This window comes from Hydra vulgaris, chromosome 02, assembly GCF_038396675.1.
Source record: "Hydra vulgaris chromosome 02, alternate assembly HydraT2T_AEP".
Classification (NCBI taxonomy): Eukaryota; Metazoa; Cnidaria; class Hydrozoa; order Anthoathecata; family Hydridae; genus Hydra; species Hydra vulgaris.
The window spans coordinates 19,957,993-20,030,081 of NC_088921.1; the positions used below are offsets into that span (position 1 = coordinate 19,957,993).

At 28.8% G+C, this 72,089-nt stretch overlaps 2 protein-coding genes across 5 annotated transcripts; both read right to left on the reverse strand.

Annotated features, from left to right (window-relative positions):
* Positions 1 to 11,351: 11,351 nt before the first annotated feature.
* Positions 11,352 to 15,275, reverse strand: LOC136075915 (uncharacterized). Its single transcript, XM_065789360.1, has 2 exons — positions 15,255 to 15,275; positions 11,352 to 13,220 (listed from the first exon to the last, which is right to left on the reverse strand). The coding sequence occupies exons 1-2, from the start codon at positions 15,273 to 15,275 to the stop codon at positions 11,352 to 11,354; spliced, it is 1,890 nt and encodes a 629-aa protein (XP_065645432.1).
* Positions 15,276 to 24,088: 8,813 nt separating this feature from the next.
* LOC101236675 (uncharacterized) lies at positions 24,089 to 46,591 on the reverse strand. 4 transcript variants are annotated; one of them, XM_065790278.1, is made up of 14 exons: positions 46,332 to 46,591; positions 45,989 to 46,171; positions 45,570 to 45,632; positions 45,204 to 45,256; positions 35,724 to 35,790; positions 35,308 to 35,393; positions 33,647 to 33,733; positions 31,866 to 32,932; positions 31,730 to 31,783; positions 31,372 to 31,505; positions 31,112 to 31,174; positions 29,380 to 29,599; positions 28,262 to 28,326; positions 24,089 to 28,185 (listed from the first exon to the last, which is right to left on the reverse strand). In XM_065790278.1, the coding sequence occupies exons 1-14, from the start codon at positions 46,545 to 46,547 to the stop codon at positions 24,148 to 24,150; spliced, it is 6,396 nt and encodes a 2,131-aa protein (XP_065646350.1). In that variant the 5' UTR covers positions 46,548 to 46,591; the 3' UTR covers positions 24,089 to 24,147. The 4 variants fall into 4 exon arrangements, with proteins under 4 accessions (XP_065646350.1, XP_065646352.1, XP_065646351.1 ...); XM_065790280.1 differs by having other exon boundaries at positions 31,112 to 31,171; positions 46,332 to 46,572; XM_065790279.1 differs by having other exon boundaries at positions 31,109 to 31,171; positions 46,332 to 46,572.
* Positions 46,592 to 72,089: the final 25,498 nt, after the last annotated feature.

Genomic DNA, 72,089 nt, shown 5'->3' on the forward strand with positions numbered 1-72,089 from the left:
ACATATAAATATAAATAAAAATAAGAATTATATAAATATTTTTATTTAGACATATAAAAAAAAAAAAAGATTTCTTTGCTATTCTCTTAATATAAAAAAATTCAGTAAAAACCTTTTTGTTTTTGTTTTAGTGAACCAAATCGTTTGTTTGGGAGGTCATCCATAAGGCACGTCACCCTATATTCGTCAATTCTTAACTAGGCCAGTAAATCGAGCCGAACTAGCCAATCTTGCCAGTGTCATTTTTAGCAATAAGTTCGCCCTCCTTTGGCCAGACTCAAAACTTTTTAGCTTATTTTATTCTTTAGACTTACAGTTTTCATACAAAATAGCTAAAGCTTAATTTGCAATTTAAGTAGGCAAATATTTGCTGCGCGTGTAGCGTAATTTAAAAATGAAATTGCCCATATGAAGTTATAAAATTTATTAAAGTGTTTATATTTATATTTCGTCATTTACTAAGATATGCTATATTTAACTTCATGCAACAAATTTGCACTTTTTGTTTCGTGTGGCTTTATTGATAACTTTTACTTCGCAATTGTAGCTAGTCGATCTTAAATTCGAATAACAATAAACTGTTAATAGACATAATTAATCTTTAAGAACAAAATAAAGAGATTTTATTACTAAAAACCACAAATCTGCTTTTGCGGTTTTTAGTGATAGAATTCCAAAAGATATTGAGAGAAATTTGAAATCCTCGATGAATTGGTGGTATATAAAAGAATAGAGAATAATTTTCAAGCAAACTCTTGAATAAAACATTTCAAAATGATCTCCTTTTTTCTTTTTTTTACGATTTTTCTTTAATATATGTATATATTTAATGCATGTACATATAGTGGTGACGTAATTATTGTGTGTTTTGATCGTATTAAGGTGATATAACACCAAATAAATAAAAAAAATGAAACCCAGTGGGCACAGTATGTTTTTAAAACGTTCTTTGAACCTTATAAAAACGCCTAAAAAACGTTTTAAAAACGTACCGTGCCTACTGGGAATAAACCTCCAAAATAAAAATGCTTTTAAATACAGTTTACGCAAATAATTTAAATAAAAAAAGAAAACATTTTTTTTTTTTTTAAATTAGCATTTAGGACCATAATGGCGAAAAATCAAAAAATGCGTTTTTGGACTAAATTTCAAAACATAATATCTAAGGCTAGCCATCTTCATAATACCTGAAATTTTGTACACTTACTCTAAACATTATTTTATTCCATTTTACAGAGAGATTTTTCAAATATCAAAGTAAATGATGAGTTATGTAGATTTTCCTCATATTTTTTATTTTTTTTTTGACGTTTTAGAGAGATCTGACAAAAAAAAAAAATTACTGATCATATTTCGAGCAAGTACTGAAACTTTCAGATCAAATGAACAATGCTAACTCAAGAAACTGTGTTTTGAAGTTTAAGCAAAAGTGAAAAAACGCGAACTGAGATAAACAGCTTTGAAAAATTCTTGATATATTGTTTACAATATTAATTTAGAATCTTCCTGAAACATAACTGTTATTACAATCCTTTGCTTTCTCCTCATCTAGGTTTCTCCTCATATGCGGTAGTGGTGTAGTGGTAAGAGCGCTCGCTTCATAAGCGAGAGGTTCGGAGTTCGACTCCCACCACGTCCCTGGAAGTACCGCGCTCAACTTAGTTTCTCCGCGCAGCGGCGTTGCTCGGAAAGGTTCGTGTTTCGGAGTTAAAGAGTTGAGAGAGGGTTGTACCACGAATAACAACTAAAAAAAAAAAAAAAAAAAAAAAAAAATAAAAAAAAAATAAAAATAAAAATACAAAAAAATGAGTAGCCTCCTCGGCTGTAGTGGCCCCCCTTGGGCCTTGGGGAGGTGAATAATCTAAAAAAAAAAAAAAAAAAAAATCTAGGTGACCTTTTTTGATGGCTTTAAGAGTTTTTTCTCTTTTTTTCCCCTTCTCTGATGACTTGCACCTCATTTGACTAATCCTTTTTTTATTTTTAGAAGTCGCTGAAATATTTGATACCTTACCATGTAAACCAAAATGTCTAAAAGCTCTAATAATTTTGGGTGTTTCCATATAAACATTTTGATAACAATTCATCTGATTGTAAATTTATAATTATTGGTAGAATTAAATCTTTTATCCGCAGAGGTATGGTAGATTTGGGTTTATAATTCTTTTGATTTAGAGCCCAGTATTTGCACCAACTATATTTTCCACGAGGACAAAACTGGTGGCGTGTGTAGGAATCAGGAAAATCGGTGAAGTGGAAAAGTATGGCACAAACTGCTTTCTTCATTGAATACAAGTTCCCCACATTAGATCTGATTGCAAGGCCATAGAAATTTTGCATTGAATTAATGCAGTTTTTAGTGAGTTTTTCTCTGCCTGATATTGGTTTTTTAGTACCTTTTTGGGCTTTGACAAGGTTTCGTAGACGTGTTCCTAACCGTTTTTGAACATGTCCAACACATTCCAGTTTTACAGGCATAATACCATACTCTATGTAAGGATCTGCTACTATTACATCATTAAAAGAAGATGTATCCCTATCTCCCAGATATTCTTTATATGTCAACTTATTTTTTTGTAAAAATCTAAATCATCTAGATCATAAACATAGCCACAGCTCCTACAAATTCTATACTACCTGATGAACCCTTGTTATTCGATTCACACTAGTGATCAACCAACCAACACTGATACTCAAAAGTTTCTTTTTTAGATCTCCACATTTTAAATCCATTGCAATGTTTGGTAAATATCTCTGCATCAATACATTTGCGAACCCATCGCGGATAACCTGAATCTCCGAAGATCGACGCGAGTGCGGAAATTTCCGAATAAGTATGCGGACTTTGTGATCTAGAGATCAAGGGGTGTTGTAATTAGTGTAAATAACTGTATTATATATAAACTATTGTTGTGTTGCGACAGAAGCAACGTTGTGGATGCGTCATTTATTACATTGTATCTCGGGGGTATTTGCAAATGTATATATATTGAGTAAAGATATTCACGAATATTGTGAGAAAAACAAATATAGAATTAATATTACACACTACAAACAGCAGTTACAACACCATTCAACAAATTATGACCTCGCTTTTGCCATGAACCATCAATAGAAATTCTAACTTCTTTCATTTCAAGAGAGTTGTTTATTGATTTGGTTTCAAAAGCAGCTTTTTGCATACTTTCCTCAGCAGAAATTTTGTATACTAACATGGCAGTTTTATTTAACTTATCAAAGCCATTAGGCGACAAACAATAAAGATTCATGCAGAAGGAAAAGGTTTTTATCAACTCATGACCAACACCTATTTCTTGCAATCCGATGACAGCTTGCAGGTTGATCTCATATGGTGATTCTAGAGATGAAAGTTCTTTTTTAACGGTATCAATAAAAAACTCATTTGTGTTTAAAGAATTCTTTGACTTTGGTAAAGTTCAAAATTTTTTAGAAAAGTCACACTTTGTACACTTCATCTTAAGTAAATGACAACAGCCCATGCGAGAACCAGCGTTATCTTTGATTAGCGAATTTCCAATAAAGCAGTTGGGGCAAACAGTCTCTGCAATTAATTTCTTTAACAATAAAAAGTTATTAAGTATAAAATAGTCGTCAGATTCACATTTATCCGAGTTGAACGATACATCTAACTTTCTTGAGCTAACACAAGAAATCTCCTGATCTGCAGGTTTTGATTTGAGAATATCATGTCTCGGAGTTGTAAGCAACTATATTATATTATTAACTATATTATATTATTAACTATATAATGGGTTTAAACCCATTCCATTTTCTGCTCTTCTTTCTAGTACTATTTTGTTTATTTGGAATTTCTTTTATTTAACTTAAATATATATATATATATATATATATATATATATATATATATATATATATATATATATATGTATGTATAAATATATATATATAAAATATAAATCCAAAGGGTAAACAAACAATAACACTCCAAATCTTTCAAATCTGTTAACTGTTACAAAACGTGTTTAGTGGTTAAGAACAATGACTTTTAAATGAATTTCAATTCGGAAAACATAGAAGTGACATCAAGCTTACAAAGCTTGAAGACTCCAGTAAAATTGAGCTTATTTTCAGGAAGAAAATGCCCTAACAACCATGTTAAATATTTAGTATCTCCGTTGCTAAGGAAAAAAAGATACATAGTGTTCTAATAAAATGCTCATATCTAAAGAAAGATAAATTACTCAGCTCTGAAACTTTGGCTAAACGTTCTTTGATTAATTTGACACATATTTTATCCAAAATTGAAAAACTCATAAAAATTTTTAGTTTCCTAGTTTTTTGGTGTTGTACCACCTTAAAGATATACTTTTTGCAGTTTACGAATCATCTGTCCACCAAGGAGTTTACCCTGATCAACTAAAAATTGCAAAAAGCTATTTTCCAATTCTAAAAAAGGGGGATGATACAAAGTTAGTAACTATCTTATAACCATATCCATCCTTTTAATTTTTTCAAAAATTTTAGAGCATATTATGTACAATAAAGTATGCAATTATCTTGTTTCCAATAATCTTTTATACAATAATTTGTATATTTTGAAAAATATTTATTTGGAATATATTTAGTGCGTTCATTTGTTCCAGTAGGGGTTGAGCATGAGTAAATTTGTTTTTGTTGTATACTAGTCTTGAAGCGTGTTTTTGACGTAAGTAAAGTGGTTGTAATTTAGATTTGTGGGTACTGCCCCATGCTATATTGTCATATATGAGATAGCAATGTATGAATGAAAAGTAGATAAGTTTTAGACTTTTTTGAGACAAAAATGGTCTTGCCTTGTAAAGTAAACCAATGTTCTTTGATATTTTTGTGTTTATGTAGTTTATGTGGGGTTTCCAGGAGATGTGTTCATCAATTAGAACTCCTAAAAACTTTGTATTCAGAGCTATTTTGATGGTTATATTTTCTATATTAATTGTTGGTAGGTTCAGGGGTATTTTTTTAATTTGTTGATTAGAGTGAAATAGTATATACTTAGTTTTTTCTATATTGAGTGACAGTTTATTTGATTTAAACCATATGTTGACTTTTTTTAGTTCAGCATTTGTTTTTTCATAGAGGTCTTTGATTGTCTTTGACGAGTAAAATAAGTTTGTATCGTCGGCAAACATTATAGTTTTAAAGATATAAGAGGCATTTGGAAGATCGTTTATATAAATAAGAAACAAAAGAGGAGCAAGAATGGAACCTTGGGGTACACCACATTTTGTTTTTAGTAAATTTGAGTTGCTTTTTCTATTTATAATGACACACTGTTGTCTGTTATTAAGGTAGTTTTTAAACCAATTTAAAGCTTGATTTTTTATACCATAGTTTTTCATTTTTGTTAGTAAAATCTCATGTTTGACGGTGTCAAATGCCTTTGACAAATCAATAAAGATCCCTAATGTTATTTTTTTTTTTTAAATGATCTACTTATTCTATTTGAGAGGTCAAGGATTGCATGCTCAGTTGAGTGTAGCTTTTGAAAACCATATTGACCTTTATTGATAATTTTGTTAGTTCTTAAATATTCATTTAATTTATTATAGATTATTCGTTCTAGAAGTTTTGAGAATACCGAAAGGATAGAGATTGGTCTATAATTGTTAAAAGAATTAGTTTCTCCTGATTTATAAATTGGTATAATTTTAGGGATTTTTAGTTTATCAGGTACAATACCTGTTGAAATTGATGAATTAAATACTTGGTAAATTGGATTACGTATCTCCTCAAAAACATCTGATACTACTTTGCAAGAGATATCATCGATTCCTGGGGACTTAATTTTAAGTGATTTAATAGCTATTTCAAGTTCATCTTGATTTATTTCATTGAAATATAAAGAGCAGTGTGAGCCTGTTAAGTAACTTTTAAATGTATTATTTGGGCATTGAATTTTTGATGCAAGATCAGCACCAATGTTGGCAAAGTATTTGTTGAATTCATTGGAGATATCTCGCTTGTTGTTTGATTCACTTTCATTAACTATTACTCTAGAAGGCATTTTGTTAACATTAAATTTACTTTTACTAATAATTTCCTTCATAATGTCCCATGTCTTTTTTAAGTCACCATTAAATTTTTGTATTTAATTAGAATAATATAAAATTTTGTGTTTTTTTTTAATTTTTTCAAATAGGTTTTTGTATTGCTTGTAGAGGGATAGGTTTGCTTCGCTTCTATTTTTTAAGTATTTTACGTATAGTTTTTGTTTTTGTTTTAAGGATTTTCTTATTTCTTTTGTTATCCATGGACAATTTAAATATTTTTTTTTTATTTTTTTTTCTTGAATTGGAAAACTTTTATTATATTGTAGGATAAATAAATTAATAAAGTTAATGTACGCAGAGTTTGTGTTTCCTTGGTCACATTCTTGGTAGACCTTTTGCCAATTTGTTGCCGATAGCAAGTCCTTGAATTTTTGAGTAGACGTTTCATCGATAATTCTTTTATAACATAAGATTTTTGAAATAATAATTTTTGTGGAATTTTGTGAGAAAGAGAAGTATATTGGAAAGTGATCTGAAATATCTGTTTTTATTATTTCTGATTTTAGAGAAGGTTCTTGTATTGAGTTTGTTAAAATATTGTCAATAGCAGTAATAGATTTTGAAGTTACCCTGGTAGGTTTGTTGATAATGGGAAAGATATTAAGTTGAAACATGTCGTCAAAGAAATTTTTAGTAATACCATGCTTGTTGTACATTAAATTACGTTTACAAAGATCTCATGAAAAAAGATTAAAATGAGAAAGGTTGCGAAAATATTTAAAAACTCTCCTGTCAAAAATGATACATATTTACAGAAGTATATCCTACAAGAACACGGGAAAAAGCTTAAGTTGATTCTTGATTGTAAAACTAGCTGGAACAGTATGTTCAATAGGTTAGAAAGATTTCATAGACTAAAAGTGTGTATTGAAAAAGTCTTTATTGATGTTGGGTCAGAAATTCGTTTCACCCAAGAAGAATGGTCCCAAATCAATAACTTAATTATTTGCCTGGCACCACTAAAACTTGGTCTCGAACTATTATGCAAGAGAGAATCGAACTTGTCACTGCAAAAACAACTTTTCAGTTTATGTTAGATAAATTACAAAAGCAATCATCACTTTTGAGCATAGATTTAGCCGCAGCACTTCGTGAGAGTTTTACACAACGTCGTAACAAGAATTTAAATGGACTACAAGTTTACTTACAAAATCCTAAAAAATATAAATAAGAAATTTAAAAAAATGAAAATACTTTTTCAATGCCATAAATATTGATAAGAGTTTATACAATTGAAAGAAATGAAGACAAAGGAAATAAACTCGAAGAAAAAGAAGCTGTAGATTCTATTAACAATTCCAAATACTTACTCCTACAATTCTATTGCTGAAAAAAGAATCGGAAAATCAAATACAGAAAGACAAGAAAAGCTGGACAAAAAATGTAAAGGAGATGCCATATTTAGATTCTTTAGACTTTGATAAATTATTGAAGAAGGAAATGTCTGCCTATGAAAGTAACGGAATAAGAGGCAAGTTTCTAGATATAGCGCATAGTTACTTGATGACAATACCACCAAGAAGCGTAGAGGCCGAGCGAGCTTTTTTAGCTACTGCTTGTATATGCAGTCCTTTGAGGAGTAGATTAAGTGATGATACTTTAAATAGTGTCTATTTCTTAAGAGCGCATTTCTTACAATGATTTTCTCATATTTGATATTTAAAAGAATAAATAAAGCTAATAGACGTTCTACATAAAGCTTAAAGTTGTTCTACGTATTTTGGCTAATCTTTTTGTTCATTAAATGTTAAGAATTATATTGATTTACAAATAAATTGTATTTTTTGGCTTTATTTACCTCATCTTATTAATTTAATAAGTTGAGTATATTTTTTCTGAAATACTTGAAAGAAAAATACAATTGTCATTTTGCCTTTTATAATGTGCACAAGAAATCTACCAATCCCGCGCTGGATCCGCACAGAAATTAAAAATTTCAGCGCAGATCCCGCGTGGTTGAAAAGTTTACGGGATTGAATCCCTAATTAACTTTGTATATATTTTTATGTATGATATTTGTATATTTGCGCTTTTATAGGTTTTGACGATAAGATCCAACATTTTATTATATTTAACATTAGCAACTTAATTTATATTTTCAATTTTTAACACAATTTATTTTAATTTTTTATTTTTGTTTATGTCTTGATATAAAAAAGTTTAAACTTGTAAAAAGTTCTAACGATGAGATCATTATGATCTTCATTTAGGAACCATGTTTACTTTTAAGTTATATTTTCATAGTATAAATATTTTTGTCAAAATTTGTGATATGGGAGAATTAAAGATTTTTCAGCCTAATTTTGAAAAGATGCAAAGAAGCAGATTTGTGAAAAAAACCAAAAATAGAAAGGCCACATGTTCCAAGGCCAAGTCTAAGACCAAGGCCAAAGGTTTCAAGGCCAAGACCTAAGCCTAAAGGGGCTTTCAAGGTCAAGGCCAATAAAAAGAGTTTCAAGGTCAAGGCCTACGCAAACATTTTCAAGACTAATAACATAAATTTTACCCTTACGTTAAGGCCAATTATTAACAAAACTGCAGGTATCAAGTGCTGTGACATTAAAACCACATGTTGTAAAATTAAACCAAGGTTTTGCGCAAAATTCGACGAGTTATATAAGAAAATATATTTGGAGATATATATGACAGCCGAAAACCAAAATACATTAAAATAAAGAATTAAAACTTTCAACTCTTTATTTTTATATATTTGTACTTAATGCTCCCAATTAATACTAACATCTTTTAAATAACACAACTAATACTACATCTTTTAAATAAAAATACGTTGATATTATATGTTATATTTAATATTATATATAAGCTATTAATCAAAAGCACTAACTATCACTATATAGCCTATAAGTCTTTTTTACATTTAAGAAATATCAAAGTTTTAAGAAACGAATTAAACATACGAGCTCTATGAGGACACATTATCAATCCACTCTGACAAAAAATACGCTCGACTGAAGCTGACGTTGCAGAGACACAGAAATACTTGTCAAATATAGATTTCTAATTATTGAATATTTTTTGATTGTGTAGAGTTTTTTTTTAACAAAAAATCTTTTTGATTAAATTTCAGTTAATCGTTCAAGCTAGTTTGTCAAAACTATCATGTTTGTAAAACAAGATTTTTTCTATTATTTGCAAATAAGCACTTTTTTTTTGGTAAAGAGCTTTTGAATCTGAGGTGTAACAATATTTTTAGTAGGTGTCAAAGTGGTTTATGGTGTTGTTTTTGAGCAAATCTTTGATAGCTTGTATCAAGGAAGGATAACTAAAATATTGCTTATTGGTTCAAAGTTAGATTTTATAAATAAAAAATTCTGTAAAATATACTTTGCTAACAACTTTTATGTACTAACAACAGATTTATATAAGTTGAATAAAAACAGTGTAAATAAATAAAAATAAGGTAGAAGGCTAAAACAATCAACGCCAAGGCTAAAATGTTTAAGGCCAAGACCAAGGCCAAGGCCGTAATTTTTGACCTTAAGGCAAGGCCAAGGATTAACAACTCTACAAAGAAGTAGGCAGATTATTAAATATAAATTAAATTTAAGCAAAAGAATTTTATTCCGAATGAGGTGCACCAATGCATAAAATGCATAAAAATAAATGCATTGATCAAAATTTGTTTAACGAAAAGTCTCATATTGAAGGTTGGTATTTCTCTGAAAGTATTTATTGGTAGGTTTCAAGGTAAATAGATTATTAAAAACGGTAGGAGAAAGATTACGTTTCCATATATATACAAAGCCTAAACTATTGAGTTCGTAAATATTAAGTGATATCATTTTAGAAAAAAGTTGTTTAGAGTGAGAAAAAATATCAGCTATCATTAATTACAAGTATTGCATGTTACTGACGGCAATAGAGAGATTGTAACTTTTTCCGTGCTTACCCAAGCATTATTTTCCCAAGCATTACTTGCATAATTCACATAGATATGATTGAATGCATAATAGCGTTTTTCTTATGTATTATTAATTTTAAGAACAGATTTACTCATGCCAAGCCTCTCTTATTTAAAAAAAAATTCATGATATATATCAGCTAAATGTTTTTTTATATTCTTTGTTTTAGGTACAAATGTAAAACTCCAAACCAGTTTCCTTCCATAATTTGTATACCTTAAAAGATAAAAATAAATACAACTTAAGAAATGGTAATTTAATTTGTCAACCATTCTTTCCAACTAATTTTGGAAAATCAAGCATTTCATTTCGTTGAGCTTCTCTTGGATTAAAATAGTTTTAAATATTTTGATCTTTCTTTAGAATGGAGTTACCTCTCATTCAAAAAAAGCTTAAGGAAATCATTTTGCCTATTGATGATATATTTTTGTATTTTTAAACATTGAATAATTTACTTTTTAATATTTTATGCAGTGATGCAGTTTAATATGTATATAAATGTGCCTAAATTTTTTTTTTGCTTACACTCGACCATGTATGTATGCATTTGATTTTTATGAGATTTTTAAATTTAGGAGCAGTTCTTGACGAAGACTTAATGGTCTTCTGCAAGTGTCTGCTTTCGTTTTATTTATTAAATCAAATACTTGTATATTTTTTGTTTATTTATATTTTATAGTTGTATAAGGATTTGTTAATCTTAACGATTTAATTTACTTGTATAACGACTTTTATACTTTGTATAATTTTAAGTTTCAAGTTCTTTATCAGTGGTTCTCTGTGACAAGACCTGATGGTCATCTTTGAGTAATCGCGTTCTTTATTTATTTACTTTTTGTTTATTTATTTTTACAATATCTTCACTTGTAACTTTTCCCTTATCGATAAAAGATCGATAAAAGAAACTAATTTTTTTTTCGATTTTTTAAATAATTCTTAGATCATTTTAAGTTTACGTCATTTACTCCATAATATTTAAGTTTATGAATCAAAATGCCACGATTTACTGTATCAAACGCTTTTGGTAAATCTAAAAAAAATACCTAATGTGAATAGTAAATTTTTGAAAGAGTTAGAAATTTCAAAGATGAATTGGGTAATTACATGCTTAGTAGAAGTATATCTTTTAAAACCAAACTGATTTTTATATAAATAATTTTTGTCATTAAAATTAGTATGCAACCGTATTTTTTTGTATTATTTTGTATTTGTAAAGAATTTTTGTTTTTGCGAATGTCTTGTTTTTGTATTGTATGGTAGTTATAGATATTTTTTTCTAAGATTTTTGATAAGGTTGATAAAATAGAGGTATGTCGGCAGTTATATTTATTATTTATGTTTCCTTTTTAGTAGATTGGGATTATCTTGGGATTATTTTGAACTTGATATTTTGAACTTGATATTTTGAACTTGATATTTTGAACTTGATATTTTGAACTTGATATTTTGAACTTGATATTTTGAACTTGATATTTTGAACTTGATATTTTGAACTTGATATTTTGAACTTGATATTTTGAACTTGATATTTTGAACTTGATATTTTGAACTTGATATTTTGAACTTGATATTTTGAACTTGATATTTTGAACTTGATATTTTGAACTTGATATTTTGAACTTGATATTTTGAACTTGATATTTTGAACTTGATTTTTTGAGCTTGATTTTTTGAGCTTGATATTTTGAACTTGATATTTTGAACTTGATATTTTGAACTTGATATTTTGAACTTGATATTTTGAACTTGATATTTTGAACTTGATATTTTGAACTTGATATTTTGAACTTGATATTTTGAACTTGATATTTTGAACTTGATATTTTGAACTTGATATTTTGAACTTGATATTTTGAACTTGATATTTTGAACTTGATATTTTGAACTTGATATTTTGAACTTGATATTTTGAACTTGATATTTTGAACTTGATATTTTGAACTTGATATTTTGAACTTGATATTTTGAACTTGATATTTTGAACTTGATATTTTGAACTTGATATTTTGAACTTGATATTTTGAACTTGGTATTTTGAACTTGATATTTTGAACTTGATATTTTGAACTTGATATTTTGAACTTGATATTTTGAACTTGATATTTTGAACTTGATATTTTGAACTTGATATTTTGAACTTGATATTTTGAACTTGATATTTTGAACTTGATATTTTGAACTTGATATTTTGAACTTGATATTTTGAACTTGATATTTTGAACTTGATATTTTGAACTTGATATTTTGAACTTGATATTTTTAACTTGATATTTTGAACTTGATATTTTGAACTTGATATTTTGAACTTGATATTTTGAACTTGATATTTTGAACTTGATATTTTGAACTTGATTTTTTGAGCTTGATTTTTTGAGCTTGATATTTTGAACTTGATATTTTGAACTTGATATTTTGAACTTGATATTTTGAACTTGATATTTTGAACTTGATATTTTGAACTTGATATTTTGAACTTGATATTTTGAACTTGATATTTTGAACTTGATATTTTGAACTTGATATTTTGAACTTGATATTTTGAACTTGATATTTTGAACTTGATATTTTGAACTTGATATTTTGAACTTGATATTTTGAACTTGATATTTTGAACTTTATATTTTGAACTTGATATTTTGAACTTGATATTTTGAACTTGATATTTTGAACTTGATATTTTGAACTTGATATTTTGAACTTGATATTTTGAACTTGATATTTTGAACTTGATATTTTGAACTTGATATTTTGAACTTGATATTTTGAACTTGATATTTTGAACTTGATATTTTGAACTTGATATTTTGAACTTGATATTTTGAACTTGATATTTTGAACTTGATATTTTGAACTTGATATTTTGAACTTGATATTTTGAACTTGATATTTTGAACTTGATATTTTGAACTTGATATTTTGAACTTGATATTTTGAACTTGATATTTTGAACTTGATATTTTGAACTTGATATTTTGAACTTGATATTTTGAACTTGATATTTTGAACTTGATATTTTGAACTTGATATTTTGAACTTGATATTTTGAACTTGATATTTTGAACTTGATATTTTGAACTTGATTTTTTGAGCTTGATTTTTTGAGCTTGATATTTTGAACTTGATATTTTGAACTTGATATTTTGAACTTGATATTTTGAACTTGATATTTTGAACTTGATATTTTGAACTTGATATTTTGAACTTGATATTTTGAACTTGATATTTTGAACTTGATATTTTGAACTTGATTTTTTGAATTTTGATTTTGAACTGATCAGGGAAAACTACTTGTTGTACTTTTATTTATTATTATTTATTATTATTATTATTTATTTTTATTATTTATTATTATTATTATGTATTTTTATTTTATTTATTATTATTATTATTCTATTATTATTATTTATTTAGGTTCCCAAAGAAGTCCTAACGGACTTATCACAGAGCTCCGCGGATGATCATTTAATTGGAAGTTTACGTCTCCTTCCTAACCGATGGCGTAAAACTTGCCCAGAGGTGAGATTTGAACCACAGATTTTGATTTGAGATTTGAGATTTGAACCACAGACTTTGTTTCTAAAGCAAATGCGCTACCTCTGCGCCACGGCTGCTCAATACACTATTGTATTAACGTTTTGAAAAATTTAAAGAGAATATTTTTTAATTGATTTAAGTTGGTAGATCCCCCTTTTTTTTTGACATTAAAAAAAATATTTTTATTAATTCTAACGAAGAATTTATTAAAGAACTCAAATTTAATTAGTAAAATAATTGATTCTAAGTGGAAAACACCTAGTTCAGTCATTTTTATGACTAGGTAATGAGAAAAAAATGTTACGATTTTTTCTTTACTAATTTTTTACTTTTCTTCTTCTACAGTATATCTTATATACTGCATACATTGCATATATCTTATATACTGCATTGTTTTATTCTAGTAAAGATATCAGTAAATTATTTCAAACAGTAAACAAAGAACTTGAAAAATTAACTCAATGGTTCAAATCAAACAAACTATCTTTGAACATCAATAAATCCAAATACACTTTGTTCCATCGTCTTCATAAAAAACAAGATATTCCATTAAAACTTCCTGATCTTTTTATTGATAACGCATTATTAAAAAGAGAGCAATCAATAAAATTTTTAGGTGTGGTTCTGGATGAAAATTTAACCTGGAGGGACCACATAGGTCTAATTGAAAATAAAATATCAAAAAATATAGGTGTTTTGTATAAAGCCAAGCAGTTTTTAAATCTATCTTGTTTAAAAAACTTATATTTTTCTTTAATTCATTGCTACTTAAATTATGCAAACGTTGCTTGGTGCAGCACAAACGCAACAAAAGTAAAAAAACTGTTTAGTAAACAAAAACAGGCTATAAGGATAATTACAAACGTAGACCGTTTCTCTCACACTCAAACATTATTTAATAAACTTAATATTCTAAATGTATATAAGCTAAACCTTTACCATATTCTTATCTTCATGTTTAAACTTGATAAAAAAATATCACCAATGTTATTTAATTCACTTTTTGAAAAAATAAACCACATATACCCTACCAGATTTTCAAAAAACAATTACATTCAATCCAAAACACATTATTCAGCAACCAAATTCTCAATTGCTAACCGAGGTCCTAAGCTGTGGAATACAATATTAAATAATGAGCTGAAATCTAATTATTCTTTAAACCAGTTTAAAACAAAACTTAAGCAATTACTGATGATACATGAAAATGAATTAAAGTTCTTCTAAAAAGCTTTTTAAACTAGCAAACAAAAACAAAAATTAACCTACTAATTACTCTTTAATATTATATTTAATATTCTAAACAATAGTCTGCTAATGTAAATGTATTTCTTATCTTATAAGTTTTGAATTTACAAACGATTTTTTTAAGTTTTATTATTTGAAATACTAATTACTAAAAATATTGTAAAATTTTATAATTTCAATTTTTATTAAAAAAAGTTATTGTAAATTCTTTTTGTAATATTAATAATTATATATCATCTTATTTTACTAATCAGTTCTTAAATATAAATACTCTTTGAATTACTAAATATTTTAAACGTTATATATTTTATTTTTTGCATTTTGTTAAAACATTTTATTTGATGAATATGCATTTTTTGGGGGGGGCTTAATGGTAAGATGAATTTTGTCTTCTTCAAGCCCCAGTCATGTAAAGATTTGTTTTTATAAATTACGAGTGTAAATTATTTTCAATCGGCAAATACAATACTATTATTTATACCTTCTTATCGAATCTCTCCATTTTCCTCCTATAAACTGCCTAAATGCTTCTTGTTTACATTTCATAACTTACCGTTACTTAATTACAGTACATATAAAAGCAATTTTCATTGACATAAAAGCAATTTTCATTGACATGCTTGCTTTGCTGGCTTGCTGCAAATTTTTTGGCTGTGTCTGCAAATTTTTTATGTGTACAGTTATTTGTATATTAGTTATGTTATTTCACCTGTAAATAATGAAAAACTTATTTATTTAGTTATTATTAAAAATGCCAAAGAAAATACGATTTAAAAAACCAAAGTTTAAAGGAAATCAGTAAAGTAAAGCGGGGTAATAAGATCAGAGGGGCAATAAGATCTTTTTGAGCAGAGCTAATACTGAATTCCTTTATGCTATTGTGTAAATAATAATTTACTAAGTTTTTCATGATATATATTTTCTTACTACGTAAGCGAGTAGTTTAAATCATTTCTTGGACTAACAAGTAATTTTTTACCATGATTATTTGATTTTCAATATCGTCGTTTTTTACGGCAGTTTTTAATTTTGTTGGAAGTTCATGAAAAACTTTTCCAATATCGGTGCTCTTCAGTTTTTCATTAAAAAGTCTATAACAAGTTGTTTGCTTTTATTTTAATTGAAAGTAAAGTTTAGTAAGCCCTTTTTTAAAGTTACACATTCTACTTAAGTAATATTTAGACATAAAAATAATAATTTAAATGTCATATTTATTTTAGTAAAAATCATTGAGTTATTGAGCCGAGTTATTGATACCTTTAAAATTACCTTGCACACAATATTTTTTTTTGTTATACTAGCAAGGTAAGACTTCTTTGAAATACTTTTTACAAAAAATTTTATTTATTTGTTTACTTAGAGTATAAAACTTTTATTTTAAAACAAGTAGGTCTTAATGCCCTCCCTGACTAGTAAAAAATGGCAAAACTCTCTAATAAATTTAAATCAGCTATAAACTTCATACTATCTAGTTAAATAATTATGACTAAAATTAGAAGCAACTTTTTAATGTAAAAATAAATTTTGTAAATGTATTTTTGAAAATAAATTTTTTTTTTTTTTTTAGAATGGTTCGAACATACAAAAAGTTGAAGCAGGGAGGAAGGAAATTCTACTCAAATAGCCAGGAAATGATAGATGCCTGCAGTTCTGTTTTGAATAAAGAAATGTCAATAAACCAGGCATCCAAACATTTTAGGTGTGACAGGAGAGTTCTTTCGAAAAGAGTAAACGGTGAGCTATCAGTTAACTCTCATCCAGGACGAAAAACAGTTTTGACCTCACAGCAAGAAAAAGAGCCGTCAGAATATCTTATTTCAATGGCTGATTGGGGATGGGGTTTTACTAGAGGTGAAGTAAAAGATCTAATACAAGATTTTCTTAAAACAAACAGTATTGATACATCATTTATAGATTCTCGACCAAGTAAAGACTGGTTGCATGCCTTCTTGCAAAGAAATCCATTTAAGCAATTCAAGAAGCCATGCTGAAAATCCTGAGACCTTCAAAATTTGGTTTGATGTAGCCAAAAAAACATTAAAAAATGCAGGAATTAATAACCTTCTTAGTCAAATTGTATTAGCAAAACGAGGTGTTTCTCGAGTGTCGCAAAGCATTGGTGGATCAGGAGCAAATTACTGTCAATTGTGCATGCTCTACTAGTGGGCATTTATTGCCACCATATATTATCTACAAAGGAAAAAAATTGTATATAGACTGGTTAAAGGTGGCCCTAATGGAGCTGTTTATACTACTAGTAGAAAGGGCTGGATGGAGTGCCCTCATTTTTTAGAATGGTTTCAAAGCATATTTCTAATGTATATAAAGCATCTTGCAAATTGCTCACGTGTTCTTATATTTGATGGTCATATTTCTCATATGAGCTCCCCACTTATTGATTTTGCAAAAAAAAATAATGTTATTCTCCTACGCATTCCTGCTCATCTCACCCATCTTCTTCAACCTTTAGACACATCAGTTTTTTGACCTGTAAAAGGTAAATGGCAAAGTTTACTTATAAAATATGCAAGAACACATAATGAACCAGCATCCAAGAAACATTTTCCAGGGCTACTACGTACCCTTTTTCAGAGTTCCGTTACTATGGAACAAATCAAAAGTGGTTTTAAGGGGATTGGCATTTTCCCTCTTAACAAAGATGCTATTGACACACGTTTATTTAATCAGTGTTTTCAGTCACCAGAAAAGAAACCTACATTCTCCACTAACCATCTCACAAGATCATGTTCAATGCCTAATCTTCAAAGCATTTCTGTTAACGATGCTCCCATTTCAACATCAATATCATCTGTTTCATCATTACCAATTTCTACATCGACTTCCTCTATCAAAGATTTTTTTCTTAAACAATTACAGTCTAAATGTGCAGAAACCTTTCTTCATGGAAGATCTGCACGGATTAAAAAATTTCGCTATGGTGAACGTTTAACATCAGAAGCATGTTTAAAACGAACAAGAGAAGAAGCTTCAAAAAAGCAAAACAAAAAAAAATTGAATAAAAAAAAAAAAATGAATAAAAATGATAATGATGACAACAGCAACATTGTATGTCCTGAATGTGGTGGCTGTGGAGATAAAGGTGATCAGTGGGTGTGCTGCGATGTTTGTGACATTTGGTATCACATAAAATGTACTATGATAACTGAATTAGATGATGTTAAAGTCATGGAGTGGAAGTGTAGTAATTGTTCTAAGGCTTTTTTAAAAATATAATCTTAAAAATTATTATTTTTAATTGACTCCTTTTTAATTATTTGTTTTCACACAGTTTTATGATATTTTTAAGTTCGTCAACAAGTTTTTATTTTATTTAAGTATTCTAAAAATATGATCAAGTAGAGTATACAACCCCCTCATTTTAGGGAAGGTGAAATCTTACGTGATTGTAACTTTTAAACATAAGGTTATTTGATCAAATTAAAAAATCTGCTGATAAATTTAAATGTTTTATAAGATAGCAAAAATAAAAAAAATATTAGCTTAATGTACCCACATTTCGGGTAATAGTGTCAAAATTTTGAGAGATATCAGTTTCCAGCCTCAAATTTCCACAATATTATACGTTAAGGATAGAAACTTTAGATAAATTTAAAATAAGTTAAAAAAAGAAATGATTATGTAATTATTTTACAGAAAAGACAAGATATAGGATAATGGTCTCTATAAGTTTGCATATTTTGACGATATATGAAATAAAAAATAATTAAGTTTATTTCATTTGTTTTTGACTCAAAAACTAACCATGTTTCAAATAGTTTTTACTAAAGATTATATAAAGTAACACTATGTTTTTGTTATTATTAAGAAAATAAAGTTACTATCGAGTCAGAATTTTTTGCTACTGGATCACTAATGAAGAGCACATATCAAGGGGAAGGGGGTCAAGACTTTGCAGTAATAGGGGGAGGGGGAGGGGGGAGGGAAAGGCATGTTTTTTCAATTTGGTGGATCCTGACTACCTATGAAGGAGGGGGGAGGGGTTAATTTTCAGGTTTGATGATTTTTGAGCAGGCAAGTCTATAACTTTTTTTTGCTGATTTTAAATAGCCTCTTTAATTTACTCACGTAATTTAAACAAAGTGCTGTGTTAATGTAAAAGTTTACAAAAAAAAAAAAAAAATTGCAAATGTCTAAGGGAGCGATTGCCTCCCCCTTCAATGGATCCACCCTTGGCATAAATCCGTGGTTAGTCACCACACACCACTAATTTGATTTGAAATTTATTTTATTTATATAATGAATAGCTATAGACATTAATTTAACTTTGTATAAATTATATCGTCTATGATGGATTACTTCAATAATCAAATTATAATGTATACCTGTATTACTTATAATTTTTTGATTGGCATATTTAATAATAACTTCTTGAATACTCATTTTTAGACCACATTTCTTATACAAATATAAATTAGAATTACTTAAATTGTTCCAACGGTAAATAATTTTTTTTGAAAAACCTTTTTTTCTCCCCCGAAAAATTATATAGGCCCTTTTATATAGGCCCAAAAGTTCACCTTTCGGAGTTACAATAATTGGGGCTTTTTTTTGTGAATTATTATACATCTGTGTTTACTTAAACAAAGTTTTAGCTTTATAGTATTTTATCCCTGGTCGAAATTCTACTGTACCGTATTCTACCGTATACCGTATGAAAGGTTTTAAATTATGTAAAAATAGAAGTGATAAATAGGTGTGTTATGACATATTTGACATTTTATATAATGTTGAAGGCACTTTAATTACAAAAAAGGACAATATTTAAGTTATCAAATAAAATGTTAACAATTGCGCTAAGTCTTGGTAAAAATATATACATTCAATATACTTGGTCTTATTGCCCCCCTTTTTTTATTTTATGCGATTTTTTTTATAACTTCTTATCAGTCTTGGCACTATACAAAACTTTTTTTTTTCCGTATAAAATGCTATGCCTCGTATACAAATATGTTGTCTGTCACTAGGAAAAAAAATATTCGTGAACTTCACAATATTCATTTTTTACAATAGAAAAATCTGAAAGTATATGAAAAAAGTGGTCTTAATGCCCTCCTTTGCCCTATACCAAAAGTCATATAGATTCAACAACAACAGTTGAAACTCAATATGAAAAACATTGTGCTAGTTCTTTGAAGATTAAAGCGTGTCAAAAGTTACACACTAAAATTACCACAAATGATTTTAATTTTATTATGAATTTTGACATTTTAAAAAAGGTTATTGGAAAATTCAGTGTGTGCTTCCTGTGTTTAAATCCATTGTCACTCAATAATGATATTAAAAATAAACGTGGTTTTTGTTTAAATTTCCATCTTTGGTGTGAGTTTTGTAACACGAACGTCAGTGATTTTGAAACTTCAACTGAATGTGACAAAAAATATACCAAGAAGACAACTGGTAGAGAAATATCAACTGTAAATTTTCGAATGGTCATAGGGTTTCGCAAATTTAGCAAAGGTTTTGCCACAATACAAACAGTTGTGACTCTAATGTCAAGAGAAAATGGAAAATGTATTGATACATATGTTTTTCAAAGTCATGTAAAGGTTGTTAGTATTGGGGCAAAAGAAAAACTGACTCTGAATATAATGAATGGAATTTGAATCACAAATGCTCAGCTAGTTATGACAATGCAAAGGGGTTATGGAATCTGCCGGAGCGGTGAAGATGTTTGCTAGATCAATTGAGAAAAATAAGCTTCGATATACATCATACATTGGAGACGGAGATACTTCATCTTTTAATGATGTAACCAATTCTAAACCATATGGTGACAATGTGGTTATTGATAAAAAAAGAATGTATTGGACATGTACAAAAGCGATTGGGTACACGCCTTAGGAATTTGCGACAGGAAAACAAAGGTGTTATTTTATCTGACAATAAAAAAATTATGGGGAAAGGTAGACTCACTGATAAAGCAGTAAATACACTACAGAACTACAATTGAATGGCCATTCAACAAAACTGAGACAATATTTATGTTATGAAAAAATGTATTTGGGCTGTTCTTTACCATAATCAGACATAACCGACCTGGTTGAGCGACACAAGTTTTGTCCATGGAGTGATAAAAGTTGGTGTATATGACAAGCAGACTAAGTTACAGGTCAAAACCGATATAACGTAAAATTGAATCTACCAGTTGCCTTATGTACTTTGATTAAGTCAATATCCATTGATTTAAGTGCTGATAGTTTATTAACCAAGAGTTTGCATGGTGAAACCCAAAACAATAACGAATCAATAAACAATGTTATATGGAAGAAGTGTCCAAAACAAACATATGTTAGTAAAGCAATACTTGAAGTTGGTGTCTCATTTTCATTTTTAGAGTTTAACAAAGGAGCAGCTGAAATTTTTAGTGTGTTTTTAAAATTTGGCATTCATAGTGGAAAGTGCATGAATAAAGCTCCAAACATATCGAATGCGACACGAATAAGTAGTGCGTTAAAAAAAACTAGCAAACTTGCAAGATGAAAAAAACTTACCTGTAAAAAAAGATTTCTCTGTCAAAGAAAGAGAAACAGAGCAAGTAAATTCCTACATATCTGGAGCAAATTAGTTTTTTATAGTGTAAAGTTGGTTATATTTGTATACATTTTTTTAAACGATCGTTTTCTCTGTATTTAAATTTTCATACTTGGTACAAAGATATCTTGAGTTCCACAAGCCAAATTGACTTGAAATTTTCACAGTATGTTCAATGCACCAGTACCCACAAAATGTACCAAAATCAGCATATTTCTGCAAGCCCAAAGAAAGTTATGAATAGTCAAGTCCATTTTTTTATCATAATTTTCTTATACCTTATTAAAAATACTATAAAATTTTTAATAATAATTTTTTTTATCATTCTGATACATTTTGTTAACACCCATGCATGAATGCTACCTGGAAAATTTGATAACAATAGGACAATGCAATATGGAGTTATCTATGTACCATTATATGGTCCTTTTTTACCTAATTATGCTAATTAATGATATTAAATTAATTCATTTATTTTTTTAATCAATTTTAATTTTTTATTAATAAGCCAAAAACTTTATTAGGCAAGAAAAATCTCTCTATGGTATTTTTTAAAGAAAGTAGCTTGAATGTTATCGTATTTTTAGTCATTATTACATTTGAAAAAAAGTGTTTAAAAATATCATAATGCAAAAATAAATCTACTGATTATAGCTAAGGTAAGAAATTGTTGTTAGTCGGAAATGAGTTTCAACAACCAAGTTATTTTCAGGATTTTAAGTTATAATTATGTCAAAATTAAGGGCGTTTTTTAATTTTATTTAAAACAAATTGAAGCAAACCGACTGAGCAAAATCCTAAAAATGTTCAAAAAGAAACTTTATAAAAGTCTTAAATTCTGTATAAACAACAAAAAAAAACTGGTTTTCTTCTCCTTTTGTATTAATCGTCCGCTAAAAAAGAACTTTTTTATCGACAAGCTTTTTCACTGAATTAGAATGGTTAAAGTTTCATTTAAAAATGTATAATATTCTCTTTAAACTAACTTCGAGATTTTTTTTTTAAACATTGTAAAACACAAAATTCTTTATATATTGAAAAAAACTCCCATAAAACAATCAATTTCAACTTTCTGAATATTGACCTCCTCTAACTTGGCCTACTAATGTAAAGTATAAGGGTAGATTAGGGTAATATGAGCATACTTAAAGATTTCTTAGATGTAAGCAGTGAAATTAAAGTTGCTTTGTATTTTTTGAATCGACTTAATGTGGTGATAACAGAAATAAGTACAAGTAACGTAAATCTATTTGCAGTAATTAGCAGCTGTCATCTAATTAAAACGCTGTTAAATTTTTTGCGTTGTTAAAATAATATCATCACGCATGATTTAATCTGTGGCGCGTAACTTTGGTGCTAAAATGATAAACTTTTTATAAAGAAAAATACGTTACCTAAAAATCCAACTCATTTCTGTTTGAAAAACAATCCATAGAAACATTTAGTTTTGACTTTATTTAAAGATGCCATTTTTGTATAATATGAGCATGCTCAAATTCCCCAGTGTTTTTCTTTGAAATTACCTTGCTAAAAGTACTAAAACAGCAATGGTTTTAATTGCTTTTTGAATAAAAATAAAGCATATTAAAATTTTTTAATATTTTAACAAAACTAAATATTTTTTTGTTATTTAAATTCAAAAAGTTTGAATTTTATTGCTCTAAGGTTTGAGTTAATAAAATCAAAAAAAAAAATGAACTTTTTTTTGTTATTGCGGAAAACATAGTTGTATTGTTTCAACAAAAAGTGGCATAAAATTCGATCTTTTAATGATAAGTTTTGATAATAACAAATCATCATTTACAAAAATTAGTTCAAATTGTCAGGTTGGTATTTTTTTACTTAATGTTATTTTTTTGAGCTAATTTTAAGTGCTCATATTACCAAGTGGTCTGGTTAATTGGAGCACTTTTGCTCTTTTTTAAAACCAGTTTTTTTAAGAAAAATTTTTGGAGCCCAAATATCTTAGTGGATCCTGACTAGGGATCCCTAAAAATTGTTTATTCTCAAAAATTTTGGATCCAACATAATTATTTTTGAAAATATTCCAATTTTTGCTAAAGGTGCTCATATTTCCCTAATCTACCCTGTTACTAGTTTATCAATAAAGAACATAATTCATACGAAGCTACAAACTTCTTTTGAACCCCAGAGGAACTTCAATTGTGCAAAATTCCTTAAAACTGCTTTTAATTTACAATAAAAAAAAATTATTTTAAAATTATTAAATTTTAAAACTTTTTGAATTTTGAAATGCAGACTTAAACAAAACAAAAAAAAGTCTAATAAAGTTACAAACATTTGAAGTTATTTCAGGGGAAATTCTAGCGTAAAAGTGCATGACTAAACTTATTACTTTCTAAAAATTGTTTTCCTTCGCATAATTTTAGATCTTAAGCTACGCAGCGAATTAACTTTCCAAACATAAATCCAGCCAACCATTTCCTTCTGTCTCTCACCTAAAATTACAACTCATTAAGTCGGGTGAATAAAAAAAGTAATTGCTTTTACTCATTAATTGGTCAGTTTTACGTGAATAAAAAATTCACAAGTTTTGGACAAATTTTATTCACGTAAAGTTAAGCAACTTACTCAGTAATTGCTCAGCTTTACGTGAATAAAAATTCCTGAAATTTTTATTCACGTAAAGCTGACCAATTACTGAGCAAAAGCAACTGCATTTTTTTATTCACCTGGCCAACTCTCGCGTTTCTTTTAAGATAATTTAATACAAATAAACTTAATTAAACAAAAAAACACAAAGAAACAAAAACACTTATTATTCACTCGCTACATTTTAAAACCGCAACATTTTTTCAAATTTATTTTCTTATTCGTTTGTTTCTTTCGTTTTCAGGTGACCGAGAATGTCGTTTGTATGATCTTACTTGATCATACCTTCGTTCATGAAAAGGACGTTTGCCAACCGAATGGGAAAATTTACCAGATTGTTTATTTTTTGATTTGTATTCGTATTCCGGAGATTTTGAACTATTATTTGACGAGCTTTGAGACATGGATCGTTGATAAGTCTTTTGTAACAACTTTTTTCCTTCAAAATGTTGGTTACTTGTCTGATCAAACTCTTTATTTTCTGGATCATGAGAATCTCTTCTTTGTTTTGATCTGTAGTCATCAACTCGAGGAGATGTGCCTTCTAAGGGCAGAGGAGAGTGTATACTTGATCGTGAACCAGGTCTCGAACTATTAACATTAAATGCTAATGCTGAAAACGGAAAAGCAATAATAGAGCTGTTTGAAAGTGGTAAATTACAAGATACAGGCTCAGGAGAGCACGGAGGAGAAATAGATTCGAAAACACCATCTTTCTGAGCAGTATCATTCTTTGGATGGGTGTACTTATCCGATCTCATGAATAACGAGGATGAAGTGTTCTCCGCTGCAACTTCTGATTTCAGGCAATGCGATGAAGTGGTTGCAGAGGAAGTCATAAATTTTTCAAAATTACTTCCGCTAAAATGAGTTGATAATTCTTCTGTCTGCTCAAAACTATAAGCTGGCTCATCAAGTAACGGTGTATGAGCTTCGGGAGTCGAAGGGCTAGCGCAGGGTAACGATGCAATGCAGTTTTCGTTATTTATCAACAATGGGTCACTTGTATCATTGATTGGTTCATCCATGACCGGAGTACTTGCATCGCTGCGGTGGCTTTTGTTAGGATCCGTTTCAATTTTAGAATTAATAACTTCAATTTCTTTATCTCCATTATTCAACCCCTGATTTGTTTCAATATGTTCCTTTAAAAATGAATCCTTAGAACATTCAACGTTATTTTCTTTTACAAGAATATCCTGGGATAATATATAAAAAAGATCATCAGTTTTTAACGATTTTTTCACAAAAATTGCAGTTTCGCGAGGTTGTAAATTTTCGGCGATGTACAGATCCGTTGGTGATTCGGCTCGTTGTTCCTCATAGTTATGTACTTTCAAATCATCATATATGTCTGGTGAATCACAACGTTTCATTTTTGGTTTATCAAAATTTTCTGATGAAAAAGACTTGTCCATTTTTTTGGACGTCTCGTACCGATAAACGGTGTGCGGGCTTTCGGTTTTATCTACCACACAAATTTTATTATCAAGTAACGTTTCTTTTTCAGAAAATCGAAAATTATTAGCGGAGCATGTTGTTTGTTTTTTAATTTCTATATTTTCAGTAGTAAAATTTGAAGCCAATGGCTCGGGTAAATATTTCGGTTTATGGAAACTTGCGCAATCCTTCATAACGTCGTCTCGACCGGACAGTATTTCTTGTGAACCCGTGTTACATTTTAAATTGTCCGCCGTTCTATTACGTGTTTTACTTGTAACAGATAACGATTTACCATCTGGCTCTACATTTGGAAACTCGTCGTCATTTTTATTTAAAAGTCTTTGTATTAACAGCGAGGGTTCAAGACATTCTTGACTTAAACCTTTATCAAGTTCATCCGACGATACCGTTTCCTCTGAGTCACTCCTCAAACGAGAAATATGTTCACTTTGAGGGGATTCAAATGCAGGTTTATCTTCAATTGAAACTAGAGATTTTCTGTAGGAATGCTGTTCTGATTGAGAAAGATTCACGGAAGAGACATCTTTCTCAGGAATTGTTAGGTCAGTGAAACAAACAGATTGGCTTATAAGATGTTTATTTGTTGGAAAATTTACGTTTATTTCCGAACTATCGTTAAAAGGAAACTTTGGAAATGACTGAGGAGTTGGACTATTATATTGAGCAAACGAAATTATTTGTTCTTTAAACTTAACGGATGTAGGTGCCAACTGAATAACTGGACAATTTAATTCATTTGGAGTCTGTCTATGCTCTTTTTTTCCTAACATGTTCACTGGACAATCAACTCCTACAGTTGGAGATGATTTGAAAGATTTATTTGTTGACTGCATTTCTTTCTGGGAATCAAATGGTTGAGAAAATCTATTTATCAAGAAACTATTATCCGAAAGTTCGTTATTTGCTAATAACGAGTAACTATTCTGTAATTCGACAGCATTTATATTCACACGAGGAGAAAGATTTTGATTGGATATAGAAGTGTTATTTATTTCATTTCGTTGAGATATATCTGAATTCATTTCCCAAGGACGCACTATCTTTGCAGCATTTTGTTTTATATTTCCAACTTCATTTTCTCTTAAAACTCCTGGACCTATAAATCCCACTACAGGGGGAGTGGCTTGTCGATGCAAAAAAGGTGGCATTTGATTCCGGCTCAATGACGGGTAGGTATGACTTTTATGGAGGGATTTTGCATTGCTGTGAAACTTTGTTGGACTTGCTGCTGCGATAGACGCTGCTAAAGATAAATTAAATGCTCTATTCCCGCTTATTTCCATGCTGCTTCCTTTTTTCTCGTCAATATTTCCAACCATGCCATCAGTACAAGATCGCGGTAACGCATCAGATGATATGTTCTGAATACCAAAAGTTTGATTTTTAACATTTGAGTATTCGTCTTTTATTATTTGGCGCTGATTTTCAAATAACTTCCGATCATTTAAAAATACGGGATATCTCGAAGAACTGTCAACACATGGTTCTGAAAACTTGCGCCTGTCAGCTTTAAAGCCATGGGATTCCCTTGATTTTAAAGAATGTCTTTGTAATTCTGGGATAAAAGCAGAACGTTCAATTCGTTCAGTTTTTGATCTAGGTTGATATGGTAGGTGACGAAGAAATTCATCTGAATCTTTTATAGAATCTTTGTGATGATAATCAACATTCTCGATCTGGTAGTGGTGCTGATTCAAATTTATGTCTCCAGATCTTTTGCGATCATACAAACTGTGATTTATGTGTCGGCGAGATTGCTCATCAATTTCCTTCATTCTGAAACTATGCATAGATTTTTGAGATTCTTCATTTAATTTATGCGATACTTCAGATTGAATATCTCTTTTAAGAACTAAATCTGGTTTGCATCTTGTGTCTAAATCAAACTCACGATCACGCTGACAATGAATCAAATCAACATCATGTTGTTTTTGTGAGTCTTCTAAACTATATGTATTGAAAAATAATTGCACTGGTGAGTGTTGCATTGGCGAGTGTTGCATCGAATGTTGCATTTGAGTGGAGCGGTTCAAATTAATCATAGGTGATAAAACCTGAGGAAACTGTGAACTTAATGGACTTGACATTCGAGAAGTGTTATCTGAAGGAGAAAGTGGTAACCGAAACCTTGCATAAGGCGTATCAGAAGAAACGCCGTGCAGCTGTAATGATGACATATACCCAGGAAATCTAGGTGTAAACGGATTAATAGCAGATTTTTGATCACCTGCACCATGATGATGTGTCATGAAAGTAGGGAAGGTATTTTGTCTTGGAGCAGATAAATGGGTTTCTTGATTTTGCAGAGATTCTTTTTGAAAAAAAGAACTAGGTTGCCTTAGTGCATCAGGTGAAACATGTTTATGCATTTCGCAGAAATCGGAAGCAGATTTATTTGGACTGTTTAGCGCAACATGATTATGAGAAAAAATGGAGTTACCACGGTTATTTGAAAAAAGAGGATTTGTTGACAGCTGAAATGAATCATTTTGTTTATACTGATAAGACAAATTTTGATGACAAGTTTGCTCAGCATGCTTATGTTGTAGCATTTTAAATGGATGAACTATTGGGTGGTTTGGAGAACTTTCTGAAGTCGGCTGCTTATGAGAAAGTTGCTCTTTTTTAATATAAAAATGATAGTTATGAGAATAATTTGAATCCCCTTTAAAATTTTCTTGTTTATTTAAATTTTCTAGTGATGTGCTGGACAGGTGATTATTTGATAGCTCCTCATTTTTCAATACTAGTACTGACTCAATACCAGTATCTTCTGATGGAGTCTTTAAAATAAAAATATTTTTATTTTTTATTGTGATTACATTAGAAATCAAAATCAAAAAATTTAATAGAAGTTACCAGTGCCAAAGGTGGTGGTCGCAATATTGCAGGTTTTGATGAGAAATCGGAAGCTTTGCTTTCATCTAAAAATAATTAAACTTACAAGAAGAAATAATTATAAATATACATAAATTATAATGAGCATATATCTTGATGCATCTGTATGCATCAGGACTTTACTTCATATAAACATACACAAATATTTCTGTTGTAAATAGTTTTATTTCTGATATTTTACAAGCAGATAGAAATGGTGAGCCAGTTACATAACAATAACATTAAAGCAAACTATTTTCCACTCCTACTTGTTTTTGATCTAAAAATTTCTCACTTAAAAATGACTCTTTTCCAAGGTTGAGAGGGGCACTACAGTCAAGAGGGCTATTTTATTGTGGTTGCAACCTTTTCTCAACTCTTTAACTCCAAAACACAAACTTTGACAAACAAGGCTGATGTGCAGAGAAACAAGTTGAGGGCGGTACTACCAGGGACATGTTGGGGATGGAACTCCGAACTTCTTACTTATGAAGTGAGCGCTTAACCACTACACCACTACTGCATTAAAAAAAAAAAATACACTACTATGGCAACATCAACCAATAATATTTTAGTGTTTAATGTCAAAAAATTTTTTGTTGCAAACAAACATGCTGGTTTCAAAAGCAGAGATTTCAAATCCAAAACAGTTAGATAATTACATATGCAACAATGACATGAATATAATGCTAGCAAAGTAGATTACTAATTATCCTTAATTAACATGATTAAAGTTTTTATATTACTAATAATTAGGAGAGTTGGTAACAAAAGGAGGGTTGGTAACAAAAGGAGGGTTGGTAACAAAATATATCTTTTTCACCAACTTTATGTTTATGTTTCAGAAAATTACAAAACAAGTGATAATAGCAGGAAAGAAGATTAAATAGAGAATTTTTTTCCAATGTATCAAATTTAAATGGCTTAGATCATAAATTGATTTATATTAAATACTAACATTACAACTTATGTTTAAAACCGACACAACAACTTTTGTTCAAGACCAACATTGCTTAAAAATTGCACAAATATCATGCAAACATCAATTAAACATAAATATAAAGATTTAAAGTAGATACATAAACAAAAAAATTATTTACCAGCTCTATCTTCTGTTGTAGCATTAATTATATGCACATTCTTAATAGAACTTTCTATAGACTTTTGATTTTCAGACTGATCCTGTATTGATTCTCTGATTACACTATCTTCTCCAAATATATTTTCAGAAGCTTCTGATTGGAAATGACTAATTTCCTCATCGATTTTTGATGTCTTTTTATAAACTTTATTAAGGTCATCAGTTTTTTTTAATTCAAACTGAAAAAAATGATTTTTAATTTTTAACAGTCACTAGCCATAAATAAATTCAAGATTGATAAAAATGTCATCAAAAAACTTTTCAAAAATTTATTTAAAAGTAGGAACTGATAAAGCCACAATGGTTTACAATCACAGAATAAATCTTGACCTTTGACATCATCTTAATATATGTAGCACCTGCACAAACATGTAATAAAAAAATGTAGCACATGCATAATAACACTACATGCATGTAATAAAAAAATTAAAATTAGAAAACAGCCAAAAAAGACAATCTGATTATTAACAGAAACTAAAAAAAAAGATAAACAATTCGATCATTGCATTACAGCAAAATACGTCATTAATAACAATTTGTTAAAGGAGAGAATTATAAAAGAATCTTGACATCCAACATCACTGGGGATAATTATTTACCTCCAGCTGTAGAAATAAGGAAAGTTTTCAAAACAACATTAAATAAGAACCTAAACAAAAAGAACCAAATTTTAGTAGGTACCAAGAAAAAAGATTTTACTAAGATAGATACATTAGGTAGTAGCTAGCACTCAATACTTATTTGCTTGAAATAAAGAGATTGGAAAGAATTATTCCATTATTGCAGAGTATCTAATAAGTAAAAAACATAAAGTAAAAATTGACCAGAAAAAGATCAGATGAATTATTTATTACTGAAAACCGCGATAGAGAACCATAAATATCAATAACTTTAAACCAAAATTATAAACTCCTGCCTAATATCAGAACTGTAGTATCTAGAACTACTATCTACAACTAGTATTAGAAAAAAGCTTTCATACATATAACAAACAGCAAATATCAGAAAAAAGCTATCCTTACATATAAAAACAAATAGTATCAAAAAAAGGCTGTATCTACATAGAAAAAACATTGGAAAAATATTCAAATTGTTTATACCATATTAAAGATAATGTGTTCGATGTAGAAAGAGGTTTTGATATTGGTTTACATTCGTATTTCAAAACTTAAATATAAAAAAAAATTTTTTTTTTTGAAATCCATCCAAAAAAGAATTTAAAGTATGCAGAAATGTATATTGTTATTCCTTGTTATCAGTTTATAACATTTTATTAAAAATTTGTCAGTAATTAAATAAAACTTTCAAAAAATTGTTTTGCCTGTTTTTTTCATAACTTCATCAGATAAAAATTTTTTCAAATTAATAACTAAAGAAAGCAACCAAGTAAAAGCAGTAAGAATTTTTATCAGACTTATCCTTCATCAGATAAAATTTTTTTCGAAATAATAACCAAAGTAAGCAACCAAGTAGAAAGGAATTTTCATCAGACTCACAACATCTACATAAAGTTCTTAAAGGACAAACATTTTTATCAATCTTGCATTTATTGAGAATTCCTGTATTCATAAATTTAAAATGTATAACAAAATCTACAATACAATATTATTGTTAAAGTAAATCATAATTTAAATATTTATTATTTATTAAATTATAATAATAATAAATTTGAAATTAAAAATTTTAACTACAAAATGTGTTTTTGAGTCATCATCATTCCCTTCCTCTTCTAAACAATTTGAATCATCTTTCTGCTAGTAAAAAAAATAAAAAAATATTTAATGCAGTTTTGAACAAGACAAATTTACTTTATTTCTAAAAGATTTATGTTTAATATATCCCTAATTCTTTTTAAATATTTTATTTCTAAAACATACTTTTTATCTTTCTCCTCCCCCCTCCCCCCACCTCACACGTACAAAAAAAAGTTAACATTTTGATAAAAGAATACCTTATATATCCCTAATATTTTGTCCAAGTTGAATTTTTTTTTGTAGTTGAAATAAAAGTTTTTGCACTGGCCTTCTGATTTACTTTCAACAATTTTTGCAATTAATGGCCAACTTCTACCATATTTCTTTAAACCTTAAAAAATTAAATAGTAATAGACAATAAAGTATTCAAAGAAGACACATAAAGAAGCACTTAAAGGAGATACGTAAAGTACTTAATACAAATCCTCCAAGTTTAAATGGTTAATTTTTAACTAAATTAAATCCTCATAAAACATTTTTTTACTTATATCTAAATTATATTTGAAATGCTAAAGAGTTTATCATTTTTCAAAACGATTTATGTTGATTTCTTACCTTCTACAGCTTTCAACATTTCTTGCTCGGACCAACGAGATGGATCACTATGCTCTAAAAATGGCTACAACCATATTATATGAAAAACAGTGAGATGATTATATATTACAAATATATCATAGAAGCACTTTCAAACCTGGCATCGTGCTAAAATGTTGCCTGATTAAATCTTCAACCTTAATGACAGAATTTTCAATTGGAACATCATCTGGATTACTAAGTACTAATGCAGCAGTTACAGTTTCAGATATAATACTGCAAGATGGTAAAGCTGGATTGCCAACATCAATACATGAAGGAGAAGTTACAGAAATTGTAATTTTTAAAGGAGGGTTGGGAACTTCACTAGGCGTAGCTTCAAAAGAATCTTCTAACATTAGTGATAACTTAGCCGTTTTCTTTGTAAGCTTTCCCGAGCGAGTGTTAAAGACTTTAACTAAAGGTTGAGGACTTTTGAGTTCTTTGGATGTATCATTAAGAAAAATCATTTTCTTTGGTTTTTCACAAACTGATTTATTCTCAGTAATTGGTTTATTCTCTAAACCTTGGGTTTCATAATTAATTGCATCTGGAACTACTGTTGTTGTTTTAGTTGAACTCTCAATTGTGCATGTTGTTAATGTACAAGGTTTTTTTATCATGACAAGATCAGCATTACTAATTGATACCTGTTTTACTTGACAGGATTCTAAATTTTCTTCATCACTTGCTGCAGATTCATTCCCCTCATCATCATCTTCTCTTTCTGACTTGCTTGGTTTAGACTTTTCCATTCGTAATGTTATTTTATTTTCACTTTTATTGAGTTTCCCTTTTTTTTTTGATTTTAATTTAGACGATTTAAAGCCCTCTTTCTTTTTATTTTGGTAATAGAAAAGAACACAATCAGCACATTTCTTCTGCTCCAAAAAAGAAGCAATTTTTTCAAAATCCTTTGGAAACTGAGTGAATTTTTCTCTAAAAATCTGCTTCTCTTTATCACTCCATAAAATGGCTGATTTCCTCTGGATCTCAAACACATCTACATCTTGAATTAATGAATTATAATTTAGAAAACGAAAACGCCTTTCATAGTTATTTAACAACTTTGGAGTTTGAATAGAAAACAGTTTAACACGATTCTTATTTGCATTTATTTCTGTAATTTCTTCAATTTCAGCCTCACTTCGCACATATCCTGCTCCTACAGCACGTGAACCAAGCCTATAAAAATCATTAAAATAAAATAAATAAAAAATTGAAAAAAACATAATAAATGATCAATTCAACTTAAATTAAAGAAAGAAAGTCAAACTTGTGATGTGAGATTATTTTATTAAATTCAATGTGAAATTTTATGTCTTTTAACTTTATAAAACATTTAGAAATGACATAACATAACATAAAACATATTTTAATGTCAAAAATTATAATGTAATTATATTAGATTTCGTTATTATTACTTTTTAAAAAAAAAAAAAATTTCATTCTGCATTTTAAAATTGAGTTGAAACAATTAAGTCTTGATTTTATTTAACATCTCTGAAAAACTTTTTATTTAATAAACTTTGACAAACATTTTTAACTAAATAAAATTGTCAACATGTCTCATTAGAACTGTCAATGTGTCTGGTTGTTAGTTTTTGAAAGTCAAAGCAATAACCTTCAAAAAATATGCGGTAGTGGCGTAGTGGTAGAGCGCTTGCCTTAAAAGCGAGAAGTTCCTAGTTCGATTCTGACCACTTCTCTGGTAGTACTGCACTCAACTTGTTTTTCACCACAGCCAAAATTTTTGTTAAGGTTCGTGTTTCTGAGTTATAGAGTTGAAAGTGGGTCGTAACCACAACTAAAGTAGCCTCCTTGACTATAATAGCTTTGTCGGGGTTGGAGAGGTTGATCAAAAAACACAATATATTAAATAATAATTGTTTTAATCACCTATCAATTCTTTCTTGCTGTTCTCGTAACTTCTTGATTTCAGGAAATTCTTTTTCATAAAACTGACGAACTCGTTGCACTTTTTGCCTTAAATATTATTTATTTAATTAAATATTTAATATCATTTATATTTTTTTTTAATAAAATATTTTTTCTATAAAATATACTTTATAATATTTATTTAATGTTAAATACATTAAATTATGTTCATAAAATATACAATTAAAAATTATTTGCATTCTATATTTTTCTGTTAAAGAAGTGAAAACTGGAAAGGAAGTTTTTCCATAATATGTTGCTTTATATAGAAAAACTATATAGACCTATATAATGATGAAGGTCTTGTTATATTTAAGAACAAAAATGATCATCAAAAGGATAAAATTAAAAAGCATTTAACACATACTTTCAAAAGACACAATCTTCAAATCACTACTCTGCCTGTATCCAGGAGGTTAAGCATGGAGCACATTTTTGAGAGAGAAAAGACATCAGCCTAAGGACCATCACAAAAGAAATCATTAAAAGAATCTTAGTCAGCTTTAGGGAAGTAGTAAGTTGTGCGATGATAGAGTGAGTCTGAAAAGGAAGTATGAGATAAAAGATTTTAATAGCATGGTCAGAACCTTATAAGAAAGAAAAAAAAGAAACTGAACACAAGCTAGGATTAGAGAAAAGACATAAATCAAGGAGTAAAAGTAAATGATCATAGTTGTTAGGAAAAAACGAGTCTTTTAACTAATTGTAAGTTAACTAATTGAGTAAGAGATTGAGAAATGCAGAAGTTATAGGCTTTAGTGCCAGCAGGGTCAATGGCATTAGAGCTAAGCCATTCAGAGTGATGAGCATTAAAGTCATCAATAACAGCAATATTGGCAGACGGGTAAAGACAGAGAGAATGGTTAATTTGATAAGAAATTGGAAATCTTGGAAATCTTGGAAAATCTTGGAAAGAAGGAGAACGATAAAGTAATAAAGAAAAAAGTGAAAGGTGATAGAGTGAAGAGGTGCTAAGCAGAAGCACATAAAAGAATGGTCAAAGGATTCGAACCTGATTTCACATCAAATAAGTGAATCGATCCGTATGAATACCCCCAAGCCATGTGACTATAAGAGTTACCAAACCCCAAGCATGTGACTATAAGAGTTTTTGGAAATCAAAGGATAGTACCCATCAACATGGAGATCAACAAGGAGGAATAGCAGAATTTAAATTGGTCTCACTAAGAGCAAACAAGTCTTGTGAATTCGGCAAGAGGTAAGATTCAACAGATGAATGGATGGTTGCTTTGAAGCAAGATGGAAGGGGTTCGAGGCTGGTTAGCAAAATTTTTTACTTACTCCAAAAGTCTATGCCTAGGAGGCCTCCAACAAGACAGTAGCTGGATGCAGTTAACATCTGCCCAAGATAAATATTTTTATCAAATTGCAAAAATATTTTTTTAAGAAAAAACAAATTGCAAAGGTGTGAAAAGCAATTGCTATTCGCGATACACTTAATTCGAGCCCTGAAAGTTATATAGTTATTAAAATACTATTGCTTCATTTATTTAACTGTTTAAAGGACATTTTTAGACTTATTTAAATACAAAAAAAAACAAAAAACAATAGTGTTTGAGCATTTATTATAGAGTATGTATATAGAACAAAAAGCATTATACCTTCTTTTCTGATTGTTTTCGAGCTTGTCTACTTTTTTTAACCAATTTTTTTTTGTGTCTGCATAACTTTGCTCTGATAAAGCAAGCTAAAATTAAAAAAAAATTCTTTATTTGATGGATTAAATTGGATTAATTGTTGAAAAATGTTCCAACTGATTTTGAAGAGTATTTAAAAATTAACTGATATAACAACAATTTGGTTAAAAATATTGTTTTTTTGACTAATTCTTTTAAACATATTTATTTGGTTCAGCTAATTTAATTTACAGGATAGCCAAACAATAACTGATTTGTACTAGTTACAAACATTTGCATAATATAGTGGAAGTAATTATTTTCATAAAAAATATAAAAATCACACAAAAAATAAACAAAAAATTTCAAAAATAAAAGCTCTTAACAATAAACTTTCTAACCATTTTGTTTTCTGTAATTTTTTTTCTTTGAAGAAATCTGAGCAATCTTGGACGAAAGTTTTGAAAACTGAAAAAAAAAGAGTAGATTTATTTTGTTAATGATGATAATGATAATGAAAATAAATTTTTTTATTACTTCACTAAATCAACATTATATAGAATAAATAATTATATATATATATATATATATATATATATATATATATATATATATATATATATATATATATATATATATATATATATATATATATATATATATATATATATATATGTTTTCTCAGGTCAAGTGAATGGTCATCATGACCACACTGCTACTGATAACATGTAACCCAGTGCAACCTGTTTCATGTCCTGCTGCCTTGCGGGATTCACTTTCTAAGCAAAGGCTAGAAGGAAGAAAGGCTGTCATCAATATCATCCTGTCATCAATACTATTTTATATTTGTTATGCCTATAGTAATTTTTTTTGCGTGTGCTTTTTTTATAGTTGCCTTGTTACTGTGTTAGCTTACCTGTAAATTCCTTTATGTGTATGTTTGTGTTCTGTCTAAACCTCTGGTGTTGACTCACCCATAAATTTCTATCTGTATGTTTGTGTTCTGTCTGAACCTCAGGTGTGGTGTTTACTTGTAAATAACTTTATGTATGTTTGTGTTCTGTTTAAATCTCTGATGCAGTGTGGGCTTAGTAAACAACTAGTGACTTCAACTATAAAACCTACACTCACCTATATATAAAACCTATGCTCATCTCTAGTATTTTGTTAGATAAAAAGTTTTTCCAAATGCATTTCCAAAATATAACCATTGATGTTTTAAAGTACTGTTTATAGGAAGCAACTCCTTTTAACTAATCCAGATCAGATCTAGTTTAAGATCATCATGATCACCCTGCTGCTGGTATCATGCCCCGGCTAAAAATGAGACTTTTTTCAAACCCGACCCCGGCTAAACTAGATTTAGCAGGGGTTGATAGCCGGGGCTAGAAAAAAATTTATAATACTTTATATATTATAATTTTATACTTACATTTCCAATTTATTAAACACTGTTATTTGAAATAAAGAAGAGGGTAGATCTTCAAGAATAACTTTATAACTGCAGTTAGTAAGAAATAATTTAATAACCTCAAAACCTTTACATAAAGAAACTAATAACAGAGTGAAGAATAATCGTAGGGTAGTTGGAGAGGTCAAAGTGTTTTCTAGAGTTTTGAAAAATTGGAACCACTTATTTAGCACTTTTTAAAAATTAAATATTAAATATTATATAATTAATAAGATTAAATGTTAGACTTACTTTAGTTAATGACATGGTTGAAGACTAACCAAAAGTCTCTAGAACCTAACATCTGATATAAGATACAAGATTTAGTAAACTGAGAATTAACATCAGAGAATTAACAGAGCTTAACATCAGACAGGACCTTTTTACATTGGCTTCTTGGAATAATAAAAGGACAAAAAGATGAAACAAATGATTAATAAAGGAACTGCTCAAGATGGTGAAAAATATGAAGTAGAATGAGGTTTGAAGGAATAAAAGCTTCTGAGATGCATACATATTATGCATATTTTTATGCATACATATTATGGATATAAACATATATGTTTGCTATCTATTTAGATGCTGGCATACAATATCCTTTCATAGGATATTGTATGCCATTTAGGCACGTATACTTACACTTCAATTCACTTATTTGTCAAGAAATTAGGTTTGAAGCCCTTGAGCATTCTTTTATGTGCTGCTGCTTGGCGCTTCTTCACTTTATCACGTTTCTCTTTGTTCTTTATTGTTCTCCTTCTTCTCAAGACTGCGCTTTTTTTGATGTAATTTCTGATCAAAATGACCATGTCCTTTCTCTTTACCCCTCTGTTAATATTGTTATTAATAACTTTATTACTCATCACACTGAATGGCTTGGCTCTATCACCACTAACCCTGCTGGCACTAAAGCCTATAACTTCTGCATTTCTCAACCTATTACTCAGATAGTTAACTTTGTGACTCATTTTCTAGACAACCCTAATCATTTACTTTCACTCCATGATTTGTGTCTTGTCTTTGCAGGGTGTTAGCCAGCCTTGTGGTCCCAGCCAGTATTCCTAAACGCTAATAAAATTGAATTTCCTAATTTAAAGGTAACAAAATATCCCATTCTTGAACTTAACTTTGCCAAATAATACTTTAAAGTATATTAAATCATAACTATAAAAATTATTATTAGATTAATTAAGTTATTATTAGAATGAAACTTTAAATAAAATTGCTACTTTTGGCATAATTTTGTAATTGCATAACTGCAAAGATCTCATAGAAGAAAAACTACTTGTACATTGAGATTTATCCGGTGACTTACTTATAAACTTTATCTACTTATAAAAATTTCTTCCTACTTTTACTTACTGAAACCTCTACTTGAGCTTCATCAAGAAAGTTTATTGAAACTATCGACAAGCTGATTATGTCAACCACTTCAGATATTTAAGAAAATTTGATCAATGTGGACATTACTGTCTTCTAGTTATTTTGTTTTTTTGTTTTTTATATAAACTAAATTAGATAGATTTTTTTTTTTGATTTTATAACTGGATTTGTTTTAATTTATTGATAATAATATTTTTGAATTAAATATTAGGGTATTTAGAGTTTGGATTGCTAGGCTCATAGACTACAATCTTTTTTAAGCAATTATTTGCTTTTCATTTTTATTTCAAAACACTTTTTGATCCAAGTACCATTTCCTGACTAACTTTTTTGAAAAGCTAAACCCACCTGTGAAATATAAATTTTATAGATTTAATAACACAAATGTTATCTTTATTATAACAACTTTATTTTTTGTTATAAACTTTATTTTGATGCTTGATGCAATTGCTTACTTTGTAATAAAAAAAATAATTTGAATTTATAGCGTAATCATTTTAATTTTGAAATGCTAACGTTTCAATTTTAATTAAATTTTTTAATTGACGAATTAAGCAAGAAATCTCATACTAATGGTATGCTTTCAATGATTCATCATTATGTCAACAAAGTTACACTTAAGAATATTTACTATGCATTACTCTTATCTCATCTTTCAATGATTCGTCAATATGTCAACAAAGTTACACTTAAGAATATTTACATTATTCTTATCTCATCTTTCAATGATTCGTCATTATGTCAACAAAGTTACACTTAAGAATATTTACATTATTCTTATCTCATCTTTCAATGATTCGTCATTATGTCAACAAAGTTACACTTAAGAATATTTACATTATTCTTATCTCATCTTAGCTATTGTTGTCAAATTTGGGGTCAAGTCGGAAACTTGACCCCAAATTTGACAATTACATTAACAAGATGTTATTATCTCAGCATCAATCCATTAGAATAATAAACTTTCAACCAATTAAATCAGATACATCGAAGTCCTTCAAAAAACTTAACATTCCAACATTTCCGCATTAGTAAAGTATGCTAATCTTCATTTTGTTTTTGACTCCTTAAATAAAAATTTACCATTTTCTATTAAAAACTTGTTCACAGAAAGTACACTAGTACATTCCTACTCCACTAGAAGTAGAGTAGGAATGTACTATGTATGTACTAGAATTTACTAGAAATATATACAATGTAAAACTAAATATACTACTTTTAAAACCCTTTTAAATATACCTAAATAGATCATCTTTTAAAAAAGAATGTTTACCATTATTCCTAAAGTATAAAATAGAATGTTTACTTTAAGAAGTATGGTAAACATTCTTTGTTTATCAGTGAATCTCTGAATGGAACAGAAGTCATTTAAAACGAGTCCAAAAATCTACATCTTAAAATACCTTTTCTCCATCTTGAAATCAATTTTTAAAAATTTAAAAAAATATTTTATTTTAACTTTTAGACATTATTATCCTTACTTGTAAAATATTCTTTTAATTTTCTTTTTGTTATTACTACAATTATCATCAGTATTTTCTGTTTCTTTATTTTTGAAATTTTTTTTATTATTATAATCTGCAAATTATGATTTCTACATGTTTATTTTTAATGTTTGTTCTATGTGCTTTAATCTGTTTTATGTTCCATGTGTTTCAATGTATGTTTTTCTGCTTATAATTACTTATATTATATTTAAAAATTGATGTCACTTCTTTGATCAGATTTCTGTATGAGTGACACTGTCCTAATAAATCATTAACTTATTATCATAATTTTATGCTTATAACTACCATAATTTTTATTATTATTATTTTTTTTAATGTAATTTTTATGAACATACTTATTATTACTATTACTACAGTTTGTATTTGTATTGTATTAATTTTGTTTTATATTTATTATTATATATTATTGCTTTATTACTATTATTATTGTTATTATTAATATTTTTATTATTATAATGATATTGTAAAAATGATTTACGGAAAATAAATAGCTTGTTGTTGTTGTTAATTCACATCTAACATTTAAAAGTAAAATTTAATGTTTCAATGAACAACAAAAAACTTTGGCGTTTGAATGAACAAAATAAATTTTAAAGTTCTTTATTGCTATCAATATTCTTTTGTAAACAAATGAAGTTTGTTGCAGTAGACGTGGCTTTGTATTTACAATTTTATATTGCTATTTGATTTACTTCATAAAACTATCAACTATAAAATTGAATTCTTAAAAAACGTGCCATTCAATATTTACTTTTAATTCAAGCTCGTTTTTACAATTGTTATTTTTTTGAAACATTTCCTTTGATGAAACAATTTTTTACATAATGGTGTAAAAGGTAAAAATTTTAAATTGGCAAATCATATTTTCTTTCTTTATAAGCAAAACCTAATGTTATAAAAAATGATTTATTAACTAAGAAACCAAAACTTGATTTATGCCTAAAGTGGACTGAAAAGTATGAGAAAAAATTTCCCGATTTTTACTTTTCATCAGCCTTAAAGGGTTGGTTCTGCAAAACGTGCACATCCATCGCTGCTCACGGTGCTACAAGGGCTTTTATTGAAAAACCTGGACTGTTTGCAAATCATCCTGTTGAACATTTAACTAGCCATTTATCTTCAGTTTGACATAAAAATGCAATAAAAAATAAGCAAACATTCAAAGAGTTGAGTAAAAGAGACACGGATGTTTGGAAAATGATCCGTGAAAGTTATCTCGCTCAAGAAAATGTAAGGGATTCAAAAACTAGATTTGTCCTGAAATCTTTTTTTGGAGTAACTCATTTATGAATCATGAAGAATTGGGCTCATACTCATAACTTCAAAAATCTAATAGAATTATTACACAATGTGGGAGGAAAGATATGCAATGCCATCTTTTACTCGCACTGGAAATGCAAACTATATGTCACTTGAGAATATATCTAAGTATATTAATATTATATACAACCTTGTCAAGCGTCGGCTACTTGAGTCTCTTTGGGTAAAAAAATATGCATTTAACTCAGATATAATATCTGTTGAACAGCTAGCTATTTATGCTTCTTTTGAACATTGTAGTTTGGTAAAAAAACATTCTATTAGTCTGCTACCATCAAGTAAACTTGTGGGGATTAACTAATCAGTGAAAAACTTGTTTAAAGTCATTAAATATTTTTTCAAATCAATAGATGTTCCATTTCACAACGTTTATTATACATGCATGGACCATAAGTTCAGGCGAGAAAGAGGAAAAAAGTACTTAAAACATTCAGTTCCTAATAACTAGTTTTGGGTTTGGGTAGCCACAGGTTAGCGTTATACTTTAAACATCTTCTATGTAATTTTAAATGTGTAAAGGAAACCAACGTGTTTCTTCTTATTCATGGAAAATTTTTGAAATATTGAACAGTTCGGATGAACTTGCTGCAGGAAAACACCAATATTTATTGCAATATTGACCACATTGTGCTTATATGTCCAGGTATAATGTAATGAACAGCTCACCAAAGAGCTTGCTTGATTTCTTTTAGTAATTATAACAACTTTTTACTTGCTTTGTACTTTTTTACTTTTTACTTTTGTACTTTAATTGCTTTAACGAGAAAAAAAAAGCAGAAGCTCTCTGTATATTTAACCATACCTTAAGTAAAGAAACAATACTTTCAATTCGAATGCTCTTAAATGTTTTTGACGCTATTGGTCCTCTTGTACAGTCTCTACAATTATTCCAATAAAAGATTTGTCTGAGCAACCATTCTGTATATGTCGAAAAAAATACTTTACATTAGAAAACTAAGAAAATATGAAATCAGCTGCCATTGAGATTTGTGCACCTCTACCTAAATCAAGTAGTTTGAGAAAGTTTGTTGGTTTTAACTCTTTAATATTTTCATTACAAAAGGATTAGGAAACGTTTTGTAATGAATTTCGTTTTGATCTCGAAATTCTCAATCCTTCCACTGAACACAAAAAAATTATTTATTCCTGGCTAACACCCTGCTCTGGCCCTAGCTTGTGTTCAGTTTCTGCTATTTCTCCCTTAAGGGGTTTTGACCACGCAATGGTCTCTATAAATCTTCCATCTTGTACTTCTTCTTCGGGCTCACCTTATCATTGCACTACTTACTATTCTTTTTGCATTTTCTTTGTGAAAATCCTTTGGCTGATATCTTTTCTCTCTCCACTGATAAATGCGCTTCATACATAACCTCCTGGATTCAGGCAGTGAATGGAAGCTTTTAATTCTTTTGATCAGTTCTAAGTCAAGCCTCATCCCACTCTATGATTTTCACCTTCTTGTGCAGCTGCTATATCATATTGTAATCATTTTTTTCATCTTTTTAAAAGAATAACTCTCTTGAGAATTTTATTATTGCAGGAAATTGATGCAAAAAGGTGCAGTCTGATGCTAATGCTCTTCCAAGGATATGGCAGAACTATTTGCAAAGAACTTTTTTTTTAATTCAACTCTTGAATCTTATAGCCACCCTCTTCCTTTCATTCCAATTAAACAAGATAACCCAATGTTAAACATTTAAGTCAGTTTCCGCTGCTAAAGTTATATCTCAATTAAACTCTTACAGCTTGTGGTCCAGACAGCATTCCTGTCATAGGAATTATTAACCTTACAAAAGAGTTCCCCAGAACTCTCTTTAATTCTCTCTAAACTATTTAATAAGTGCTTTACTGAGTCTTGTTTTCCTGCCAGCTGTAAAATGGCATCTTAGTTCGAATTTTCAAAAACTCTAGAGAACATTCTGATCCCTCCAACTATGATCTGATCTTTTTTTTCTTCTATTATTAGCAAGATTTTTAAGTCTTGGGTTAACTAATTTCTAATATCCTTTCTTGAATCAATCAACTTACAGTCTGACAACCTGACAATTAAAATGGCTTTTCATCTTCTAGTGCTACGGCTGACTTGCTAACTGGTGTGATTCGTGCATTAAATGGAGGTGGCAAGGCAAGGGCTACTGACCCCACATGGAAACCATATATACAATTGATTGCTTAATTAGCATCTGATACAGTTGCTTCTCTTTATCGTGCTTGTCATTTTCTTACTCCTGATTCCATTTTCTACCTCTACAAATCTCTTATGGAATGTCTCTGTATGGAATACTGTTATCATATATAAGCTCGTTTTTCCAATAATACTCTTTCTCTTCTAGACAATAAAAATGTATTGCAAACATTTTTGGACCCACTCTATCCGCCAAGCTTGAGCTTCTCTGCCATCATCCAAAAGTTGCATCTCTTTCCTATTCCTACTTTTTTCTACAGTTAAGGCCTCAAGCTGAAACTTTAAAAAGTTTCAGCTTGAGGCTTTAACTGTGTAAATGATGACATAGTTAAAAACTACAACAAAACCCAACAAATTATACTTAATGTAAATATTAATTTAAACCCTGAAACATTTAACTTTTTATCTTAATAACTTTTAATCAGTATTCTAATTTCTATGTAAGCTATATAACATGTAAACTTGTTTCTCCAACCAGCAGCATTATATTTTGATTTGAGAGGGTTGTAATAATAAATTTAAACAAGTTGCATAGACTCTTAGACCTTAGGGACCTCTTCAGGCTTTGGGAGGTAACACTAGAAAGAAAAAAATATAACAATGAAAAAAACTTTAAAATTGTCACAACTCTCAAAATTTGTACAAAAATTTCTTTATTTTTTATTTAACTCTACTCATTTTGTTTCTAGTTAATTAATTCATCATATTTCTCCAAACAGCAACCATTTGTCAAGGTTAATGTTTCTGAGTTAGAAGACTAAGAAAGGGTTGATTGTTGGGCCCCTAAGCCTCAAGAAGTCATATGCATCAAAATAAATAAAAGGCTCAAATAAAGTCATAGCGAATTAAGATATCTGGAAATATTTCCTCAAATTCTTAGTTTATTAAAAACTATAAACATTGTTTTAATAAAACAGTCAATTTATCATATTTCAAAAATTAATAAAAAAACAAAACAATAAATTTACTACTGCAAAATTAAATAACAGTTGAAACTTACATATTCTAAATTATTGTTTGCTTAAACACCAGGTAATTTAAGCATTATTAATTAAAAAATAGTTATAGAAAAAAATAATAACTTCTAAAGGTCCAAATAAATTTACGCGGTAATTTAAAAATCAATCAATAAAAAAATATACTAAAGCTGTTTGCGCATTGTACGAAAAATTAAAATCAATTTTTTGTTTTCAATTTTAATGTCAATACAACAACCCCAATTTTTTTATCTAGTTTTATAATGACAATATCCCAATTTTTATTTATTTTTATTAAAATGACATGCTTTATTTAAGTTTTCTCAGTTGGTCGGTAGTTATATATATATGAATTGGCAAGATAAGTTCAGCTTTTAGTTTACCAGAACCGTCATTCATTTTTAAATTATTCTGAAGAAATCAATTCATGAGTTCAAACTGAATGAGTTCAGATGTTTAAATGTAACTAGACCATTTTTTTAAATGTCTGACTTGTCATCTGAAAGTTTATTTGAAGAACAAGTGGTGATGATATTGGAAGCATTTTTTTTTTTTTGTTAATTCACCTCCCCAAGGCCGAGAAGGCTACTACAGATGAGGAGGCTACTTAATTGTGCTTATAACCGTCTCTCAAACAAGTTGAGCGCTGTACTACCAGGGACATGGTGGGGATCGAACTCGGAACCTCTTGCTTATAAAGCAAGCGCTCTACCATGACACCACTACCGCATTTAAAAGAGTAATTTTGACATTTAAAAATTTTTTTTATTTCATTTTATGAGTTTTTATAAACTTTTCCATTTCTTTTTTGGTATTATAGTTCAAAGCTTTGATACACAAATCTACTAGAGATAAATTAACTTTAAAATTGGCTTTAATTAGAGTAATTTCTTTAAAAAATTGTAGTTTCACATGATTTATTTTTTTATACATATTATTTTGTATCGGACTGAAATAATACCGAGCAAGAAAGCAAGTATTTATATTTTTGTAATTTATGTATATTTTAAAAGTCTTTAAAAAACAATGTAAGTTTCTAGGAAATTTATAAGCAATACCTTTTTATATTATGTTGATATTGTGGAAGATCAGATGGATTATTGTAGAGTGGCTGAAAATTTTAAAAAAATGAAAGAAATTACTTTTAGAACTTATAAATAATTTATGTAAAAATTAAAAGATAATTAAAAATCATTTTTATTACTTAATACCTGTTTTATTAAACAATAAGAATTAATAAGACTGATAAAACAATTTAAAAATTTACTGCATCTATTACATCTACAAATTGTAAAAAAAACAATAATAATATAACAAAAATAAAAATAAAAAGTTTGAAAAATTAAAAAAAACATTGAACATATAAATTAGAAAAATAACTAACTGGTACTAAAAATAATTCTTAAAAAATTTATTAAACATACCAGCTTATATTGTTCCATATCTTTATTAAAAAACTTTAAACCATGAGAAGCTGCTGCTTTGGCCTAAAAGTTAAATATCTTATTAAAAACTGTATTTTTATTGATTTAATTAAATAAAATAAATTATTTAAATAAACGACGACTTATTATTTTAAAAATCACACAAAAAGAATCAATAATAAACAATCTTTTGTTATAAAAAATTTCAAAACATTTTGATGAAATTATTTTACTCTTTCTTGTGAGTTTACTTTTAACAGTGTTAACTTTTAACAGAGTCAACTTTTAACAGTGTCAAGTTAAGTTTAACCATACTATATGTTTAAACAAGTTATAATTTATATCTAGTTATATCTATAGTAACCTATTATGATTATTTTCATTTTCCTAGTAGTTCTAAAACACTAATCTACACACACCTGATTTTCACTGTAAATCCGTTTGATTGTGTCCATATCTCTATAAGAAAACCGCTCAAGTAGTTTTAACTGAAGTTCACTTTTTGAACTAAGATGCTTTTCAATAAATGATTTTTCACTTCTTTTTTCTTTGATTGCTTGCAATTTAACACGAAGACACTGCAAAGTTTCCAATATCTCATTCTATAAAAACAAATTTCCAATCGCTAATAATTAATTTAAAAAAATGAAATTTTATTAAAAAATTTTATTAGTAGTAAACTAAAAATAGATGGTAAATAAAGTTAAAAAGGAAAAAAAAAAATAAACAAAAACTATAAAATTAATAAATATATTACTATACTTCATTTTTCTTTAGCATTAATAAAGTTGATTCAATTTTTAAAATATCTTTATCAAGTGTTTCAATACTATGTAGCATACTTCCATTATTTTTATTTGAAATTGGCAATTTTAACTCTTCTGAATGTTTTTTATCTTCACTAGTGCACAATTGTGGTTGGGTAACTTCCTCTACCTGACTTTCATGCATAACTTCATTTGGAAAGGTACTTAACATATCTAATATCAATTTATCTATATGCTATAGTATATATATATATATATATATATATATATATATATATATATATATATATATTATATATATATATATATATATATATATATATATATACATACTATATAAAAATTATATGTTTTGCAAATAAAATGATTAGTAATTATTTTTAAAGTTAAATTTTTATAAAGTTTGTAATATAATATATATTATTGATTGAACTTGTAAGAAGGAAGTCGATGTTAGTTTAATGACAAGATAGAAAAACTAAATAAATTTCTTGTTGTGTTGATTGCAAGAAAACTTCAAGCTAACTGGGCTAAAGAGAAGAATGGGTCAATAAATGTAAAACAAAGATCGTAAAAAGAAAAAGACCAAATGAAAATTGTAGAAAATTGATTGTAGAACAACGATCGTAGATCTGAGATCATAGATAAAAGGTCATAGAATGAAGATTGTAGAACGAAGTTCGTTTTTTGAAAATCATAAAGCTGAATATCTGAAACAGCGGATGAAGCTATTATAGTCATAGCTGGTGACTTAAACAAAAGATGTTCGTGTTATCCCTAAACAAGATGTTCGTGTGATCCTTAAACAAAAGATGTTCGTGTGATCCTTAAACGAAAGATGTTCGTGATCCTTAAAGACCAAAGAGGAGTGTAATTTATTGTAGGAAAATTCTGAAACAGTTAGTGACAACTGTGTGATTAATCTTTAATTAGAATGTGCTGACTATGGGGTCTGTGAATAACATTTTAGATTAGTAATAATTTTTAATGTATTTGCATGGTTTTCAAATATGAATACTTGAGGTTTGTAATATAATACAAATTATTAATTGAACTTGTAAGAGTGGAAGTTAAGTGGGTGTTAGTTTAATGACAAGATAGAAAAATAAATTAAATTTTATCTATATATATATATATATATATATATATATATATATATATATATATATATATATATATATATATATATATATATATATATATATATATATATATGAATTTTAAAAATATTTAACAAAATAGTGCTTGCTCTTCTTAAAAGAACACAACAATAATGAATTACTAGAAAATCACTTATCAAATTTCAGTTTTTTTAGGAATTATCTACTTGGTATAAAATTAACATCACATGAAATTTAACATTTATAAGCATTTACTTAATATTAGCTTAACATTAAAAGAGTAAAAATCATACAAAATAAAATATTTACTTTGTTTATTACAGCATTTCTACATAATTTATTTTTAATTGACAATCACAAAAAACTATTTCTTTTAAAGTAAACTTGATAAAATTTAACATAGAGCAGGTTCTTTTATCACAAAATATGTATATACATAAAAAATGACCTAATCCATTTTTGCTTTAGGCTGCCAATTTAAATTCATTCAAAAAATTTATTTATTGAATAAACTAGTAATGTGTAGGATACATCCAATTTTTTCTTAAAAAACTGCTTGTGTTATAAATTTTTTTTTTAAATAAATAATAATATTACCTACAGCCATAAATTATATTTATAATTAAATTATATTATAAGAAAGTAACTTAAATACTTATTTCTGCTTTCTATTTACTATTACATTTAAACTGAATACCGAGTCGTCGTTCTTGCTTACCGTCGAACGTCTTTAATACACGGTTTACGATTTCCGAAAGTTTTGACAACAAAATTTCGAGTAAACAAACATTAAAAATGGTACATTTTATAAAAAAGTTATTCTCTTCGAATAGAAGATGTCTTTTTTAAATCTGAAATAATTATTTTGAAATTATAGTTTTTGAAATTTAACTTTTATCATTCTTGCTTTAATTTTAATAAGTAGTTATTGGTGCAATGACATATCATTGTGTCGTAAAAAGTTGCTCGAATGGAAGTTATAGACTTATGAAACAGAAATATGAAATATGCACAGAACATAAATGTAAAAAAGAGGAAATTGGATGTAATTCTAAATAAAAATAGTATAATAAATACCGACTCCACACAGCTTTTACTTAAAAAATATAAACTAAACGTAAGCTCCACTACATACTGTAATACTATATTTCGTTGATCAAAATCGAGAAACAGTCATGTTCTAGCTCCTCATTACTTAGTGTCAACTTCAAAAAAAAATTGACTTTATGATTGAACCAGTAACAGTAGTAGTTGAAGTAGTAGATGAAAATTGTATTAATTCATTTTCTAATCTTAATGAGTTCTCTCAAGCTCAACAGTTATTAACAACTGACAAAAAATGTAACTTTTACACAAACATTCCTTCCGTGAAAATTTTTAACATTCTCCATGACCTTATAAAACCAATTGTACATCATTGATTTAATTTCAAAAATAAGTCTCGTGAAAAATCTCAAATAAAAAGGCACCAAAAAACGTGGTAGATACAGAAAATTATGTTCACAAGATGAATTTTTACTTGCTCTGTTGAAATTATGCTTTGGATCGTAAAGCAATCACATAGTTAGTAGATATTTAAATCTTGGATAGGCATGTTACAATATTCTTAATATAAATCATTTGTTTACTTTCCAGATGAAGAAAAGGCTTGTTTGAACCACCCTGATTGTTTTAAAGATAATCCAAGTCTATTGAAAAGTTCTAGAATATTGACTGCTCTGAAATTTATATATATATATATATATATATATATATATATATATATATATATATATATATATATATATATATATATATATATATATATATTTATACATTTATATATACATAAACTATAAATCAAGATTAAATAATGTTTTATCATAAAATAGTATTATTTCATGATAAAACATTTAAAATTCGAAAGCGCTGTACAAACTATAATGATCTCATTAAGACTATCAAGAATTGATATAGAAAATTATTGTCCAATTATTCCAAAATTTTTCATTTTCTTATTATCTGTTTAATTCTAAGATTAGCAATATTACTTGTTTTTATTACTTCTTCAGGTGTCATATGAGACGTTCCTTGTTTTCCAAGTGGGGGAATAAAGGTAATCCTATAAGCATCATACTCACTAGCAATATTAAAACTTTTATCAGCCATAATTGATGAACAAGGAGGGAGTCAGTAGTAATGTAGTTACAATCCAATGGGATTGCCTTATCTGACATTCTTCCAGTATATGTACAAAATTTATGAGAGAACTAGAGGTAACTGATACAAGAAACTTCATTGTATTGTAATGCTTTTACTCATACCATATTGTAATTTGCAGTTTTAAATCTTTTGGTATATATATATATATATATATATATATATACATATATATATATATATATATATATATATATATATATATATATATATATATATATATATATATATATATATATATATATATATATATATATATATATATATATTTAATACATGTATATAGGATATATATAAATCTAAAATCAAAAACTTGTACTTGTAGTTTTGTTTTCCAGCGACGATATATATAGTTAGTGATTATTTTGGAAAGTTGAAAAGTATTACTTAAGCATATTTGTAGTCATATTTGTGTTTTATAAAACAATAGTAAGTAATTTTATTAATTACAACAAATTAATCTGTCATTATTTTTGTTACAGTTTTGGTTCACGATTAATTTAATAAAATCTTTTCTTTTAAATATCCTGTTACTCCTAATTCTTTATTAGAAGTTTAAGTATTCTTAAATATAAGTTCAAAGTCACCATATGGTTTTCTATATAAAATAAGAAAATAAGGCTTTTGATCTACTTATACATCTTTAATAGGCTAAGGGGGTGGGGTGGAACAATAATATCCTGTCTAATTAGCAGGCTGGGAAGACTATAAAAGGCTTTTGTCTTGAATAGCTGTCTATTTTTTGCTGACTACATCTCCCATTTTCTACTCAAGATATTCTATATCCAGAAATAAAATATGCTGAATCGGATAGAATATCCTAGCATATTTGATGCCAGCTCTGATCATATATGCAACATTGCAATGATTTGTTAAGCCGTTACTTTTTTTAGTTATTTAGGTCCTTCCAGAAGTTCTAACGGTCTTATCACAGAGCACTGAGGAACAACACTTAACCAGGTATTTCAAACTTCATTCCTTACTAATGGATTAATAGATAATGATGCGTGAACTTCCTTGTTAAATTCTATCCAAATTATCTTAAATTCGATTCGAATGTAGATTTTTTACGCACTGGTAAAGACTTTAATGCTGTTACACTAAATAGTTTAAAGTTATCAATAGATTGTGTTTGGAGAACTAAAATCGTTTTTATAACTCATTTTAATTAGATTAGTTTGTTTATTCGAAATTTTTTGTTCTGTATATTCTTGTGTATATATATATTTTGCTTAACAAAAGTTGAGTTTCGAAAACCATATATTTGTTAATGCGATTCATGAGGCAAAAATCTGGACAACTCGCTAGGGCAAGTTTAACATTTATTGGCTCAGAAGTTTTTTTTAAAAGTAATTTGTATAGGAGATTACAGAATATAGAAGAGTGGCGGGATGGTTGTCTTTATGAAATGGATTTTTATTCCTAGGATTAAGTACTTACCTTTTGTTTCTTTTAAACTCATGTTTAATGTAACTTTATTCCTATTAATTTTTTTCAGATGCCGCGTAAGTATTAAGCTAAAATAAGAACAATGAAGAGAGTTCTATCATATGCCGATATATTTTGAGGGGGTGTAAATAAGATAAAAAATGGTGGATGCAGCAAAGCTAATTCAGAAAAAAAATCTAATGACAATGGAGAGATAATGTATAAAAAAAAGCATGACACTACTCCCAGACTACAAGATGCGCAAAGTTTTTTTTAGCTGACCAGTAAAAATAAAAGAACTTTGTTTTCATATTCAAGATGTACTGCGGACATATTGTAGAGCAACTGCGCAAATTATTATACTCCAATGCAACAAACATAATAACGTAGTTATTGTACTTGTTATTACATTTATATATAAGTACGCGATATATGTTCAGAGTTGTTAACAATATTTTGTAAAAATAGACCAAGGTTATGCGCAGTATTCAACACAGTCAATAGGAAAATATGTAATTTTTTTTAGGCTAAGGCTAAAAATATTAAGGTCAAAGTTTTCAACGTTTTTCCAATAGTTTCAAGACCAAGGCTGAGACAATTTTTGGCCTTAAGGTAAGGCTAAGACCAAAAACTTACAACTCCGTATATGTTATTGCATTTAAATATAACAAATGCAACAAATATAAGTACATATGTTATTATATTTTTTGCAGCATAGAAGTATTATGATTTGAGGAAACGCGATACACTTAAGGATTAAAAATTACCTAAATAGACCTAGAGTTAAGCAAAAAAGCTAAACAAGTGTTAGCATATTTATGGTAACTCTTTTCAAAATATGAGTAAATTTTTTAAATCAATTTTAATTGGATAAACAGAGAATTTTAAAATTAGTTACAACTTATCTAAAATTTACCTCCTTCCACCGGGGCAAAACAAGACACCATACGTAATGCAACTAAAGAGAAAAAATAAGAAACATAAGCAATTACTTTTAAAAAAAAAGATATTTTAGTATAATTTATGAAAAATGTAGTAGCTTAAGCTTAAAAAAATCCCCGCTAACACATAGTTCAAACTTAACTATCATTTAAAGAAATTGTTGCACAAGCTATATTCAACTACAAGACATATAATCAAAGATCAAAAAATGTTCAAATATAATCATGGCTAACACACATTTCACATAAAAACTCTGTCCCTAACTTAACATAATAAACTTCATAGTACCATAACTTACACCTAAAGCATTGGACACTTTTAGACTCATTTTGATTTTTTGCATATTTTATTATATCTTCTTTTAGTTTAATCTTTTTTTCTAAAAGTCTTTCCTTGTTGCATTTAGGTGTTCTTTGTTTTCTAACCCAACGAACAAAGTATTTTTATATGCTGAGCTTTTCAAACTTTCTGACTTTTCCCCCTTTCTTTTTGTTGGTTTTGCTTTAATGCTTGGAATCGGTAATATATCTGAAAAACTAGCAATAAATGTTTGAAAATTTGAATTTTTATTTTTCCCAAGTAAAGAATGGATTCTTAAAAAATTCAGAAACAGCATTTTCTCAGAAAGGATTTCGAGATTAAAAGGGTTGATCCCTGTTACTCAAAATCCAGAAACAGCATTTTTCAGTGTAGCTACTTTCACATAAGTTTAACAGAAAGTCTATTAACTGTAATTCTTCTTCCTTGGTGTTTTCTCATTCAACATAAATACATATATATAAAAATCATATATAGATCAGTGCACACTGATTTATAAGCATTCAACAAACACTTGAACAAAATTTGATCAAGTTTGGAACATATGCGATGTATGTGGTGGTTGTGATAAAATATGCAATCCATTATTGCTAGCATAATTGAGAATATCAAGATTTTTGGTGAGTGATTTGTGACCACCAAGGATTAACAAACACTTATTTGTTATGCTACAATTTTCATCTCAAAATAGTAAACAGGTTCTATCTGTTGACCAGCCTCGCACCCCTTCTTCATCTATAAAGCTAGCACAGACGTATTTTTAATACATTGTTTCCAGTTTAGGATGATGAACGCTGGATCTTCTTGATTCAGAGGTTTTGCTTGTGTCTCTGTTTTTAAGACTAGGCAGCTCATTCTATTATCTCCCAATGAGAGTACAGCTCTAAAACTCAGTTTTATGGTTCTGAGGCCGGCTGGTAGTCAGGTTTCCCAAACTCTGTGGTAGCTCTCAGAAAAGCCGATTCCATCAACAACCGAAAAATATCAGAGTACTAACAGTGCCATGTTGCACATAGATGGTGTCCCAGTTCGCTCTTTTGGTGTGCATTGTCAAGGCCACATTTTGAGCCCTTTGTTACGGCTTAGGGTTTATTAATAGTAATGAGGCTTGCTTAGACTATTTCATAGTGTACTGAGTACTATTTATGCTTTGATTCAAGTTCTTTAACAAATTCAAAATGACTAAAGTGCCAAAAACTATAGAGCATAAAAAACGATCGTCATCACCAAGTTCTCTAAACCTATCATTCACTAATATTCATGATCTTCGAAGTAACTTTTCTTTTGTTGAGTCTTACCTCTTGCAAAGTTCAGCAGACCTATTTGCTCTTTGTGAGATTAATTTACAGTACAGCTGTCATAATTATGATCTTAATGTTGGTGGTTATGTTCAATTAATTCGTTAAGATTCCAACAGTCACATGCTTGGCCTGGGCATTTACATTCGCAAGAATTCATCCGTTGTCATGAAACTAGGTTAGAATCAACCGACTATTCTTTTATGTGCTTTCGTTTAGCACCACTTCACTCTACCGCCTTTCTCTTTGTTCTATATCGCTCTCCTTCATCTCAAGACTGCACTCTTTTTGATGTTAATTCTGATCAAATTGACCAAGCCCTCTCTCTTTATCCATCAGCCAATATTGTTGTTGTTGGTGACTTAAATGCTCATTACACTAAATGGCTTGGCTCTAGTTTCAGTAACTCTGCTGGCAATGAGGCCCTCAACTTTTGCCTTTCGTAATCTCTAACTCAAATAGTCAATTTTCCAACTCGTCTTACAGACAACCCAAATCATTTACTTTCTCTACTCTACCTATGTCTTGTTTCTGATCCTAGTCAGTGCTCAGTTTCTCCATATTCACCCTTAGGTGTTTCTGATCACGTTTTGATTTTTCTAATACTATTATGTCATTCTTCTTCATCATCAGAATCTCTCTATCATTGTACCTCTTACAACTACCTCAAGGCTGAATGAAACTCTTTCCGTGATTTTCTTTGTGATGGCCCTTGGGTAGAAATCTTTTGTCTTCCTGTTGACAAATGTGCTTCTTACATAACTTCGTGGATTCAGACTAGCATGGAATCTTTTATTTCCTCTCGACAATTCCAGGTCAAGCCTCACACTTCTTCATGGCTTTCCTCATACTGTGCTACTTCAATTTCCGATCGAAACCGTTACTTCCATATCTATCAGCATACTCGTCATTCAATTAAGTCTAATCTTTTTTCTGTGACTGTTCCTAAGTGCTCCAAAAACTTTTCGTCTAGTTTTTTTCCTCGAACATCAGTTTTTTGGAATTCGCTTCCTTTATCTTGCTTTCCTAATTCATATAACTTGCAATCTTTTAAGTCGTATTTTATCGGAAACGAAGATGTTAAAAAAAAAAAAAAAGTTTCTTATAAAACCCATAAATAAATTAGTCTCTATTCAACCTCTTTTAGAACAACGTTCAACTGTGCCTGGTTGCAGTGACGGATCTAAACCCCGTCAAGTGCTGCAACTGACGAGGTATAAAAATAAATACAAATATTGACATTATGACGACTACCATCCACAAAATATGACTGCCAATTTTTTTATTTTTGTTAGAAAATGTATTTTGAAGAAAGTTTACAGTAAAAACTATACTTTGCATTGGATAAAAAAATTATTTACAAAACTTCCTAATGTAAATTATACTTTGCAGGAAATGAAAAAATAGGGCAAGTTTATTGGTTCCTCACTGTTAAATATAGCAATCTAAATGATTTGTTTGAAAATAATCCCTGCAGTGTAAACTTCACTTAGCAGCATCTGTAGCAGGCATTTGATTGGTGGCAAATGTACGCCGTTGTATTAGAATTTAATTAAAGTGTCAAAAAAATATAGTTTTGTTAAATCATGATAAGTAGAGTAAAATAAATAACGTTTTTCAAACTTTACCGTGTTTATTAAAAAATGGCCAAAGTTAATCGAGTCAGGCTTTTTTTTAGTTTCCTTATTAATATAAAAATATACACAACACAAGATAAAATAAATACAAAAAATAATAATAATTTTGTGTTTCACTAACGCAAATAAAAAAATTTACAGCTTTTCACTAATTACTTTTGTGAGCTACTACTTTTAAAGGCTTATGATTACATGTTTGTCTAGATTCATCGCAGTTGTAAAAGTGATTTGCCTAAAATTGGTTTATATTATAAAGCTTTTCCAGATTATCAAAATATCTTTAATAATAGCAGTTGCTTTATTTAAACTAAAAACTCGATTTATAGATACTGCCTCAGGTTTATAGATACTGCCTATGGTTTATAGATACTGCCTCAGGTTTACGTATAGACAAAAAGGGCTGTCGTTTCAAAAATCCAGTTATGAAATCTTAACCTGCAAGTTATTTACAGTATTAAATAGGTGGTTAATTTTATTGCAAACAAAATAGTCATACAACACCTTTCAAAGCTCATTATTTTATAGACCATAGAAGACTAACTCTATTTGCATGATTTCGGGTTTCTTTTGTTTATGTGCGAGTGACGTTTTGTGCGGGTGGTGTTTTTTTATTGTTCATATCTCGTGGGAGAGTTTCAAAACCTTGATTTAAAATATAACGATGACTTTTTGACTTATAAAATCCGAAAAAAATGTTTACTGCGCTATCTTTAATTCATAACGTTATAAATTCGTATTCTTTAATTCATAACATTATGAATTCGTATTAGGGTTATCATATAATATGATGAATTTATAACGTAATTCATTTCTGAATTTATCACCTTATAGTTAAAAAATAAGTGATCCATACCAGATTATTTGGTTATACTAATCAGTGCTAAGGCTTTTAATAACCTTATTGTATTGTAGAATAAAGAGATTAATGAAAAAAGAGTTACCGCCTCAAGTGTCTATTTAAAGTCTAGAGTTGTTATGGTGACCATTAGATTTTATTCATTCAATTTTTTATTAAACACCGGATTAGTATCTTAATAGCTTCTTTGTTTTAATGTTCCAAATAAAGATTGCTCTTAATCTAAAAAGTTCATTTCTTTCTTCAAAAATTAAGATCTTAAATGAGGAGTAGAAACTAAAGACAAAAAATAACCAAAATAATTTTTAATCTAAAAAACTATAGAAATTTAAAGAACAAAAAAAAAAATTAAAAAAAAAAATTAAAAAAAATTTAATTAACAATAATGTAGATGCAAAAAAATCCAATTTCAATCTAGACAGTTAATTGGCTGGATCATCTGGTAAATATTAATATTGAACTTGATGATGCCGTTACCCATTCGTGAGTGTTTGATATAGATTGACACTCACGGCAGTCATTACAACCGTATTAATGGCGAGAAAGAGTCGTAGCACTTTTTATAAAAGAAAATGTGAAGGAAAGTGTATGCAAATGTCTAACTAATGTAAAATTTAAATAATGTAATATTAAAAATTATATCAAGTTTTACCGTTTTACATTTACTTAAAAATTGCATTGCGGCAATATCTCTTTATTTTTTATGTATAGCATTTTTTTGCCGTTATATAAAGTTATTAAATAGTGTTAAAACGTTTATCAAACATTACGTCTTAGTGAACAAAGTGGTTAGCTAGCAGACTTTCTGAAGTGCATTGCGGTGGTTCAAATCCTACCTCAGGCACCTTTTTTTCTTTTTTGAAATCTTTTTGATTTTTAAAATACAAAATAAAACACTTTTGAAGTTTTATAGATATTATATACATAACATATATAAAGATATTAAATACTATAACAAACGAAAGAGAGAAATTTAAAAAAATACATAAACTTCTACAAACATATATATATATATATATATATATATATTATATATATATATATATATATATATATATATATATATATATATATATATATATATATATATATATATATACTCTGTTCTCCTCCTTCACGCCGGCCTTGTCCCTTCTCTTTTCCTTCCCCATCCCCCCCCCTTCCACCATTACCACACACACACACCAGGGACAAAAAAATATTCAAATCTACTAAAATTATTGCTGCGAAAGATTTGAAGTAGGTACACAAAATTACCTTTGCAAAATATGGAGAACTGGTTACGGAGTTTGCATGCATCACTTCTGCCGCTATTCACGTCTTAATTAACCAGTACGACTGATCCATGCTGGGACTCTTCTAGGTTACTGGAAACAGATTTTTGTTGCAAATTGATCAGCCTAAAAAATTAATTTCCACCATAAAAATTGCTAATCTTCTAAATATCATGAACATTTATTATATTTTAATTTTTTATTATAAATTGTTTTACTTAACACTATTTAACATTTTATGTTATTATTGTTTTAACAAATATAACATTAGACTTTTGTAATATTATATTTTTTAATAATATTATACAGGAAGGATATTTTTGTAATGATATTATATTTGAAGATTATATTTTTAATTTCTTTTAACTATAAAATATAAAATAAAAGTTATATGAAAAAATTGTAAAGTAAATTTTGATTGCGTTTTCAACAAAAAGCAAAATATTTTTAAAAACAAAGCAGTAATAAATAAGTTTAAAACACTTATCTAAGTAGAAAATAAAACTAACATACTGCGTGAACAGAAAGTTTAGAAGGAACTGGGAGAACAAATGACATCAACAGACTTTATTTGTTTTTTGTTACCTTACCTTTTTGTGACTTTTAACATGAATACATAAAGGTTCTTGCAACGATAAACTGTATTCATCTTGAATACTTGATTCTGTACTTGAAAATCAACATCATTTTCTTTAACTTTTATAAGTCAGTTCATTGTAGCAATAACTATTGCTTTTAATATATACCAGCAATCTCAAATACATCATACTTTTTCATTATTAAGATATAAAACAATTCTAGTAAAATATAGCATTAACAACTATTTTAAACTATCAAGTTAGAAATTCAAGAGTGTGTGTATAAGTAAACACTTGCTAATTATATTAACAAGTCATGATCTTTTTTCTAATTACCATTATTAACTAATGTTCCTATTCTTTTTTTCTTTTTCTTTTTTTAACTTTTAATTTTTTTCTTTCTTCACCTTTTTCATATAAAAGTTTTATATAAAAAAGGTTAAAAAAAAATGAAAAAAATGAAAAAGAATAGGAACTCCAAACAAAAAAGAATAAAGATAATCAAAAAAAAGTCATTACAATTACGCAATACATTGCGCAATACATCACGCAAACGGAATGCTTTTATTAATAGTATTCCGAGTTTTTGCAATTTGCGCTTGCCAACTAGAGAGACGTATACTAAGGTAAGCTCTCTTATCAAACAACTCTTGACGTTGCTGGTTAGTTTCAATCTTGTTCTTGGTCTAGAATTTTTGTTCTGAGTCATAAGTAAAGTTGTGTATCTTTTGTCTATCAGAATGTTAATTTCAGTTTGAAGTATTTTCTAAAACCACTAAAAAAATTTCAATCAAATTTTTATTGAAGTTATCATATAATTTGAATATAAAGTTAACAACTATTAAAATTAACAACGATTTTTATGCTATATTAAACATAGCATAAAAACATGGAAACAAAAAAAAAATCAACAACCGTTATTCCATCATAATGACCTATCAAAAAAGCAATTTAAAGGTTTTTGAAGCTGGTTTAAAATTCATATTATAGAGACGAGTGGAGACAGGTTGAAAGTCAATTCAAAAACGTGAAAAGTATTAGCAGGCTAAACCATTAATACATATTTAAAATAAGCCATTAAAAGTATAATGCGCATGTTTGTGAACAAATTTTCCTTCAATCCAAAACTTGACAACCGAGCAAAAACATTTTTTATATGGAGGTTAAAGAGCACGCGTAAAGTTTTTTAACAGATTGCTTGTTTTATTTTTTTTTTATGCAGTAAGTTTGTTTTTAAATAAACTAAGTTTATTTTTTGAAATTTATGTTTATTAAAAAGTTTAACTATAATTTTATGAAAATCTTACTTTGTAGAAGTCTTAAGCAAGTGTACACTTTGAAAAGTAAAAAACCGTCCAAAAAATGTATAACCATCAGATATAAACAAATTATAAGTTAGTCTTGAGTCTTTTGGTTTAGCAAATTTGAATTTTTTATTTAAAAAAAATTTAACTCACGTGTATGGGTATGAGTCATTTACGCATTTAAATTCTACATTTTTTACAGATGCAATTCAGAAAATAAAAGTTGTAATTAAAAAACGCAATATGTAATCGGAATTAAACAGATTTTAATTAAGAAACGTAAGATAGTTGCAAGATTGTGAGGCGCTAATTTACATCTCTACCCCCCTATTTTTATTTTTGATTATGATAGAGAATTTTATCCTGAGTAAAGTCCACTAATTTGAGGTTGAAGTGTCCAAAAAAAATACCAAAAACGCCATCTTTTTTTATAAAACTTGCCTTTTTTTTTTATAACATTTGCCACCTTTTTTTATAACACTTTAAAATTTCACTATTTACGCCGCCTGATTTTTGTAATTTGAAAATAATTGATATAGTCATGAAAACTCCGAAAGTATTCATGAAAATTCCGATACAAAAAATTTACAAAAAACAAAATGTGATTATAAAAGACACTCTATAAGAAATGTTTTTGTATTTCTGTTTTAAAATTAAAATGGTGAATGCTAGACGACCGACTATTATTGAGTTTGATAGCTTAATTTAACGGAAACTGGTCCAAGGTTTAATAACAATAATGACGAGTGCATCCGGACGCGCAGGAAATTTGGTTTACTTGTTGCCAATATGATCTGTCCTCGCTGTAACATCCAGTGCAACAATCAAAATAGTCATAATGGCAATGGAAAGATTTGGAGATGCATGCAAAAACAATGCAAAAATTTAATAAGTATTCGTGTTGGAAGTTTTTGGAAACTTTGGCAAATAATAGGTATTGCTTGTATTTGGACTCGTAGCGCCGGAAAAACCCGTCGCCTTTCAGTAAAAGACATTTAAAAGGATTTAGAAATTGGTAACAATAAAATTGTAGTTTATTGAAATCAATTTTGTAAACAACATTGCCGTTACTTATTTCCTTAACAACCGTGTGCAATTAGGAGGGCCAGGTTCAAAAGTGGAAATAGATGAATCACTCTTTTCAAGAAGGAAATTCAACCGAGGTAGAATTTTAGAAGATCAATGGATTTTTGGTGCGTACGATATAGCGACTAAAAAAGGGTTACTCATTACTGTAGCGCACCGCAATGCAGCAACCATATTACCCACAATGTATTATTCCTGGAACTGAAATATGGAGCGATATGTGGGCAGAATGCCATGGTTTAGCAGCGCAAGGTTTTGAACATGGTACAGTAAACCATACTTTACATTTTATTGATCCCGCAACAAATGTTACAACATACAAGGTTGAGGCAATGTGACAAATAAGCAAAGTCAAATTTAAAGCTATGTTTGGGCCCAATGGAAATGATTCCCAATTATTTTTCAGAATTTATGCGGGCGCAACGTTTTAAAGAACACTCTTATTTTCTCTTTTGGAACCAAGTTGGAGATGAATATTCTGTTCGATTATTATTTTTGTATATAGTAACATTTCCCTATCTAAAATCGTTAATACATTTAAAAAAATATGTATATAATCTGAAAATAAAAAAAAAAACTTATTCAATATAACACTTTCTGAAAAATGGTGGCGTGGGGTGTGCAAAAGGCTTAAATGACTAACTTTACATCAACCAGAGGGTGCTACTATATTACATAAGTGCATGAAAGTTTGTATAGTTTCAAAATATTTTTCTGTTCTTAAAAACGTCTAAATGAATAACAATTTAATTAATAAACCGAAAAATATAAGGAACATGGATGAGTCTGATATGAAATTTAGTTAAATAATATCTGCATATCTCACCCTGGAAAAGTAATTGTTAAAAAAGTGGTATAAACATCTGCATAGTCAAATATATAATTGGGAAACAATCACTGTAACAGCTTGTGTCAATACAATAGATACCCTCTTTCACCATACTTTATGTTTTAAGGAAAAACCAAAAGTCTCCCCACAATTTTCCAATTGAAATGTCCCTGAAGGAAGAACATGGAGTGTTTTAGAAAGTTACATATTGTTAAATATGGTTGGACAAAGCAGGGTACTGTGTTTCTCTGGTTAAAAATCATTTCTTTCAAAAATTGGTTTTAATACACCTCCATTACTTATTCTAGATGGCCACAACCTACACAACTTAGTTGAGTTATTAGATGTGGCTGTGGCAAACAAAATATATATTGTTAAGCTTCCTGAACACACTTACAACTGGCTTCAGGCTTGTAATAGAACAGTATTTGGCCCAAAGCTAACAGAATATTATGTGAAAATTTGATAAGTAATTTTTCCTGGACACTATTTACTAGAGTAAGCTTATGCGGATTAATGAAACAGGCTTGGAGAGAATCTTTTTCCTAAGTAATATTATATCTGGTTTTCGAGCTTATGAAATCTATCCGTATGATCTAAATATTGTTCCAGCTGAAGCTTATATTCCTAATTCTTTATACATGGAGGCCAGTTATCAAAACAGTGGGAACATGTTGAATAACTTAAGTGATCAAGAATCTTATGGCCATTGTGAAATAGAAAAATGAATCAATCATTTCCATCAATTGAAAAAGAAGTTGACTTTTCTATTTTTACATATTTAGCAATTAAGCAATTTTGACCGTGCAAAGTTAATCGTGCAAATGCTGTTTTTAACCCACCCTTATTAATTAATTTAGTTTTTGGTAATATTAATACTAAATATCGGACAACTAGTAAAAAAAACGGAGATGGGATCAGGGTTGCCAGGTTTTTTTTTGGCAAAAAGCCAAAAATGAATAAAAAATAAACCAGAAATAAACCAGAATAAAAAATAAAATAAAAAAAGAAGTAAAGTAGAAATATTTTATTCAAAAATTTATTTGGTTTAGTATTAATCTCTAAAACATTTAATAAAGTTCCGCCAATACGTGAAGGTTGTCCTCTTTTTCGCATGCATCTGTTGTGTAAATTTTATTTCCGACTTTCAAAATCATTGATTTGGGAATATTAAAGTCTTTACAACAAATCTTTTGGCTCATTAAATAAGATTTTATGCGAATGACCGCATCTAACACTTGGCTTGACATTCTGTTTCTCTGTTTGCTTTTCACATAGGTGACCTGTGAAAAGACTCTCTCAACAAAGCCGTTAGAAACAGGAATACATAGACAAGTAAGGCAGTAGTCAGAAATGTCGTGAAAAGCGTGATGTCCAAAAATGTCAACATAGTCCCTTAAAGTTATCCAGAATTCAGCAGTATTTTTAGGAACTTCTTTTTCTTTAAAAATATCAGGCTCAGTCCATTCAACGATACTGAATTTTCTGTATTGGTTTTCAATTTCTTGACTTTTTGTACTTATTAGGTGAGGAAAAGATAACTTTGAAAATGGAACCTTTTTAACTTGGGAAAGAACTTTCATCGGAGACAGATTTGACAAGCCGTGAAAAATTGATCTGTTTTCCGCACTCTGAGGAAAATTTGGCTCCAAAATCAACACACTGAAGAGAAAGTACAAAGCTTTTGGTATCAAAAACACGCTGCTTTAAACTTTTGAGGTGCATATTTAGCTCATTCATTAGATTTTCTGGATCAACATTTGACCCTTGAAAGAGAAAATTTAGACGCTCAAACTCTTGAATGACTGGAGTGAGAAAAACAACATAATGGTAAAGGGTGTTGTCTTGGAACATTTTACATATTGAAGAGATTTTATAACGGACCTCAGAGTTTGCATTCATTTCAGCACAAATAAAGAATGCTTTTAGTTCTTGCCAATTCACAAGCAAATTATAAAAATACTTTCCTCGAACCAACCAACGAGCTGCAAAAAACTTCTGAAAAGGGGACGGGGTTCCCACGCGTTTATTGTTTGGAATCATGAGTTCAAATAGCTTTTCATACTCGTTTCGACGAAGAATACTCTTGTTAAGAAAACCGGGGAACCTCGCTCAGAAGAAAGCCGACTGGAGATGGAATTGCATTAAAGGAATTTTGCACCACAAGATTTAGAGAGTGACAAATGCACCTCATAATACAGTTAGGCGATTTAGTTAGTACACTAGACCAGACTGAGTTATGTATGCCAATAACATTTGAAGCACCATCTGAACTGTATCGGATGCAGCTTTCAAGAGTTAATCCAATAGAGTGGAGTTTAAAATTCAAATCATTAAAGAGATCTTTGCCTGTTGTTGAGATCACTTGAATGAGGCCAAAGAAGTCATCGACAATCTGTTTCTCTTTTTCTGAAAAATATCTCACGCATATTCAAGGTTTTTTCTCTTTTAATGTGTGAAGCTGCTTTTGATGTTGCTCTAAGCTACCTTTGTGTGGATGTACATTAGTGCAGCAGAGGCGATACAAAGCTTGTTCAGATGCATCAGAGCTTTTTTTTACCCAGGTAAATTCTTTTTCCCACTCACTTCGATAACTACGAGAGTTTTTATATGATTTTTGTTTGGCATTGCCTATTTAAAGATGTTAATCTAAAACAAAAAGTTAAGTATAAGCTACAGATTATTAAACTTAATAACCATTAGGTATGATCAATTTTTAAGTTAGATATTATAAGAAGAAAGCAAAGATTAATTAGTTGTTATTTGAATAGTAACAGTTACTAAATTTTCAATATCCGCAGAAACAATCGTTTTACCTTAGTAAAGTATTTTCTAATATTTTCCGCAAATGCATTTCAAATTTATTCAAAATTTATTCAAAAAAAAAACAAAATTTATTCAAAATTTATTCAAAAATTTATTCAAAATTTATTCAAAAATTTATTCGCAAATTTATTCAAAAAAACTTTTTAAAGCAAAAAACCGACTTTTAAATGAATGGGCCGAGTCCAAATAAATTGTTTAAAATTGTTAAAACTCATGAGTGAGAGTTAATTCATTCTTTGAAATTCTTTAAATTTCTTTAATAAGCCGTAATAAACAAATAAAATTTTTTTTTACTCATTTTCGCTCTTTTTTTCTTTTCATTCGTTTTTTCATTCATTTTTGTTTATTTCGCTCAATTTCACTTTTTTTATGAAACAAAAAAGCTTGATTAAATTATTTAACAACAACAACAACAACAAAAAAGCAGAATTAAACCAGATTTAATAAAATAACCAAAAAAGAAAAAATAAAGCCAAACACTTTTAAAAAAACCAGATTTAAACCAGATTTTCTAAAATAAACCAGAAAAAAAATTTCAAGCAAAACCTAAAAAAAAAACAACCAGATTTGAGAAATCTGGCTTAAAAAAAACCAAACGGTAACTCTGGATAAGATATCCAAATTCAAGTATCTATAAAAATTTTCTTTTTAAAAGTTATTTTCCATGAGATCCAGATTCTAATGTTTTAACTTAAACCAAACAAACCTTTGAAAAAAACGTCTAAAGAATGACTGGAGGATAAACATGCAGAAGTAGAAAAAAATCAATCCAAATAGGATAGAAAAAGAAAACATTAATTTAATAAATAAAAAGTAGGTAGTTAAAAGATTAAAACTAGTCCAAAACTTACTGGAAAAGAAAAAAACTGTTAACAATTTAACTATTAATAACTTTTATTTTATTTTATTTATTTAACTTGAATATGGAAGTTTTAATTTCTTGATATTATAATTTTTATTATAATGATTTCTTGATTGTATATCTTGATTTAGTTCGTTTTTTTTTTTGCGTAATTTATAAACGATCTTAAATAGCCAGAATTAGGGAGGAAGCGGCCAGAATTAAGTTCAAATGGTCAGATATAGGTCTTTTAGTTAGCATCTAAAAAATGATGCCTAAACGCATGTCAATTTTAACTTTGTTAAAAACTTTACTCAAGTATATTCATCGTTAAGTAACCTATTTAAATCCAAATTTGTTTGTTTATTTTACGCAATGTGTATATATATATATATATATATATATATATATATATATATATATATATATATATATATATATATATATATATATATATATATATTAAATATAATAAATACAAGGTGCCCAGATATTGGTCAGTTTACCCTAATAGCTGGTGCAAGAGCGTACTTAACAATATGATGGTTTAAAGGCTAGAGTTTATATCGCGAAGACTTAATTCTAATAAAAAAATTTTATCTAAAAAGTTTTCGTGTTGTTTTATTAATATACCCGCATATAATAGTCCAGAATTTAGGAAAGTCACGTCCAAAACATCAATCTTGTAAGCGTTAAACCACATTTTAACACTTTTGGGCGTGTGCTTTGGGTCGTTTTCTTGTTGTAATTTCCAAACCTAAGAAAAATTTTCCTTGGCATAAGGCATGTATACCTTGCATACCGATGGCTGAGTTCTTGGTTTTGGGGATAACAACCATATTGTTTTCTGTCGTATCCAAAGCAATTGAACTTAGACTCATCGGCCTAAAGCAAATTTTTCAAAAAACGTAACTCCTTGTGTATGTACTGTTTTGCAAATTTCAAACGACTGACAAGATTGCGTTTCGAGACCAATGGTTTTTTTGGGGCAACTCTTCCAAATAGCTTATTTTCGCGTAAACGACTTTTGACAGTGCTGACAGACAAATTGAATAGTAAATTTTGAGCAATTTGATGTTTAATTTTTGGTGCGTTAGCAAAAGCATTTAGCTTAGCAATACGGAGAATGGCTGCGTCTTCTGTTGGGGCTGTTTTTCGTTCGCAAGACTTATGTTTTCTGTTGCTTAATGAACCAGTATTGTTAAATAAATTAATAGCATTGATAACTTTTTTACAACAACAACCCAATCTTCGAGCTATTTCAGAGTTGTTCAATTCTTGATCTCAAAATGCCTGTAGTTGTCCTCGAAAGGCATCTGTTCCATGTTTTCCTCGTCCCATAGTTAAAAGAATATGATTTTTGCAAAATGAATTACAAGTTTATCCTTAAAATACTGTCTTTAGTAATTTTCTTTTAATATAATATAAGAATTTTGGTTTATTTTTAAGAAAAAGTAAATGTATGCTATTTAAAATGACCTCAAAAATTTAAACGCGATGCTAAAATGCTCAAAACAAGCAATTTTGATAGTTACATAAGTCAAATGAGAAGTTCCGTTCAAAAAAGTAAGCATTGTTGATGCTATAAAAAATAATAGCAATTGCTATAAAAACATAAAACTTAATATCAAAATGTTATATATATATATAACATTTTGATATTAACTTATAAATTTAGCAAATATGCAAACTTAAGTTTGCATATTTGCTAAATTTATAAGTTTTACTTTTGATAGTTTTTTATATCGATGAAATGGAAAAATCCTTTGGAAAATTACCAGTTTTGAAGGTGTCAAATAAAAAGTAGAGACCCTATATATAACTTTTATTTTTCTAATCAATCAACTTTAATATAATTTATTTCATAAACTTTATTTAATTGAGCATGAAAAAATAATGAGAGCACTTGACAATGAAAAAAATAATTTTAGAATTACCAAAATGCATTGCAAGTACCAAAATGCATCAGTAAATCTGAGAAAAATAAAATTTGCGTATTTTCTTAAGGGATACAACGACAAAAGATTTATCTTGAACTATTGCTAATTTACTTTACTTATAAAAAATTTATATTTTTCAGACAGTTTTTTTATCCTCTTTTAGAACCTGGTTTTAAAAACATATCTGGAATTGAACTTTTTTAATTGTTTTAATTTCAGTAAAATGACTTTTGTGGGGCATATTGGAGCAACAAGTTATTTACATAATTGACTGTAAATCTTACGAAAGTTTTCGACCATGTGCAGCAATATAATTGCTGCACATGTCGAAAATGTCATAAATTGAGACCTAGAAAAATTGCAAAACACAGGCCAAGCGTAAGTCATATACAAAATACTTAGACAAGGTATGTTTTTCATATTAAATCAGGATTGATGTCAAAAAATGTCTGGCAATGGATAGCAGACGTTCCAACGCAATATTTCTGATGGATGTTTTTGAAATGAGTGTTCCACTTAAGGTTATTTTGTAAAGTCACACCGAGGAGTTAGACAAAAGGTTGGGTTTCTAACTAACTGCTTGCAAGTAATATTGGGAAACCCTTAAAACCTTCTAAGGAGAAATCAATAAATTGAATTATTGTGCCGTTGAAATGCATTTTAGCGCCTCAATAATCAACTTAGCAAATTATTAACTTCTTCCTGCGAATTATAGGAGTCATTGCGTCCGACATTATGTTATAGTGAAGCGTCATTGGCGAACAGATTAAAGAGACTTCTGGATTGGTTAAGAACCGACATACCGTTGACTAACAGGTTGAAGAAAAACGATCCCAGCAAAGAGTCCTGTGAAACTTCACTAGTGATATTAATACTGATCACGCTATTAATATCACAGTGTTTTGCCTTAAAAAGTTCCAGCTTCGATTTAACTTAGTAAATTTTACAAGTTAACTTGCCACCCAATACTTTGAAAAGTAGTAAGTTTTGTAGTTAGAGTCGTGAGTTTTGTCCTCGTCGCATTCTTTTATTTGAAAGAGCGTTTTGAGGCGGATCGCAAGACTTTGCTCCTTCGGTGATAATATTCCTAGACCCCCGCTTTTGACGGGAAAGAAAGGTGTCTCTCGTTTGACCGGGTTGAAATTGGTCTTTTGCCACAGATTTTCGAAAGTGGCTCGATTCAAACGCTCTATTACCAAATTGGGAGTGGGTAAAACGTTTGCTAGAAACCACACTTTTGGCATTACTAGCGTATTTATCAAATTAGTCTTTCCCCAAGTGACAAAGTATGCAGTCACAGAAACTTGAGCTTTTTCTCTATTTTGTTAAGAGCTACTTGCCAGTTGAAATTGGTTGTATCGCTCAGTCTGGTGTAAAAGGTAACATCTAAAATTTTGAAACCGGTGTCATTGTTCCACTCTATGTTATCCAAAACTCGACAACCGGAACAAGTCAATTACCGAATTCTTGCGAATTTCGGTAATTGACTTGTTCCGCTGTCGAGTTTAAAACCAAATTATTCAAAAATTTTGAAGACTTTTCTCCTTCTTCGATTAGTTTTTGTTTCGTGCGAATAAACGCTCCATGAAACTGAAGCAAGAAAAGAGCATCGCGTTTTTTTTTTGATGCTTTCTAAATTCGGGTTAGCGTTTTGTCGCTCCCGTTGGATTTCGTTTTCAATCCTTTTCATTTTTTTTTTCGCACTTTTCCTGTATGTGTTGTAATTCAGCTCTCACATAAAGTTTGTTGTCGTCCCACCATTTTAAAATTGACTTATAGGACCGTTTTTTTGTTTGCCAATCTTGAATTAAAAGTTCAATTTTTTGCCTATGCACCTCAATTTCCAAAAGGGAGCAATTTAATTTCCAGTATCCTGGTCCTCTCCTAAATTTACTAATATTGACAGTTGTTGACACGAACTCGTGGTCGGAAAATGGGTTGGTGAGAATTTTGGTGTATGTTGTTTTTTTGGCGACTTTATCAGGGCAGTAGATTCTGTCGAATCTACATTTAACCGTCTGATTGCGCCATGTGAATTCTCTTTTGTAAAACATGTTTGTATTTTTTTAGATGTACTAGATAGAGTTCTCATTGCGCTGAAATATATCCTAAGCTTTACTAGTTTTAGAAATAAAATTATAGGTACCCTAATTGTCACAGCGTAACATATCACAGCGTGACCAGTGGTAATAACATTTGATTAAAATAAATGGTTTTCTGAATTTTTGTGGCAATAAGTATGTTTTTATCATAAGTAGCAATGATTAGTACAGCTAAAAGCCTGATTGCAATGAGCAAGACAGTTTTTGAATTGAATTGCATTTTTTGAATTGAATTGCAAATTTTGAATTGCAATGAGCAAGACAGTTTTTGAATTTTTTATAGGTTCAATAGAACTTTAGCGATTAAAAATGAATTAAATTATCGCAAAAACGCCTGTTTTTACCTTCTATTTCAGTCCATTTTTTATAATAGCGGCATACTATTTTTTATAATAGCGGCATACTTATTATTTTTTATAGTAGCGGCATACTATAACAGGCAATATATTTTCTGAAATAAGAAAAGTAGAGCTTTCTACTGATATATAGTATTATATTTATTGGCTTGGTTTAATTTTTTCATTTTTGTAAGACGGTCGTGAAATTGCTGTATGTATGATAAACGGCAATTATAAGCGCGTTTAGAACTGGAAACCTGACTGCAAGAATAATTATTTTCAATAAATTAGGAACTTTAATTTTTAGTTGACAAAAGTCAAAAAAAGAAAAGAAATAGGTTGTCAGTCCACCACCGTGTTTATTTCTATTCTTTCTCAGCAAAGAGTAGCAATCAGGCCGACTAAACCATCAGGAATAGTCGAGTCAAACTAGGTTTCACTAATAACTAATAAGTTGTATTTACTATCGCTGTTTTTTATACTGAGCTCGTCAACTTTGTTTAGTAATGAGTGGGCATTAGTAGCTAAAATTGACGGCATTCTGATAGTTATCCGATGATATTTTGAGATCTGAATACTTTTTTGAAGATCAATTTTGTAATTTCTTGAAAATTTGGTTTATATAACTGTTTTTGTTGTTGTTTTGAAAGATCATTTCAAATCTCAAAGCTTCTGCTTCAAAATGAGATTAAAACTCGTAGAAAAGTTAAATGTTCTAAATGTGATAAGTGAATATATCTTAATAAATAATTTTAATCGTAAATAAAAGATTACTTTAATAAATTATAATATCTTTTATTAAATTGTACAAAGTTGAAGTTTATTTAGGTCCTTAGAAAAGCAATGAAAGTATTTTTCAAAATAATTATGTAAATTTTACGAAAGTTTAATAAAGTATAAAGTATCTAGTTCCAGTCTTGAGAAAAATCAAAATATTTCTATCTTTAAGAATGCTGGTATACTCATGAAAATTAGCTCGATTAGCATCGATAAATTCACCAAGTTCTTCTTTTTATTTTTTTCAACTAAAATTCCATTTTGTATTATACTATAACAATTTTTATCGAATTAAAAATTATTAATATTGTACAAATATGTAATGGAAATAGAGCTGTTAAAACTCAAGTTTGAAAAAGCTTGCCGCTGTTAAATGGCTTTCAGCTGCTACAAAAGTTTTTGAAAAAGGTACTGGTGAATGACTTAATAAACAAGAATGCTGGTGAATGACTTAAAAACAAGAAATATGGCAAATTTATCTCCCCGTTAGTTGAATGGGTTAAAATTTTGCCTGCCGTAATTAAATCAATTAAAAACAGTATGTTTTGTTTGCTAGGTGAAAAACCAAATAATGCTTCTAAAATGGTAAAAAAAACTTCAGCTCCATCAACGGCTGCTAATAAAAAAGTAGGTTTAAAAGAAACTTTATTACCCTCAATTGCAGAAGTGCGCTATTTATATGCATCAGGTGAGCTCGAAGGAGGAAACAAAAAACCAACTCTAATATGGTCTTTAACAATCTATTTCATTGATTCAGTTGTTTGACAAAAAAGAGAATCTGCACTTTATTACCTTGTTGGGGGACCTAACATAGACGCATCGTTCGTGAAGAGCTGCAACTGATACCACTAAATACTAAATAACCCACAAAGCTATTGATAATATTTCCGTAAATGCTAGGGACTATTTTCAAAAGTTCAAGCTTATTTTCACTATTTTTAATAGATAGTTTTTAGCCATATTTCAAATATTTTTATGGCTATATGCAAAAGTATTGGTACCACCTGCAGCAATCCATCGTTTGGTGTCAAGAGGAGATAGAGATGTTTTGAATCAAAAGTAGTGAGCTGGGTGCAGACTGCAATAATTCATATTAGTAGTTCTAAATATTTTAAAAACGTTAGCTAATAGTTTTTTATCCGTTTTAATGTAGATATTGTGATAATCGACAAATTTTTTCGACCGAAAGCGTTCCATACATTTCGCGCGTGTTGATATTCCTCAACAGTAACTCAACTCCTTGTTAATTTACTGTAAAATGCTTTTTAAGGTGGTAAGTATTGCTTATTAAATATGTTAAAGCTATCAACGTATTTGTATGGGTCCTTGCGTTACAGCAATAGTAACTCATTTTCTGTTAATCCAACTATATAATATTTTAATAGTCCAGTTCAAAGTTTTTCGCTAAAGTGTCAACAGATAATTTTATAAACTGTAAGCTGTCAATAAATTGCAATTGACCTAAGCCAAAGTTCATATACTTTTTAATAGTCTTTTGAATACAGCTAATCATACCCCCTTTAGTTTTAAACATCCCTTAACAATGGATACAAAAATTAAAAGGATATATAAAAATATTACGAAGCTTGAGAATATCTTTTAAACATGATGAGACAGAATTATACCAAAGCATATATTATGAAATACGAAACTTTTGAGCTTAAAATTGCACTCTTTGTGAGCGACACCCCAATATATTCCCGTTATGTTGCAATAATCTCTGACTTTATTGAGAATTTTGTCACAAATGTAACAAGTTGTAGCTTCCGCAAATGATGTTTGTCTTCATCAGTCATAACCATGTGTTCCGGATTTCCAAAAACTTCATTAATTTCTTCCAACTCAGTTTTAAGGCTATCTAAGAAGCGCTCCACATTTTCACCACGATATAAAGTCAAAGGTTTAGTAAATCCATTGCTCAAAACTTTTACATAGTAATAGCTGCAAAGTAGTTGCTTTGCAATCAATTGGGTTGAGCTTTTAATTAAAGCTTGTTTCTCTGTCTGTGGTCCTTATACTGGAATGTTAAGACATTAAAAATCTGCATAGATAGCATAGG

Coding starts and splice junctions, on each gene's coding strand:
- LOC136075915 (XM_065789360.1), bottom strand. CDS start 15,275: ATGGAGAGATTCGATAAGAAG. Junction 13,221..15,254: donor TGGAGAGATTCGATAAGAAG/GTATAAATAATA, acceptor CAAAATATCAAG/TTCAAAATATCAAGTTCAAA.
- LOC101236675 (XM_065790277.1), bottom strand. CDS start 46,547: ATGTTAAGTACCTTTCCAAATGAAGTTATGCATGAAAGTCAGGTAGAG. Junction 45,633..45,988: donor GGATTTACAGTGAAAATCAG/GTGTGTGTAGAT, acceptor TTTAACTTTTAG/GCCAAAGCAGCAGCTTCTCA. Junction 28,327..29,379: donor TACAACAGAAGATAGAGCTG/GTAAATAATTTT, acceptor AATTATTTTTAG/ATGAAAGCAAAGCTTCCGAT.